General features: G+C 46.1%; 1 protein-coding gene across 2 annotated transcripts; it reads left to right on the top strand.

Annotated features, from left to right (window-relative positions):
• Positions 1–27,858: 27,858 nt before the first annotated feature.
• On the top strand, positions 27,859–57,546 carry LOC142466874 (uncharacterized). 2 transcript variants are annotated; one of them, XM_075572428.1, is made up of 3 exons: positions 27,859–27,920; positions 40,719–40,909; positions 55,742–57,546. In XM_075572428.1, the coding sequence occupies exon 3, from the start codon at positions 55,849–55,851 to the stop codon at positions 57,349–57,351; it is 1,503 nt and encodes a 500-aa protein (XP_075428543.1). In that variant the 5' UTR covers positions 27,859–27,920; positions 40,719–40,909; positions 55,742–55,848; the 3' UTR covers positions 57,352–57,546. The 2 variants fall into 2 exon arrangements, with proteins under 2 accessions (XP_075428543.1, XP_075428544.1); XM_075572429.1 differs by having other exon boundaries at positions 27,862–27,934.
• The last annotated feature ends 14,543 nt before the right edge of the window (positions 57,547–72,089 follow it).

A 72,089-nucleotide genomic window follows, 5' to 3' on the forward strand; every position in this document is an offset into this window, starting at 1 on the left:
CACCACCCCGCACTCGTGCAGTGGTGCTCAGAGACTTTGTTTTCAAGCCATTCGTTCCATGTACATTTTATTTTGTTTCCCATCCCAGTAAGTGTATATTGAGTGAAATTGTGAAGAAATGTGTGTTTGTCTCAAAAAGAAATAAATTACAATTTGTTTTGGCCGCCTTGTTGTGCTCAATCCAGAATCCCTGTATTAATGTGTTGATAAGATTTGGTCTCCCGTGACACTGCATAGGCCCCATAGTCTTTTTTTATCCCTAGAGAATTTTTGAAGTGAAACTTCTTTAGTGGCACCTCATTCGAACTGGGGCAAAAATGGATTGTGGAGACAGAAATGAAACGGATGTGACGTCAGTGCTGGCAGTTGAGGCCGGGCTGTGTTCTGGCTCAGCCCGACCCCAACACTGACATCCCAACCGCTCACAAAATCAGATGCGGCGGTGGCGGCGATAGCCGCCGGCGCCACTCCTGATGGCCACCGCAACCCCCACACGGCCGCTGACTCCTAACGGCTGCTGTTCCCTGCTGGCTGCCTACTGCCATGCCGCGCATGCGCTGTTGTGTTGGCTAACCCCTCCCCTCAGCCCTGGTCGCTCCAGCACATGCGTGCCGCCATTCCCCCCAGATGCATTGTTACAGCAGCTCCCCTCCATCTTTGAGGAATATCACCATAGCAACAAATACCAACCATTGGTGGACTTTGAATTAGAACAACAAGTATCTGCCATTAACCGTGATGACAAAGCCTCTTCTTCCACATTTTCTTTTTTAGATTGGAGGAAAACAAGGGAGCAACAGAACGCGAGGGAGGCCATCAAAGACCTACTAGGGAGAGAGGGAACATCAAGAGACAGAAAAAGAAAAAGCACGGTAGAGGAACAAGAGGAGGTAGCAAGACAGGGGAAGATTCACAAACGGTAACAACACACTCTACACATATATTTAACATCAGTAAATATCCCATCACAGACAAGGAGAGGGAAGTCCTGTCCAAGGGACTGTCCTTCTCTCCGGTGGTAGGTCCAAGCAGCTTCCAGCTATATGTGGACACACAGCGATTTATTAGGAAACTGTGTCTCAAGAAATATTTCGCCAGGGATGCTGTTTCCAAGCAGGACCCTAATGTCAATTTACCTATAAGCACTATTTCTAATTCTAAGTTCAAAAAACCTTCCACTTTTTTTCCTAAATTTATGAGTGGCCCCTTTACTAGCACTTTCTCACAAATGGTTACAGATGATTTAGAAACACAAAGCCAAAACTTCAAAATAAGAAAACACAATCTAAGTCTCGAGGAGAAAAACATTCTTAAGAGACTTAAGCCCGTTGTTTTCAATGGGGATTTAGTGAAAAACCGTGATTTCATTTACAGCGGCGTTTTATGTATTAAAATGTAAAACGGTTTTAAGTGTATTTGTGTATCTCCGGTTTCCCAGGTCGTAGCAGGTCGCAAATTGAATCATAGGGTGTCCCAGTTCCAGCATTGAGAACTGGGAAGTTTGGACCTGCTGGACCAAAAGGAACCGGATATTTTAATATGTTCATGTTTTATCCAACATACTGTATTCCGAGATATGGGTAAAACCATGAGGAAATTCTTTTGCATACCAGTATAGCAGATGGCCCTAGAGGCGACCCAATGTCTAGGACTTAAGTATTGTTCAAAGAGTTTTGTCACCCTCCCTGTTTATTTGAGGGCGGAGAAGGCTCAAACCAGAACAGTTTCTAAGTGTCCCATTTAACACCTTCAAACAAAGGTTTTCCTGCCAGAGATCCAAATGGGTAGACTGGATGGCATTCCATTTGCATAAGTGGGGCTACAGAAATGAGACCCCAGAGTTCTACTGCGCCTGTGCCAGCTAGCAGGGGCGCATGTATTAAAATGTGTTCCCACATTAAAGATTGGCTGGAGGTAATTGAAAACCAATCACAGGTACTTAATGTTAAGGATAGAGGGACAAAAGGTTTATAAACTGCTGTCCACCCTATATCCTTTGTCTTCGTTTGCTGATATGGTTACCTGATATCATCTGAATGATTACCTGATTGCTGAGAGAAATGCGACATCATACTTCTCCTTCCCCAACCCCAACGTAAGTGTACTTCGTGTTTGTTACTGTATTATTCGTGTGTTCACCTATCCAAAGGAATAAATATACTTTATTATATCTAAGACTCGTTTCAGTTCAGACCCAGTGATAAATATATATCATCTGTTATATATATTTATGTGACCTTATACAGCCTGCCATAATCTCACCGTGACAGGCTTATAAATTAACTGGTGGCAGCGGTGGGATTGAACTGGACCTAGATTACAGTATTCTGCGGGGTACTGTGATCTAGCAGGAACTTGATGGTAATTGCGAGTTCCTGGGTCTAAAGATATTGAACACACGTTAGTGCAACAAGTAACGCAAGTTCTCACACCACCTCACCTGCAGCGACCCAGAACCATGAGTGAAGCGGAGAATGCCTATTACCTGAAAACTAGAAATCAGCTAAAAGACAAGTGCCGTGCCTATGGACTGGAATATGCGGACCAGGATGTCGAGGACATGGTTGCCGCAATCACAGCACATGAAACCTAGCTTGCAGAGTCCCAGGATACGACTCAGCCCGCCCTTGTACAGCCGCCCGGAGATCTGGGACTGAACCCAGTGCCGGAGCGGCAGGATCCCGGGGAGGGGACAAGTGCACCTCCCGGGACAAGTGCGACAAGAGGGGTTCCCCATAAGAGATGTCTTCCTCTTTATTCTCTCTAACTTAAAGAGTTCAACCTCCCTGTCAAACCTATTCGGTAGGGTAGTGGGTACGAAAGATGGACCTTTGGACAAGATGTTAATCTCTGCGTCTGTGAGTGGATAATCTGACATGTTGATTATAAGATTCTGTGTGTGCTTTAATGTCGTGGACGCAGCACTGGCGGTGTCCTTGTGCCGCCCTCATCCCCTCCTTGTTTTCTTTCTTTTCCCTTCACTGTGGGGGTTTTGCCTTGTCCTAAAAAAGTTCCACTACTTGGTGTCTGGACCTGAGCAATCTCAGCAGAAGAGCAGCTAGCTACTGAATCACTTGTCTGAACACCAGTGACCTTAGGTACAGTTCTTTGTCTATTTTGATATTTTGTACAGCGTTCTTGCTTAGGCCAATGGTAAACAGAACACAAAACCCCAGCAAGATCTTTTTGGGAACCCCTGAGCCCGCACAAAATATATGTATGTATTTAAGTGTCAAAATGGAATGCTATTGAGCGTGGCATATGTATACAACAGACGACAGATAAGCCCAATGCTACATCCAACATGACAGAAATACACAGTAAAATACTTATATATTCTGTTGAAAAAGGGTCCTCCTGGGAAGGAGGAGCCACCAACCTCCAACAGCTGACAATAGGTTAACAGAACACAAAACCAAAGCCAAAGGGTTAAACTAAAGGACCCTTTTTCAAGAGAATATATAAGTATTTTACTGTGCATTTCTGTCATGTTGGATGTAGCATTGTCGTCTGTTGTATACATCTGCCACGCTCAATAGCACTCCATTTTGACACTTAAATACATACATATATTTTGTGGGGGCTCAGGGGTTCCCAAAAAGAGCTTGGTGGGGTTTTGTGTTCTGTTAACCTATTCTCAGCTGTTTCAGCTGTTGGGGGTTGGTGGCTCCTCCTTCCCAGGTTTTAAGCCCCCCCTCCCCACTTCCCAAGTTAGTAGGTCCTTTCATTTACTGGATATAGATCCAATGTGGTCTTTCTCCCTCCTAATAGAGGTAAATGAGAATTTGAATTCTAATAGAGGTATATTAGTATTTTATCTGGTAGTGTTAGGACTTGCAAACGGGTGTCTGCCTTATCGTGGCTCGCAAGCTTACAACACTTTGGCCAAAGGGTTAAACGAAATTACCCTTTTTCAAGAGAATATAAATGTATTTTACTGTTATTTCTGTCATGTTGGATGTACTGTAGCATTGGGCTTATCTGTCATCTGTTAGGCCAATGGTAGACAGTATCCTGCTTATAGTCACTGACCACTTTTTAAAATTTTTGTTTTTTTAAATGGATTAGATCATCCTTATATTTTTGTAAACTATCTTTAAGACCTTTCAAAGATTCCACAGTAACATCACTCTAATGAGTCTGTTCTACAGAGACTTCAATTTAAAAAAAATCTCATGTCTAACTTTTGTTAACTGGCTTCCAACCTCCTCTACAACCAATAAAATTAAATCCAGAGATGCCTTGTTTAAAATCCCTATTACAGATACGGAATCCTCTAGGAATTAATTTCTGTTTGTAGTATTCTAAAAGTGTTGTGCCATGTGAGAAGAATTCAATTTCTTTCTGTTTTAACCTTTCAAGGTCCTTAATATAGTCTGTTGGCCTGTCTGGCCAAAAGGCCTCCTCAGGAGTAGATTTAAATAAAATCCTCTCAACTTCTTCCGGATTTAATATTTTAATGAGAGCTCTATTAGTGACCCCTAGAGATAAATTAGTAAATTCCATATGGGAATACCACACACTAAGAAACCTGAACCAGTGTAAGCACAAAAATACCCCAAAAAAAGAGGGGGGGGGGGAAAGGAAAAGGTGAAGAAAAATTATCCTGGTTACAGAAACAGGTCAAAAAGGGAATAACTACTGCTGTATCGGCCGTATTTGTAAAATATTCTTTTTTGAAAATACTGTACTGTACGTACAGTATGTGCATCAATACATAATGCACACAGACAAGTGATTAGTTACAGTAAGCTGCAGATCAGTCTGTTCTCCTGTAATTAATCGCTTTGCCCAGTTATTTAATTCTTGCGCAATTATTGAAAATGTAGTCCAGCAATATGATTGACAACAGTAGATACAATTGGTGGACAGCTAAGGAGGAGGCGGGGCTTAAGAGCCTATCAGAAGTTGTTTGAACTGCTGCTTTAATGAATTAATTCCCAATGATCCGACTTGACACATGCGCAATACCGGAAATAATAGCATCATGTTTTTTTCCCCAGAAAAGAAACTTTGACATCAAGCGGAAAAAGGCAAAAGGAGGGATTTCGATGAACCTACAGTATAATATCACTTTTTTGAAACGTTGCTTTTGAATCTGATTTAAAAATCCAAGTACTGTAGGCAACAATTTAGTGCATTTTTTATTGATTATTATAGAATAATTGTGAGCTTTATAGAAAACCTTAAACAGTATACTGCTGTTTTTATATTCAATACTTTTTTACATTGTACTGTAATCATCACTACTGTTTGACGTTGCATTTTGCAGTATAATCACAATACACTTGCATGTTTAATTAACTCTTTTAAGAAACCCCGAAAATAAAAATGTATATCTTTTATTCTATATGTATTATTCAATATGTTAAACTTTTGCTAGCCTTTCTCTTGTTCTCATACTATTTTTATTTAATGCGCATGCGTGTATGTCTCATTGGAACCTTGTTGAAACGCATATGCGTGTCATCACATTTAAGCACATCCATGTATGTCTCATTGGAACCTTGTTGAAACGCATATGCCTGTCATCACATTTAAGCGCATGCATGTATGTCTCATTGGAACCTTGTTGAAACGCATATGTGTGTCATCACATTTAAGCGCATGCGTGTATGTCTCATTGGAACCTTGTTGAAACGCATATGCGTGTCATCACATTTAAGCGCATGCATGTATGTCGCATTGGAACCTTGTTGAAACGCATATGCCTGTCATCACATTTAAGCGCATGCATGTATGTCTCATTGGAACCTTGTTGAAACGCATATGTGTGTCATCACATTTAAGCGCATGCGTGTATGTCTCATTGGAACCTTGTTGAAACGCATATGCGTGTCATCACATTTAAGCGCATGCATGTATGTCTCATTGGAACCTTGTTGAAACGCATATGCCTGTCATCACATTTAGGCGCATGCACGTATGTCTCATTGGAATTTAAATTTCAAGTTAATAAAAGGTAAAAAACCGAGACATCCCTTTTTGAAGGACAGATTTAAAGAAACCATAATGTGAACCATGTTTTCTTTGGGGATGGGGGCGTTTCAATGATTCTCGTGAATGTAAAGAAGAATTTTTTTATTTCATCTGGATAATCATGGAAGAATGAAAAATACAAATAATCATGAATAATACAAATTTACAATCTTTATCTTCTTCGTAATGGCTGCATTGCAATCTGTAGTTATTAGTTCTTTTGTCATTGTGAGAGGGGGGTTGTGTAAATTAAAGACTGCTACAGTATACAGCACACACAGTACCAAACTTTTGTATATGACCCCTCCTTTCCTTTTTTAGTGCAGCAGCCAGCTCTGAAAAGAAAAAAAAAAATAGTGCATTAAAGGGCATTTACTGTAAGGCAGACAAATACACATACTGTAATCATGAATAATACAAATGTACAATCTTGTCTTTATCTTCTTCATATTGGCTGTATTGTCATTGAGAGAGGGCGTGTGTGTAAATTCTGACTGTTGCTACAATATATCCACATTTCACTAATTTTACACACGATATCCCCCCCCTTCCTTTTTTAGTGCAACAGCCAACTCTAAAAAGAAAAAAATTAGTACATTAAAGGGCATTTACAGTAAGGCATTGCATATATCACTATATTGGAGCACAGTGTCTTACCTGCCAGTATTGGGGGGGGATATCCTGCACTTTATCTTTGCCCACCTACAGACATGCACATGCAAAACAGAAATAGAAATAAATGATTATACATGCATAACAAGCATTAAAAACATGAAACAATGAAACAAGTTAAAACAATCAACTTTTTTTTTTGATGACTATAATCATTTTTCGATAACTTTTGAACTACATCACAGTACAATCCAACAGCAAAGTCGTTCCCAAACAGGCTGGCCTTCCAGGGACGAGGCCTTATATGCATTAAAAGGTCATTGATGGTATCTCTCACGGTTCTCATAACATGATCGCTAACAACAAAATAACGCTGCACTTCCTCAAAAATTGTTTTACTTAAATTTTCCCGCAGTGCCTTCTTGATTTTATTCCCTTTATAATTTACGTTTTGGGTCCACCCGCTGTACATCTCAAAACTGATGTGGTGTTTAAAGATGGACAGGGCATATTTCTGGGCTAGACCACCACTTCCGATCTTGTATTTCTCCCGGACTTGCATGGACAGGTCACTCAAGATTATGTCTGGCAGCGTTACAATGGGAGCGGTGTGCTTCTGTGAGTGGGTGTGCTTCTGGCAGTGGGCGAGAGTAGGTGGTCTGGGAGGATGCTTTCCTTCTGTCGTGGCCTTATCGGGGTTGTCATCTCTTGCCGTGGCCTTATCAGGGTTGTCATCAAATCCTCTTCGAGGGCACACAGGTACACGTATTCTGCACATGGAGAGGGTGAGCATGGGGGGGGCAAATCCTGCTCCTGAGTCGGACATACAGTTACAGGGTCAGGGACTCCAAGCAAAGAATAGATCCCAACGATATTCCTCTCCATCTTCTCCATACGCCTATCCATATTCAACATGGTCTCCAAAAGAAGATCAATATTTTGCACCGTAGAGTTGTCAGGGATTTCAACACAACTTAAACCATTCAGCATGCTGGTGAACGAGCTGGATCTGGTAAATCCCAAAGTAGGCTCCAGCACACTATAATAGATAGAAACACGTAGATAGTTTCAGAATAAGTCACAAATTTAATAGCGTGAAAAATATAATTGTACAAAATTGGAACTGCTCACTGACTCATTTAGCAAAGTATACAGCTATAATTATCACACTAGGGTGGGGGGGGAAAGAGATTATAATAATAATAGCATGTTCTTGTATAGCGCTGCTAATTGTACGCAGCGCTTTACAGAGACATTTTGCAGGCACAGGTCCCTGCCCCGTAGAGCTTACAATCTATGTTTTTGGTGCCTGAGGCACAGGGAGATAAAGTGACTTGCCCAAGGTCACAAGGAGCCGACACCAGGAATTGAACCAGGCTCCCCTGCAGCAATCTCAGTGTCAGTCAGTGTTTTTACTCACTGAGCCACTCCCTCTCCCTAGAGATACAAAGGAAAGGGAAGTGTGGGGTAAAAATTAGGGTATGGGGAACAGAAAAACATATAAAAACACTGGGGTAGGGTAAGAGGGGCAATGTTTCAGGGTAGGAACCTTTTCTTCTGGCCCGTTCCCTTGGGTTCACAGGAACCTCAAGGTACTTCCCTTGACCCTTATCCCCCCTCTAGGACACAAGAATGAAAGCTTAAGCACAAAATCACAGATTAATGCAATCATAAAGCTTCTAAGACACAAGAATGAAAGCTTAAGCAGAAATCACAGAATAATGCAATCATCTAGCTCTGCCGTGAACAGCTATCCGCAGTAAAGGTAAGTATATCAGGGTAAAGCAAACCGTCCTTATTCTCCGTGTTCACAGGCAACTAACAAGGGCTTCAGCTACTCTTCTTCTCTCTAACTGCAGCTGCGGTGGGGATCTGGTGCGAGGAGTGCTGTTGACATCTGTGTGGATTGGTGCAAGAGCAGGTGACCTGGTGGTTCCCAGGAGAACAGCTTCGTGGATGGGTGCAGGAGCAGGAGACCTGGGGGTTCCCAGAAGAGCAGTGTCATGGATGGGTGCAGGAGAAGGTGACCTGGGTTCCCAGGAGAGCAGTGTCGTGGATGGGTGCAGGAGCAGGTGATCTGGGGGTTCCGAGGAGGGCAGCTTCGTTGATGGGTGCAGGAGCAGGTGACCTGGGGGTTCCCAGGAGAGACCATGTAACTGCGTAATGCTAAAGACCCCAACAGTAGGATAAATGAAATAATGAATAACCAGATACTTGTAGGGGGGACCCCTAAACATAAACTTGATAGAAGACAGGTACTGGGCTGCAGTCCCGGATGGTACTGTAAGCTCACTAATAAGTGACGCTGTTGTTAACAATAACACCAGGAAGATTGAGCATAATAACACCTATAACGTACCAATTGTCTAAATAAAGTCCTGAACAGGAAAACATGTAGCAAGTGATTGACTCACTCTGAGTGCTGCACAGTCCATGCGATCCAAAGGTGAGGGTTCCCCAGGGTTACCTTGAGAAAGCGCTCTGTGAAGCGTGAAACGTTGGTAGGGCTCTCCATTGCCCTGTTTTTCCATGACCAATAAATAATCTTTTTTTATGGGATACGCACCCTCCTTTCCACTTTTTGGATACCTACAGTAGTGCTCTTCCAGTTTTTCTCTTTCTCTACTAGGGTTCCCAGGAGAGCAGCTTCGTGGATGGGTGCAGGAGCAGATGACCTGGGGGTTCCCGGTAGAGCACCGTCGTGAATGGATGCTGGAACAGGTGAGCTGGGGGTTCCCAGAAGAGCAGCGTCGTGAATGGGGGGCTTCCAAATATTTTGCTTTGTGTGCACGCCAGCGAATTTCTTCTTGACATAATAAGGCCCAGGGTTCTTAACCTTTGGAGTCTTCAGAACGTTTTCTTTATTCTCCTTTGCCTTTCGCTTTGGCTTGGAAACAGCTATCGCCTTTCGCTTTGTCGTGGTCAGCACGGCAGAAGCAAGCAGGTTCCTGCGTCTGTAGAATCGGGGTTGATCCATGGAAGCAGATGGAATAATGCACAATGCAGTATCTGGACAAGGGCAAGTTAAGATAGAGATCAGTGTGTGGGAGGCTATGTAATTTGTGTCACCTTTTATACACTGTGTCCCTATTTTTAAAAATAATTCGCGGGCATGGACACAAGGTGCAGGTGTTAAAAGTGGGCGTACTGTGTACTAAATCTGTCGAGTGAAGTTGAGACCCATTAAAGTATAAATACACCATCCATTTTGTTGATTCAATGCACATTGAATACACATCAAGTACACATTGAATATACATTATTGTGCTTGTATTTTTTTCTAAACGCAGCGATGCAGAAGAAAACGATTTCAAAGGATATCAGCATGAGAATACAGGATATGTAGAGAGGGCACCGAATTTCACAGACAACACTGGTTAACTACTTCGTGCCTCGTTTTAGCAGCAAACACTGTCAGCTATCATGCCCATGGTAAGGCCAGAAGTGTCAAGCGGACCCCCACAGTCACTACCAAGTAAGTACTTTTGTTTTCTTTACTGTACAGTATGTATTGTAATTACACTTTTACTGATAAAATGTATAAGTGCAGGTGTGCACAACTCCAGTCCTCGAAGGCCGCAAACAGGCCAGGTTTTCAGGATATCCCTAAATCAGCACAGCTGGAGTTGTGCAGGCCTGCATTAGTGTTTTTAACAGTACCTTTTTCCTAGCAATTATTGTCCTCTACCGTATATAATAACGTCTATAATGCATTTTTTTCATATTTGATCAAGATATACATTCTTAAAATCAATAAATTTTAATTTCGACTGTGTACAGTAAATATCTCAAATACACACCCATGAGACCCATTGTGCAGTATTTCAAAGTGAGTTGCACCTCCCCCCTTAATTATCACTCACTTCATTATTACTCACTCGCCCCCGCTCTCCTCTCCCTCCATCAAGTCAATAACCCCAATTACCCCACGCAATGTTATATTTACAATATACTGTATCGCGCCATATATCCCCCATACACTACAGTATACACAGTACAGTATATATATATATATATATATTTATATATTTTATATATATATATATTACAAAAAAACCACAAAAGGTGCAAATCAGAGACACAGGTGCATGAATATACAGCACCTGAAGGATAAATACGTGAACAAGTCCTATTTTCGGATTCCACAATGAGATGTACCTATAGATGAAAAAGATACCAATATGGTGAAGTACGTTTAATAAAATTATTGCGCTTCACTGCTCAGCTGTAATCAGCAGTTGCACGGGTCCTCTGATGGTGACGTCACTCCCCTAAACGGGGATACCGCTGGCTCCGTTCACTCGGTGAGATTAGCCACAGGGCTCAATTTTGAAATTGATATAACAGTCCCAACAGCCTTTAAATAAAGCTTTGCAGCAAATAGAAATACAGTTAAAAGTCCTGAATATAACAGGAAATACGGAGATCTAATGAGAGACCCTCACCCTACTAGTTTCGTCTGAGTTTAGACGTCTTCTGCGGCATGACTCAGACATCACCTGAACATCATAAATAGTAGATTGCAAGGTCCTGATAGGCTATGCAAATTAGAACTAGTCTCTCAACTAAGATAATCAGGTGCTAAGCCAATTAGAATAGAAAATAAAACAGTTAAGAACCTGATATTTATATAAAATATACAAAAATTATATAAAAAGGATCTAATACAATTGAACATATATACAGTATAAATTCAAAAGACAAGAAATGGAACTGAAAGACTCAATTTTATACATCAAATATAATAAAAAATCGTCAGAATTAAATGTAAGTGGAAATACCATATTCTTAACTGTTTTATTTTATAGGCCTTTGGACGGAACAGAGAAGTTCTGTAAGCAGTAAGAACTCCATTGAAAAGGCTGCTCTTCTGTCCAGTCAATCCGAGGGTTATGCAGTTGAAGGCATGGGAGTCCCAGGATGACGTTGACAGTGGGAGAATGAATGACATCAAAATGGATCCTTTCGGTATGAACTTTCCTGTCTGCAATTGAAAAGGGATAGTTTGAAGAGTGATGAAGGCGGGTTGTAAGGGTCGACCGTCAATAGCCTCTAGCCCTACCGGGTGACTTTTACATTCCAACGGAATTTTATTTTTCTCTGTGAACCCCTGGTCCATGAAATTCCCACTCTACTCAGAGTCCAGAAAGGCCTGAGTGGTGGCCTTGAAGGTGTCACCAGTTAGGGTAATAGATATCAAAAGCCTGGTTGGCATCTTGGGAGGAGAAGTAGATAATGTTCCTAGTGTGATCCTCCCAGCTCTCGCTGGGGACTTGGCATTTCCCAACTTCTGGGGGCAAGCAATTACCTGGTGTCCAACATTACCGCAATAAAGGCAGAGTCCAGCATTACGTCTGCGTTGTTTCTCACCGGGCGATAGCTTGTTGCCTCCGAGCTGCATGGGTTCTTCCAGAATAGAGGGGTTAAGAACTTCTGTGTAGTGGCTGCGGGGAGATTGCATACCTTGCTTGCATCAATTTCTCTCGGCCCCTCTTTCCTGTAATCTCAGATTCACTCGGATGCATAGGCCGATGAGCTCCTCCAGTTAGTGGGGCATTACTGTGCAGCAAGTTTGTCCTTAAGGTTCTCGGACAGACCTTGCCAGAATGCTGCTGCCAATGTCTCATTGTTCCAGCCGGTCTCAGCGAAATTCGACTGGGTATCGGGATATGGGGCGACTGCCTTGGGAAATTTGTGCTAGAAATCAGCACTCCTCAGTCGCTCAAGGAGGACTTTTTCTAAGTATAGTCTTTTTGCTACGTGCGCGGTCATGAGATTTCCCTCGCGTCGGGTGCTCGTCTTATTGTAGGCATACTGTATGGCAGCAGTTGCAGAGCGTTTAAAAACAAATCCCTTTGAGTTTTCCGCTCTTGAAGCTGTCTCTCTGCCCTTTTCCCACTCAATGGGGTTGCTAGTTCAGCCTCTTTGGGGTTAAGTTGCAATTCCACACCCAGTTCCAGAGAATGTCCCATCTTTTCAGCTTCATCAGCTAAGGATTCTTCTGGTTTTGATTCAGCACGTGTACCTTCTTTTGTTGCCTGTTGGGTGGTTGAAGGTTTTGCTAGTGCTTGTTTAGGTGGTTCAAATTTTGCAACCTTGTCTATCAGATGAGCGGTATTCCCAGCTCTCACTGTACCCTTGTCTTCATGGGTTTTTGTGGCTGTGGGATACTGACGCTTAGTCAGGGTCAATACTTGTCCTTGTAGGACTGTAATCTCATCCGCGAGAGATCCCTGTTTTTGAGTACGTCTTGCAAGTTCTTGTAAATTCTCAGGGAATTTATCTGCATGCTTTGCTTTCTCTGAACTTGCTTCCACATTTTTATTGCATTGTGAAGCACTATGAATTTCTTTGCTCGGGCCACAGTTACTTGTTTTAGTTTCTGGACCTTCTTGTGCTCCCTTTTGTGCCGGGTCACTTGGGTTCTAAGCTTGGCCTCTAGCGATGCTTTGGTGACGCTCAGGGTAGCCTTCAGTTTCTCATGCTGCTTTGCGGGGACGTACTGGGTCATCAGACGTTCCTGCAGCACTTGAATTTCTTTAACAGCCTGCAGATTGTCTTCCTGCAGAGTTCGCTGCTTCTCCTCGGCCTTCTCGAGGTGTGTACGCAGACCTTGCAGTTGGTTCTGCAGTCGGTGCTCTGCTTCAAACTTCTCACCTTCCAAAAGTCTATTTCTTTCTGTAAGCTCGTGCAGCTTTTCGTTCTTTTTTTTTACGTCGTCTGTCAAATGAAAATTTTCTTCTTTGAGTTTTTTCATTTTAATCTTAAATGTTCTCCTTTTTCAGTCTCTGTACTATTTAGGGCCTCCTTCCATTTATGCACATCTGCTTTGAGAATGACAGTCTCCTGGCGTGATACTTCCTTCTCTAGGTTGAGGGTCTGAAGCTCCTTCTGAGAGACTTTGAGATCTGTATTAAGATTGACAATCGTTTCTTTAGAAATGTCCAGCTCCTCAGTGAGACTGTGGAGTTCTTTTCTGGAAACTTCCAGATCTGAGCGGCAGCTATTGGTCTCCTGATGTGAGGCATCCTGTGCTCTGTGGAGTGTCTGAACCTCTTTCTGAGATACGTCCACCTCTGTCCAGACACTGTTGACCTCCTGTTGTGAGGCATTCAGCGCTATGCGAAGAGTGTGAACCTCTTGCTGGAAGACTGTCATCTGCTTCAGTGCCTCCTCATACTTCCGCTTTAGCGTTGCAATCATTTTATCAGATTGGCTCTGCTTTTCATCCATGGCGGAAATAGTAGCATTTGCAGTATCTAGCTCAGTCTTGAGATCGTCCAATTCTGTCCTGGCTAAAGAGTAAATTGTGAGCACATCTTTTTGTAGCCTCACGTTATTTTTCTGTAGCTCTGTGTAACCATCTTTCTTTTGTTTCAATTGTTCACAGAGCATATCACAGTCATGCCTGGCATTTTTCAGGGCAACTTCAGGGCTGGTTAAGGGATCGTCACTCACTGGTTCCGGCTCCACTTCCCTGGGATGGTTGGTTGAGGGTTCCTCACTGTTGGCACCGGACAGACACTTCTTTGGGGTACACGACTTCTGCCTTGGGCCCTCTGGATATTCGGTTAATCGCGGGACGAATTCTCCATTTCTCTAGGCTGCAGGGCAACTCGGTCACCCTTTTCCTCCACAGGATCTGCGGACGTGTCTGTTCCTTCCACGGTAAGTGAAGAACCGCTTTTCTTTTTCTTTTTCCGCCTTTTTGTTTTGGGTGACTCTGTCCCATCAGGAATACTGGGGTCTCCTTCTTTATTTGATACTTTAGCAGCTTCATTATATACGCCAGGCTTTTCTTGCAGTTACTTTAGCTGACAGAAATATTGGGTGATCTGCTGCTCCCGCTCTCTCTCTTGTCGACCATATTCGTCATCATAGAGAGTGGTCTTTTCTGTTCGTGCCGAGTTCAGGCACCTCCACAATTCTTGGGGTGTTTTGTGGATGTGACTCGGTTCGGGTTCCCCGTAAGAGATGTCTTCCTCCTTATTGGACTGGAAGGGCCACTCTTCCGTGGGGTAGGGTTCATTACAGGAACGCTGTATTTTGTCCTCCATTTTGGGGCTACCAGGTGTAGTTTTCTTCCTGACTCAGGAGGAGCTATTGCAGCTGTTGCCACTGTATTTGCTAGAACCCCCAATTGTGGTAGTCCTACAGGTGGGCATATTTTGCTTGTTGAGGTCATAGCTCTCACAGGCATCTCTGTAGACTTTTTCTTTCTTGGATAAGTTTTACAATATCAGCAGTGCTGTGCATGCATTTTCTCTCATCAGGTATACAGGATGTGCAGTTGCTAGGTAAAAACGTCTATTTCCTTTACACCATTTACTTGCTAGATGTAATCTCTCATTAGGTATGCTGAATGTGTAGTTGCTAGGTAAAAACTTCTGTTTGCTTTACACCAATTACTTGCTAGGTGCAATCTCTCTGCTTCAGCCAAATAATGTGATTTTCTGCTTGAGTTCAGTCTCAACATTGGGTATTATGACATTCACTCTTCACACTTTGGGATACCTTTTACACAGTTCAGCAATTCCTTTTTTTCTAGTAGGCAAATTTACCCTCAGCACTTGTTTACTGAAAATTCCCCTGCTTCAGCATAGTCTTGCATCAATTTTCACATTTTCTGCATATACTCCATTCACAACTGGTAGTCCTATGCGGTGTGGCAGCCTTTACTTGCAGAATAAGTACCGCTCATGGGTCACCATCTGTATTCACTGCTTCAGCTAAACATTTGAAAATAACAAACGCCTATCCCTTTCAAGGGCTAACTCACTTCTTGAACTCTGACTATGGCTGGAAGGCAAACCCCCTATTTCTATGACCATATTACACTTTATTGTGATAGGCAAATAAGGTTTACCTGCTTCAGAAGTCTCTCTCTCCTCTTGGGATTGGAGAAAAGAGTCCATCTGTGGTTTTGTAAGTTTCAGTGCAGTGGTGTGTATCACTTTAACTCTGGTCTCTGCTGCATGAGATTTTTTTTTTTTTTTTTAAGTTGCTGAGACTGTTTGTAGGCAAAAAGCATAAAAAAAATTCACAGAAAAAATCACTGGTCCTTTCTAACTTCAAAGACCACCTCTCGTCCCACTTCGGACACCATATGTAGGCGGACGCTCCCAGAGGTATGCAAGGGAGACTTGTTATAGTGAAATTAAATAAGGCTTTTATTGTGCCTGTTTCCTTAATATCAGGAAACCACCCAAACAAGGGGTAAACAAAGCTTCTATTCACTTGGGAGTATTTCTAGTGAAATACTATGCAATCCACCATTCCTTTTAGATAAGCATGTCTCCCAGCCCCAAACATATAGCATGAAATGAACAGATATAAAAAGTCTTGTAAAATAAAGTCTTATCTGTTTGTAGTGGTTTGGAGGGAAAATCTTCTCTGTCCCTGGTTGCTCCCTTTTCCTCAGGGTGTGTCAGCGTTCAGGTTTAGAAGTTTCCCCTTTGTCTTGGAAGCAGCTCTGCTGTTTCTTCTGGCAGGGCTCAAGACAAGTTGTGAGAGTCAAGGACAATCTCTGCTCTGTCTCTAAGTTCAGCTCAGGTGTGAGCTAAGGAGTCTCACTTCCTGTCTCAAAAGACAGGCCTTTCTAAGCCATCTAATCAGGCAGGTGGTGTTTGTTAATTGACTACCAGCAGTTAACCACCACACTGCTGGATTAGAGGCACATTACCTGAACAGGGATAACTCCCCTGTTACACACCCCCACCTGGCTTCCTTATCTTAGCCTATGGCAGGCTCCGCACCGGCACTCCCCGGTTCCGCCTCCTCCTTGGATTGGACTGCTTAACCTATTTAGGCTCAGCAGTGCCACTGGCACATCGGCTGAGCATAAGCTTCCTGTTCCTGTGCTTACCTCTCCTGTCTCCTAGTATACTGTCTTGTCTTGATTGATCTCCCATGTTCCAACCTAGGCTTGCCTTTGGACCACCGCTTCTCTGGAACTCTGGCCTTGGCTATCCTCGACCCTCCGCAACTCTCCTACCCTGAACTCGGCTCTCGGACCTCGACCATTCTACCTTCTCCTGCACCGACCCCAGCGACTAGTACCTCCTACATTCCGAACTTCTCCTACCCTCACCATTGGCTAGTATTACGACGACTCTACCCTCTCCACTCCTGACCCGGCGAGATCAGCTATCCGCACTCCAGACCGGATCCCCTTGCCTGTCGGTGGTTTTATCCCTACTCCCATCTCAGTACCGAGAGTCTCGTCTAGTTTGTGGTGGGCACAGCATTACAGTATGCTCAGCCCCACAAATATAGACCGCTCTGAGGTAGGAAACATCTTGGCGTCGCATGCCACCATGTTTTTCAAACTGGAGAAATTTCTGGATCAGTCCAGCTGACGCATGGATTCCCTACAGCAGGATCTTCGATCCCTTACGTTGCAGGTGCAAAACATCTCCGCTCCCACTCCCTTGACCCCTCCCACTGAGCCATTAGTAGGAGCTTCGTCTTCGGAACCCCGACTCCCGGCAGCCAACCGATATTCTGGAGATCCCTTAGAATGTCGCAGTTTGTTAAACCAATGCTTCATCCAATTCGAGATGACACCCTCTCACTTCCCTTCTTCAAGATCCAAGATAGCATACATTGTCTCCCTACTTACAGGTGATGCCTTGGCGTGGGCATCCCCCATCTGGGAGCAGAGGACCGACCTCACACAGGATATCGGATGATTCGCTAAAGAAGTTCGTTGTGTCTTCGACACCCCTGGGCGTAGAGTGACGGCTGCCTCTTCCCTCTTTCACATCATCCAAGGGAAGCAACCAGTGGCCAGGTACACTCTGGAATTTTGCACCATTGCCTCAGAGAAGGGCTGGAATAACGAGGCTCTGTCCTGTGCCTTTTGGCAAGGCCTTTCGTAATCGCTGAAGGATGAACTGGCTGCTCAAGAATGACCGTCCGAGTTGGAGGAGCTCATTCCGCTTTACATTCGCTTGGATCAGCACCTCCAGGAGCAAAGAGCAGAACGCTCACGTCACCGACAGCCTCCTACCAGACCTCACGCCTTCCATCTCTCTTCTCCAGAACCCCTTACCTCTGATGCTCCAGAACCCATGCAACTAGGAGGCAATAAGCTATCTTCTTCCGAGAAACAGCACCATCGCTCCGCTGGACTCCGCCTCTACTGCGGCAACCCCGGTCACCAGGCCCTTCGCTGTCCCCTCATGTCAGGAAATGTCAGCTTCCAATGAGACCCAGGGGAGTCTCATTGGGAACACTCTCTCTCCCCCATTAAAAAATAAAAAGTCCTCCCTAGTAGGATCTTGATTCCCGTCTCCCTTAGTACCGAGACCTCTTGCATCCCAGCCTTGGCCTTCATCGACTCCGGGTCTGGAGGCAACTTTATAGACCAAGAATTCGCCAAGAAGAACAACATTCCCCTCATCAAGACGGAGAACCACGGGGGGTTAGAGGCCATCGACGGACGGCCACTCCAACCGACTTTCATTGTCCTTCAGACCATTGAACTGTCTCTCTTGGTTGACGGCACCCACATGGAGAGGATTTCACTCAACGTCATCCACACGCCCTCTGCAGAAGTTATCCTGGGGCTTCCGTGGCTTCAACGCCATAATCCTCTCATCAACCGGACTGACGAGAGATCCATCACCTGGAACACCCAGTGTGCCACGTCCTGTGCTCCCCCAGTGCAACAAATTTGCAGCTTGAAGACACCCGTAGAGGAGCAGTCCTCCTTTCCTGAGGTCTACTTGAATTTCCGTGACGTCTTTGACAAAGCCAAATCCGAGGTATTACCCCCACATCAATCCTTTGATTGTCCCATCGACCTTCTGCCTGGTTCCGTCCTTCCCAGAGGGAGATCCTATCTGCTTTCACTGCGGAGACCAGAGCCATGACAGACTACATACAGGAGAATCTCAAAAGGGCGTTTATACGCAAGTCTTCTTCCCCTGCCGGAGCGGGATTCTTTTTTGTAAAAAAGAAGGATGGGACCCTCCGCCCTTGAATCGACTATAGAGGCTTGAACAAAATGACCCTCAATAATCGGTACCCACTGCCACTAATCTCAGAACTTTTCGACCGCCTACAGGGAGCGACGATATTCACCCAACTAGGTTTTTGGGGCACCTATAACTTGGTGAGGATCCATCAGGGCGACGAGTGTAAAACGGCATTTAACAAACGAGATGATCACTACGAGTACCTGGTCATGCCGTTCGGCCTCTGCAATGCTCCAGCGGATTTTCAAAATTTCGTGAACGAGATTTTCAGAGACCTTCTCAACCACTTCCTGATCGTATATCTCGATGATATTGTAATCTTTTCCGAATCGCTCTCGTAGCATATCAACAATGTCAAGCAGGTACTAGTACGCCTCCGCGATAACCACTTGTATGCCAAATTGGAGAAATGCCAATTTCACCGAACCTCCACATCATTCCTGGGTTACATTGTCTCGGACTCCGGTTTTTCCATGGACCCCGTCAAACTTAAAGCAGTCTTGGATTGGCCCCTTCCTACCTCCCTCAAGGCCATTCAAAGATTCCTGGGCTTTGCCAACTATCACAGGAGATTTATCAGGAACTCCTTGTCCATTGTCACGCCCATTATTGCTCTAACGAAAAAGGGGGCAGATGCTATCTCTTGGCCTTCCACAGCCACCCGTCCTTCAAACTTCTTAAGGAGGCCTTCGTCTTGGCACCCATCCTGACGCATCCAGTGGACGCCTCGGACATTGGAGCTGGAGCCATCTTATCTCAGAGGAAGTCTCTCCAGGCCAGACTTCACCCCTGCGCATTCTTTTCCAAGACATTTTCCACGGCCCAACAGAACTATGACGTCGGTAACCGTGAGTTACTAGCCATCAAGCTCACTCAGGAGGAGACACTTGTTTGAGGGTATGAAGACTCCAATTACCATCCTTACAGACCATGAAAACCTTCTATATATTGAGACTGCCCAGCATCTATGAGCTCACCAAGCCAGATGGTCACTTTTTTCCCCCCGCTTTAATTATATAATTTCGTTCATACCAGAATCTAAAAATCTGACAGCTGACGCCCTTTCCCGCCAGTTCATCGTTGAGGATAAGCCGGAGGATAAATTGGAGACCATTCTTCCAGCCAAATACATTCTTGCTGCTAACACCTTTGACGTGCTGAATAAGATTCTCGCAGATCTAGGTTCTAGAGGTTCCCGACGGTCGTCTCTTTGCTGCACCTTGCTTTCGCAAAAAGATTCTGTAATGGGGTCACTCTGCCAAATCTGCTGGACACCCAGGTGCCTAGAGAACATCCGACCTTATTACTCGAACCTTCTGGTGGCCCAGGATTAATTCTGACGTGAAAGAATTTGTCAAAGTATGTCTGACTTGCTCCCGCAACAAAACGCCCAGCAACAAACCCCAAGGATTTATACACCCCCTTCTTGACCCCGATCGCCCCGGGAACCACTTGGCCATGGACTTTAATGTCGAATTACCAGTGTCCAAGGGTATGAATACCATTCTTGTGATCATCGACCGTTTTTCTAAATAGAATAATTTTGTTCCTCTCAAAGGCTTACCCAACTCTTCTTCCCTAGCTGACATTGTCGTCAAAGAGGTCTTTCGCCTTCATGAAGTTCCATTAACCATCGTGTCCGATCGGGGTCCCCAATTTATTGCCAAATTCTGACGTGCTTTTTCCCAAAGGCTAGGCATCTCTCTTCATTTTTCCTCTGGGTACAACCCACAGACCAGTGGTCAGACGGAGAGAACCAACAAATGCTGGAGCAGTACTTACGCTGTTTTATCTCGGATACACAGGATGATTGGGTGGACCTTCTCCCCTTGGCTGAATTCGCCCACAACTCCCTACGGAACAAATCCACTCAAAATTCACCTTTTTTTGTCAACTTCGGTTTCCATCCATCCCGATTCCCTATCAACACCTCACCCTCCGGTGTCCCAGCTGCAGATGAACGGATCCTATCCTTACAAAAATCAGGGAGAAGAATCCAGGAGAACCTTCAGACGGCTATCTCTAGACAGAAATTCCAAGCCGATCACCATCATCGCGGGACTCCTGAATTTAAACTGGCTTTCATCAAAGAACATTTGATTCAAAGTACCCACTCTCAAGTTAGCACCTAGATACCTGGGGCCTTATCCCATTCTGGAAAAAATAAACCCGGTGGCTTTCCGCCTACAACTTCCACCCGCTATTAAGATTCCTTCCATCTTCCACGTATCACTCCTAAAACCTGCATTCCAGAGTACTCGTTTCCCAGATCCTTCTACTTCTCCTCCATCCCCTCGATTCATACAGGTTCAACAAGAGTACGAGATTCAGACCATTCTTGACTCAAGAATTTCTAGGAGGACTCTACAATACCTGGTTCACTGGAAAGGATACAGACCTGAGAAACGATCCTGGATCCCTCACCATCATATCCATGCTCCTGATCTCCTCAAAAGGTTCTATCAGAAGTTTCCCCTCAAGTCTTACCGGAGTCGCCCGGAGGTTGCTCCTGAAGAGGGGGGTACTGTCAGGAGCCAAGTGCCGTGTGCCGCCACATGCAGGTGCACGGCTCTCCTACCTGCTCCGGTGCCTGCCGCTAAGTTCCCGGACTCGCGCGCCCTCACGCGCGCTCCCGCCCCCTTTGCACTTGCGCGTGGCTCTTCCCCACGCCGGACAGCTCCCCCACGCGGGCGCATTCAGGCAAATGCCACAGCGGGAGTCACTGCCCTCGGATTGCAGCATGCATCTTCTGTGCGTGGCGCACACGTGATGCACCCGAGCTCCTTGGCAACAGAGCCTGGTTGCCCCAAACACCCCCACCTGGCTTCCTTACCTTAGCCTATGACAGGCTCCGCACCGGCACTCCCCAGTTCTGCCTCCTCCTTGGATTGGACTGCTTCACCTATTTAGGTTCAGCAGTGCCACTGGCACATCGGCTGAGCATAAGCTTCCTGTTCCTGTGCTTACCTCTCCTGTCTCCTAGTATCCTGTCTTGTCTTGATTGGTCTCCCGTGTACCGACCTTGGCTTGCCTTTGGACCACCGCTTCTCTGGAACTCCGACCTTGACTATCCTCGACCCTCCACAACTCTCCTAACCTGAACTCGGATCTCGGACCTCGGCCATTCTACCTTCTCCTGCACCGACCCCAGCAACTAGTACCTCCTACATTCCGGACTTCTCCTACCCTCACCATTGGCAAGTATTATGATGACTCTACCCTCTCCACTCCTGACTTGGCGAGATCAACTATCCGCACTTCAGATCGGACCCCCGTGCCTGTCGGTGGTCTTATCCCTACTCACACCTCAGTACCAAGGGTCTTGTCTATTTTGTGGTGGGCACAGTGTGACACTTGGCATACCAGGCCCAACCATTTACCTGGCAACAGCAAGTCTGGGATTTGGCTACCAAGTGTGAATAGCCCATACTTCGCACCGGTATCTGGTACTTAGCAATATCCCGGCCACCCTAACACCTAGGGTCTCTGAGGCTTTTCAACTCTGGACTTCTCTAGACACTGGGGCACCAACTTAGCAGGGTGCCCTTTTGAAGTACGGAGATAAAAAAATCTCTCAGCTCATCCACCCTTAACACATTGACATGTTAAGGTATTCATTGCCGGGCTGGCAGGAAAGGGTTCCTGCTTTCACATTTTAAAACAACACTGGAATACATGTTATTTTTATATATACCTTCTGTATGTGTGGGGGATATACAAACGATATGTATGTGCATGTTACATTTGCTGCATTCTAAAAATTAGACTTCTAGCTCCATCCTAACGCAAGTTAGGCACTTAATTGAATGGGCTCTGTGATGTGGGTTGCGGTTTGACCTATAATCGTTCTGGGTTACTGTAGCGGAAGAGGGGGTTTGGCCCGGTATTAAAGGGGTTACACTCCATTTGGCCACCTTCTGCCCTCACCTGGGAGGCGAGGGGTTTACTGGACTGAGGTCCAGTACTGTGTTTATGCCCTTGCTTCAGCACCAAATGTGTATCCACCTGTGAATATGTATTTTCCCCATTCTAGTGTCTGCACCAACACTTACACTGGGATCCAGTCGGGAGGGAAGGGGTTAATGTTAATTTGGTGTTTATAGCCCTTTGTTCCTTTTTCCCGCCTTTGCAGGCTCGATTTTGCAGTTCCTCCATAGGTTGCCATTGCAGCCCCATGTAATCCTATGGAGATTCCGGCAAGTTGGGCCCGATTTCGCAGAAGACCTGCAGGTGGCGCCCGAGAGGAGGAGCGGCGGTTCCCCATTGAAAGTGAATGGTGTAATGCATTTCAATGGGGATTCCTCAAAGCCGACCTCCAGGAACGAGCTGACAGCCAGCAAAACCGCAAAAGCGGAAACTTTCTCTTGAAAGAGCTTTGATCAATCACCCACTGGTCAAGTTCATGTTCAATTGGCGTGGGAAACTTGGGTTCTAGGGCACCCCGGAATAAAAAAAATTTTGCCCCTAGACCCCAGGAACTCCCTCACTTGACCCCAACCGGGTCCGACAATCAATGACTCTGGTAAAGGGTCGCGCTCGCTACGAGGGTCGCGCCATTGACTCTAATGGCGGAGGTAAAAGCCACAAGGTAAAAACGGCTAAGTCAAAATGTACAGAAACATGAAATCCATAACCCTGGTTCTGTTCAGTCTAGAGGGCTGAGATTTGGCCACCATGTAGTCATAGTTCTGGCATGACTGCATGGCAAATACCGACCCTCTCGGGACAACAGGATGGAGTCAGGGTAATGGTTAATTTGGTTTTCTAGTATACTAAATGACTTGCCTAGGCGCCACAGCTCTCTACTAAATTATAAAGTGTGATACAATCAAATCAATCAAACAAAAGCCACACTTATGCAATTAGCGCTTGGCACAGTGCTAGAAGCTCCCCATTATGTCTCGAATACAGTTTGCACATTTTCCCATTCATTCATAACACTGCAGCTAGTTTCTGAGGTGCAAAACAGGGACAATAAAGATATGGTATAGCGAAAACATGGCATTTGGGTGTCCACCCAATTAACCCCTTCAGTCCCAACAAGGTTTGCTGTTAACCAGCCGGGTATAAAACCTTTATTATTGGTCTGGTTAACCCCTTCACTGCCACCTGGCATACTTGTGATTGTAAACGTGATTAAGTAAGGCTCACTGTAGCTGAGAAAATAGCCAAAAATAAACCGCTAATGCGGAAGCATGGAGATATAACTTTCATGAAAGTACCTCTAATTTGCTTTATATGGTAATGTTTAAGGTTTAAGGTGAAATATCAATAGCAGATAAATTTCTAAAGCACACCTGGTAAATATTACAAATGAGTATACACCTCTAGGAAGCTAGGCAAATATACAGACACAGATGGTATAATTATACTTCACATGGTTGTACCTGTATACCCTGTACAGTCATATCGTGCAGATAATGGAACCATGTAAAGTATACAAATATTGTATATATAGCGACAGTGCTGGTATATTAACCCTTTTAGATGCAATAATTGCAAAGCCTGTCCATCTCCTTTTCAGACCAAACAGTTTAAGAATTGGAACGACAGTCGCAGTTTCACAATAAAACAGTTTATTCATTGCAAAACAGTTGGGGTGGAGATACATTACAGTTTAGTCACTACAATATACACATGAACTATCAGAGTGGACGCTGTTTATACTAATGCACATGGACTATCAGGACTGCCGCAATATGCTGAGTATATGTGTTGCAATACTATCATGCTGATGTATATTATATTGACATCACCACTTATAGGAGTTTTTTGGCTAACAAAAGGGTTAATATACCAGCACTGTCACTATATATACAATATTTGTATACTTTACATGGTTCCATTATCTGCACGATATGACTGTACGGGGTATACAGGTACAACCATGTGAAATATAATTATACCATCTGCGTATGTATATTTGCCTAGCTCCGTAGAGGTGTATACTCATTTGTAATATTTACCAGGTGTGCTTTAAAAATGTATCTGCTATTGATATTTCACCTTAGACCTTACACATTACCATTTAAGGCAAATTAGAGGTACTTTCATAAATGTTATACCTCCATGCTTCCGCATTAGTGGTTTATTTTTGGCTATTGTCTCTACTAGAGTGAGCCTTACTTAATCACGTTTACAATCACAAGTATGCCATACATTCTGTACGAGAGTAATAGATAGCTCTACCGCTGTTGATCTACAGTAGGGGAAAAGACTTCACTTAACATAGAGATCAGTTATATTACTTAGAGTATCCTTCCAGATGTAACATCACTAGCCTGATTATCAACTCTGTTACTTAAGGTAAGAGGCTTTAATTTGATGCGTTTGTTGAATTGTGCCTCGGGGTCTAGTCACATTTTGTTTTTGCCCCTTTATACCTGGTGTTCTATCACATTATCATTAGATTAGATTACATTGGATATGAGGCTATAGCTGGATGCAGTCTCTGAACCATGCCTCAGGGCTCAAGTGCACATTTTGTGCTAGCCCTATATTAATAGGACCCTTTAGGCATCTGAGTTATTAATTAAGGCGATTACGCTGAACTGTACTGTGTTCGCAATTACTTCAGTTATAAATACATCTATGAATATGTGCCTAATAGACAGAACAGTTTTTATTTGCTACATTTGAGACATATAATATACAGCTCAATCACTTCACAGTGAATCAGTACTGGTAATAGGTATTATGTAACCTTTCCAGCTTTTAGTAAACATAATTGCTACTGTTGTAGCAATACTAAGATCTTTGGAGCTGTATTACTATATTGGATACTATAGTAGCAACTGTACATCTATGAGATTCCTGTCTTCTCAGGGTACTTAATACTATTTGCACATTATCTTGTGATTAGGAATCAGTGTGTCGCAAGGGATTGGTCATGGATATTAACACCATACCCCTCTGTACAACATTTTTATAATACTTATTTATTTGATTAAAGAGTAATTTTAACTCATTCATCATTTCTCACTATTTGATTTGAGTGCATTCATTGGGGAATCTTTGTTTGTTCTGAGTGCTGCTGTTCCTCATCAGTCCCTGCTGTGCAGAACCCGCCCAAAAACAAATCAGGGCTCTGATTCTAGTAGCAGTTTCTGCTGTTCAGCTCCCCAGCGATCAGCTGTTCCTCCTTTATATGCTCAGCGTTTGCCTCTGCAAATCGGCTGAGCATAATAGTACTTTTCTTGTGATTATGTGCTGGTTTAAAGCACACTATTTGCTTTGTCCTGCCTTGGGAGCAGGGATGCTCTGTGTGAGGGAGCAGGGGGGGGGATGCTCTGTGTGAGGGAGCAGGGGGGGGGATGCTCTGTGTGAGGGAGCAGGGGGGGGGATGCTCTGTGTGAGGGAGCAGGGGGGGGGATGCTCTGTGTGAGGGAGCAGGGGGGGGGATGCTCTGTGTGAGGGAGCAGGGGGGGGGATGCTCTGTGTGAGGGAGCAGGGGGGGGGATGCTCTGTGTGAGGGAGCAGGGGGGGGGGATGCTCTGTGTGAGGGAGCAGGGGGGGGGAGCAGGGGGGGGATGCTCTGTGTGAGGGAGCAGGGGGGGGGATGCTCTGTGTGAGGGAGCAGGGGGGGGGATGCTCTGTGTGAGGGAGCAGGGGGGGGGATGCTCTGTGTGAGGGAGCAGGGGGGGGGATGCTCTGTGTGAGGGAGCAGGGGGGGGATGCTCTGTGTGAGGGAGCAGGGGGGGGATGCTCTGTGTGAGGGAGCAGGGGGGGGGATGCTCTGTGTGAGGGAGCAGGGGGGGGGATGCTCTGTGTGAGGGAGCAGGGGGGGGATGCTCTGTGTGAGGGAGCAGGGGGGGGATGCTCTGTGTGAGGGAGCAGGGGGGGGATGCTCTGTGTGAGGGAGCAGGGGGGGGATGCTCTGTGTGAGGGAGCAGGGGGGGGGATGCTCTGTGTGAGGGAGCAGGGGGGGATGCTCTGTGTGAGGGAGCAGGGGGGGGATGCTCTGTGTGAGGGAGCAGGGGGGGGGATGCTCTGTGTGAGGGAGCAGGGGGGGGATGCTCTGTGTGAGGGAGCAGGGGGGGGATGCTCTGTGTGAGGGAGCAGGGGGGGGATGCTCTGTGTGAGGGAGCAGGGGGGGGGATGCTCTGTGTGAGGGAGCAGGGGGGGGGATGCTCTGTGTGAGGGAGCAGGGGGGGGGATGCTCTGTGTGAGGGAGCAGGGGGGGATGCTCTGTGTGAGGGAGCAGGGGGGGGATGCTCTGTGTGAGGGAGCAGGGGGGGGATGCTCTGTGTGAGGGAGCAGGGGGGGGATGCTCTGTGTGAGGGAGCAGGGGGGGGGGATGCTCTGTGTGAGGGAGCAGGGGGGGGGGATGCTCTGTGTGAGGGAGCAGGGGGGGGATGCTCTGTGTGAGGGAGCAGGGGGGGATGCTCTGTGTGAGGGAGCAGGGGGGGGGATGCTCTGTGTGAGGGAGCAGGGGGGGGCTCTGTGTGAGGGAGCAGGGGGGGGCTCTGTGTGAGGGAGCAGGGGGGGCTCTGTGTGAGGGAGCAGGGGGGGGGCTCTGTGTGAGGGAGCAGGGGGGGGCTCTGTGTGAGGGAGCAGGGGGGGGCTCTGTGTGAGGAAGCAGGGGGGGGCTCTGTGTGAGGGAGCGGGTGGGGGGGCTCTGTGTGAGGGAGCGGGGGGGGGGGCTCTGTGTGAGGGAGCGGGGGGGGGGCTCTGTGTGAGGGAGCGGGGGGGTGCTCTGTGTGAGGGAGTGGGGGGGGTGCTCTGTGTGAGGGAGCGGGGGGGGGGCTCTGTGTGAGGGAGCGGGGGGGGGGCTCTGTGTGAGGGAGCGGGGGGGGGGCTCTGTGTGAGGGAGCAGGGGGTCTCTGTGTGGGGAGCAGCGGGGAGGCTCTGTGTGAGGGAGCGGGGGTGGCACTTATTATTAACTTGGAAAATAAATTAAATGATCAAATCAGGACAATCTGCATTTCAAAGACAAAACCATCAGTCCTGCCGAGAACGTGTGTGTTTGTTTATTGTACGTATTACAGCCTCAGGGGTTATGTTATATCCAGGTTACCTCCTTCATATCAACATTGGCCAAATGGGAGAAACTGAAGCAGCTTTAATGAGATATATTAAGGACCAAGAGGACTATACACATCTAAATGCAGCAGAAACTATCTTTCCCTAGCACAGAGCCTGGGAAATGTTACTGTCTTGTTTCTAATCTACTCAGTATGTGACACATGATCCGTTTTGAAGTCTAAAAACTACAACTCCCATGATCCCCTTAGTGTGAGCATGCGCAGTAGGACACAGAGCTGTGACCTGGATGTAGTCAGTGTCTCCACTTCCGGGAAAGTGAACCTGAGACTGCAGCAGGGAGAGATCACAGCTCAATGCCGAGGGGTAGGTGTTCATGTGTAGGTACACACACACACATATTATACATAAAAGGAACAAAGAGTAGCGCTAACAGTGTAAAAGTGATGTGATAGACAACCAATAAGTGTGTGTGTGTGTCTCCCTCCTAATAGAGGTAAATGAGAATTTTAATCCTAATAGAGATATCAGTATTGTATCTGGTAGTGTTAGGACCTGTGAACAGGGTCTGCCTTGTTGTGGCTCGCAGGCATACAATGCTTTGGCCAAAGGGTTAAACGAAATGACACTTGTTCAAGAGAATATCTAAGTATTTTACTGTGTACTTTTGTCATGTTGGATGTAGCATTGGGCTTCTCTGTCGCTTGATGTATACATTTGCCACGTTCATTAGCTCTCCTTTTTGGCACTTATATACATATATATTTTTTGTGGGGGCTCAGGGGTTCCCAAAAAGAGCTTGCTGTGTGTGTGTGTATATATATCACACCCACACCCCTTATATCAGCACTCTAGTATATCCAAAAAATACAAAATGTATTAAAGCAATGTCACAAATATAAACATATAATAAAATTCCTGAGGTCTAAAGATACCCAAATACCTGTCCTGACTGTCAGCTGCAAAATTAGCTGTTTTAACCTAATAGGTGAAAAAGGTGAAAATGATCACCTTTCACCTAACCCCTATTCCACAGGCCGGTGTTATAGCAGCCTAGGTAAAACAAGACATTCCTTGACAATACCGTACATCATAAAGGCACAGTAATAGGATAGCTGTAACCTATAAACAATGTACTCAAATAAGGGGGAAAGGGAGTAAGGATAAGCACAGATAGTGCCCTGATATGATATAATCTGAGAAACAGGGTCTCAAATTAATAGGTATTACTAATAGTTCATCAATAATGACACAGTCCGTCCAGCATTAGTGTGCATTCAATCCAGATACTAATAGAAACAAGTCCAGAGGTTTAGAGCAGTTTGCCACTCAATAAACATAGGCATCTGTTGTTACACACTAAAAGGCGCTGAGACATCAATGAAAAACACACCTCCTCTGAACTCATGGATACCAGGGCTGGCAGACGAGTAGCAGAGCAGCACAGCAGTAAACAGCACTACACAGACAAGACACTGAGGCATCAGTGAAGAAAAAACTCCTCCCTAGACGCACGGTTACCGGAGCTTGGAAACAAGCAACAGGGCAGCATAGCAATAGGCAGCACTGCACGCAGCTCAGCAACATAGTAGAGCCACAAATCCAGTTGGTCTTTTGCGTGACTTGTAACGCCAAGGCAGGACAACACAGTCAGGCAGGGGGTACCCCAGGAAGCAGGTTATGTTTTGTTACATATTTAAGCCGGATTGGCCAAACATTGCTCCAATCAGGAGTTGGTGGGCGGAGAATCTAAGCAGCTAGACAGAGTTCCATAGGTTAGTCTGAATAGCAGGGAGGAGACAAAAAACGTAATTAAAAACATTATATACAAATTTGCCCTTCCCCGAGACAGACACATTGTTAACAGATATGCAGAGCCTTCATATTTATAGGCAGTTAATTCAAATGCAAAGCCAGCAGTACAACTTCACACTGATGATACCCATTAAGGCTGAAACATGTCTGTGAATGGTTTCTTTGGCTTTGCATCTGCTTCCCATGCTGTGCTTTTAAAGCTGTGTTAACAGCGAGCATTAGCTTATATGGGCTCCATGTAACAATGGATTTTCAGACAAAAGGTGATACATTGTGTGCTCATTTGCATGTAATTTCCCAGAATCCATTGCTGCAGTGGAAGCACTGTATGCTGGGGATAATGGTGAAAGGCAGGGTTGCAGACCTGCATAAGACATGTGAATGTGCTCACAAGTGATCTTTTTATCTGCTATATGCAATATGGTATAGGTTTCTTGTTGCCTTTTTCACCCACCATAACTTAAAACGTGATATATATATATATATATATATATATATAATATATATATATATATATATATATATATATATATGTGTATGTATGTATGTATGTATTGTCCTGGAACAAGAATATCTATTTCTGCCCCCTCTGTTCACCCTCCCCCCTTCCTTGCAGCTTCTGCTTGTCAGTTCCTTATTTTCAGCTGCATGTATTTTGCTCAGAACACACACTGTGCCTGTGTGTTTTATACAATGTTGCCACCCATGCCTCTGTGCATATAGTCAGTGGGTTGCTATAGTAACCTCTGAGATTTTTCTCAGAATGGGCTATTCTGCCCTCCCCCCTGTCTTGCTGACAGTTAGTCTGTCCCTAGACTATTCCTGTTAACCAGATTCATCCCACACTTCGTTTTCATTCCTGACTCTGGCTGAGTGAGTACCCTTCTATCATACACTCCTCTTGGCAAGGCCATCTCCTTTTTACCTGCCCTTAACTACAAAGCACCTATAAAGAAGCACTCTCCCATCACTACATAACATCCACAAGTGGCTGTATATATTGACACATTTCCAATAAAGTGAAGAAAACATAGCAGGACTTGGTGTGCTTTGGAAAGAGGGCTGAGTTAAAGCTAACTGGAGCCATTCACACATCACACGTGACCCTGTTTCCAGGATAGTAAAAAGGAGGACCGTGTGCTTTTGGGTCACACACAGAAGCTGCTACTCACAGCCTTTATGCTAAGATACAGAGCAGTCTCTGCACACTGACAAGCAAGCAGCTTTACACTGCCAATACAGAGCCCAGCTTCTACAGCAGTACAAGCAAGCAGTGTACAAACAGTACAGAACAGTACAAACAGCCAATACAGAGCAGTCTCTGCACACCAGGACAAGCAATCAGCCTCACACACAAGGCATCAGCGCTGCAGTCAGATAGTGCACTATACACAGAACTTTGATTGCCCTTTCTGTTTTGAGTCCACCCTCTGCACAGTGAGCAGCTACCATGTAGACCACCCCTGCGCACGTCCCCACGGCTAGCGCCACCAAGTGCACGCCACAGGACATCTGCCAGGACACAGGTCAGAGCCATCGGACACCTGTGAGTACAGCTACCAGTACGCTGAATGCTGCAGGACGCCGATCGCATCATCTGAGACAGTCGCCCATCGCTGAAGCAGGTAACAGACCACATGCAACATGTACTGGCTAAAGGCCTACACACACCTGCAGCATGGCAGAACTCAGATCCTCACCAGACACCACGCAGGAGAGTGACCACTCAGAAACAGAAACCGCTGCACAACTGCAAACGGCGCAGGGAGGTGCAAGGCCTAAATGGACAGTCACACTGACACAAGAAGCGCGCGAAAAGCATGAATCTGACGTAGACGCACACCGCGAAAGGTTAGAGAAGACCTGGGAGGACACTGGTCGTGAAATATGTAACGTTGCAAGTACTAGCGATCAGTAGAAACAGATTAGGCAAGCTATAGCCCAATTGAGGTAAAGTCACAAACGCTACCAAATGCTGTCACAAACATATCTCGCCTACCTGAAAAGAATCAACACGGAAGAAAGCCTCCGCAAATGTGACCAGCAGGAGGCAACTGACCAGGAGTGCGACGACTTCGTGCAGACCACTATCACTGAGGCCAAAAACCAGAGAAAAGACCTTTTGCTGGAAACTGCATCACAGCGCTCCAGCACATCCAGACATTCATCAAGGTCAGCAAAATCTGTGCAATCTAATGTGTCCAGCGCAAGCGTAAAGGCCACCCAGGCGCGAGCCAACGCAGAGGCCACACGGGCAAGGGCCGCATATGCTCAGAAAGAGGCAGCCATGAAACTCGAATGGGCCCGTATAGAGGAGGACGTTAACCTAGAGGCCCTAAATCAAGAGAGGGAAGCTGCTGCTGCTGCCGCCATAGCCCAAGCCAAAGTACTAGAATCGGCCATGAGATAGGATGGCAGGGAGCAAACGTACAGTCGGATAGCCTCAGAGTATCCAGTCCAACACACTAAAGACTATGTGAGGTGCCTCTTCAGTGTAAATACCAGCGCACCATCTCAATACGACGAGGGTGACACCACAGACACCGAAGACTTGCTAGGTCCACTTGGAGAAGACGCATTTCCTTCAAGGGTACACGCTATCTGGGATAGCCACAGCCGCAACAGTGATCCACACGCCAGCGCGCACACTGATGCACTCAACAAGCTCGCAATCCAAACATACAAAATAAGTGTCCCCGGCGCTAGTGCCTAAAGTGTCCAAAATACCATATTCCAAAAGACAGTCCTGTGATATGAGACAGTCCAGGTGGATGGCTAGAACAACCAAGAGAGTTCCAGTATCATCCCTGATGAAGTATATCCTATATACGAAACTGAATGAGGGTGCATTCCTAACATCACCCACTGAGGTTAAATTTGTATTTTGCCATTATTCGCTGTTATACGGGACTTTCTCCGGTTGCATTTCCGGCTACTTCTACTGGTGACCTGCTAAAGACGTGACTTGTGTCACTCCGTTGGCGCCGCTTGATGACGTCACTTGCGTGCGGTTCCTGACCCGACGCCGAGGAACTGGCGGGAAAGCCCTTCTCTCCGTGGCGGTGGTGACCGCGCTTGTACCCTGTGGCTAAGGGTCTCGATCCATTCGAGCGGAGGACTCGAAAAGACCATCATACGGAAGTGCAGGAGGAGAATTGATCCTGGTGACCGATATCATCATATCCACGGTTGCAGAGCACAGAGTGGTAACATGTCCCTAACATGTCATGCTAATTATACAGTTATTTGATGTACGTGCAATACTCACCTGTTTTACTAATACAATATTTTATTTACTACACCATGAGGTTTTTTGCGCTGTTTCTCTTTTTGTTTTTGTACTAGTTTCGGTTTGTGGAGCCATACCACAAGCCCAGCAGCACAACCTTTTCCATTGTAACAGGTTTCAATTGTTATTTGCATTTATTTTTATGCACTAATTGAGCACAATATTCACAATTTATGAGCGCAGATCACTTTTTTTTGTTCACTTTACCCCCAGGGACAACCTGAGAGGGCTATTCGGATGTATGCAATCATCGACGAGCAAAGTAACAGATCATTGGCGAAGACGGAATTCTTCAACTTATTCAACGCACAAGACAATGCCCCCCCCTACACCCTCAGAACTTGTGCCGGGTCAACTGAGACAACAGGGAGAAGAGAAAATGGCTACATCATACGCTCAGTGGACAACAGAGTGAAGATAGCTCTCCCTACACTCATCGAGTGCAGTCACCTAGCTGCAAACAGGGACGAGATTCCAACACCCGATGTGGCACGCCATCACCCACACCTCAGAGGGCTAGCTAACTACATCCCGCTGGTAGAACAAGGCGCCAAGATCTTGCTGCTTCTCGGTAGGGACATCCTGAGGGTACACAAAGTCCGCAAACAGCGCAACGGACCCCACAACGCCCCATTCACCCAAAGACTTGACCTAGGATGGGTGATAGTGGACAATGTGTGCATTGACAAAGGGCACGAACCAGACTATGTTGACGCCCGCAGAACAGTACTAACAGAATGTGGACACACATCTCTCTCCGACCCATGTCTTGGCCATATCAAAACGACAGGAAGGCCAAGCAAAGAGAAGAGACAAGGTCACACCCCTGAGAACAACAACAACATCTTCGCATCAGGGGAATGTGACAATGGCCTAGGATGCTCAGCAGTCCAGATCACTAAGGATGATGAGTCGACTCCACCGAAAAAAGAAAGTAACCTCCTGAAGGTGACCGACAAAAGGATCGTCCGAAGGAAAAGAAACAATCGGACAGTCCTCCTGCGAGCAATGGCACGGCGAAGACGTACAGTCATTCCTCTCCGCAGAATACCAAGTGGCAAAGCAGCCAACCGCCACAGCTAAAATAGCCACAAAAGATTGTGCCCTGCAGGTGAAACTACAGGGGCAAAAAGACTTTTCTTTCACACATCTAAAAAGAGACAGTCGCAGAGACATTTCACAAAGGGATTTACATGGGCAAAAGAGACACACAAAGCCACACACGCACACAGACAGACACACACAGGCAGTCACACTCACAGACACACAGACACACTCACTCACAGACACACACACTCACTGGGTGGGTATTCATTGGAAGGGAGGGGGCCCACCTGTGCAGCAGTTCATCTAGCCGGGCCGGAGGTCAGGCAGCCGGGCGAGAGGTGTCTCATGCTCCTCAGCTACTTTACCCTGCGTGACGTCACGAGCGTCATGTTGGCATGGCAATGTGGCGTCTGATGCAGCGCAGCCATTGCAGTAGGAGAAGGAGCCAAATAATGGGATCATATAGCGCAAGCAGGGAAAATTGCGTGCGCTGCTTGGGCGGCCATTAGGAGGTCGCCACGGGGTCAAATTCAGTCGTCCGGAGCGTGCGGGCGACCGGATATGTCGAACACTGTGTGTGTGTGTGTATGGCAGTGGCGGGGATCTCTCTCACTGTACCGCCCTTTATAGAGGGGTGGAGATCGAAGAGAAGGGAGGAGAGGGAAGACTGCAGCAGAGAGAGGAAAGGAGAGATCAGGGAACACATCGCCTGCATCTGTAATGCTGGGAGGTGGTGGGGGAGGTGTGTGCACACACACGTACATATATGCAGTCCGTTCCTGACTATTGAGGCAATCACATCCAATAGGAACCTGTGTCACTGGGTGAAGAGTTGCCTGAGGACACTCCAGACGGTAACACCACAAACAGGAAAGAGGAGTGACGTCATCCCAGAGCATTGCCAGCAGAGCAGCGGAGGTTCGGAGCATGAGTTGTACTCATACAATGCCTGTAACACTTGGATTTTTGTGAGTTTTGAATAGTCTTGCCCAAATTTTATTAAATTTTATATACGTTATCACACGAGGATTTTTCTTCTCTTTTTTTGGTTAGGTTATGTCAAGGGAGGTTGTTGTGCCCAGGAAGAAAGCTGCCAGTATCCGGTGAAACAGTTTTGTTTCACATCACAGTTCACATTATTGTTTTTTTAAATATATTCATATGGACATTTTTCTTTTACACCATTTTTTATTTTATATTATTATTTAATATTTGTATCCATTGGCATTGTATATGTTAGATCAGGGGGGCTCAAACTTTTTCCCCTCACTCCCGCGCCCCGCCCCCCAACCCCAACTTACCGGCGTAATGACGTCACGTTGCCATAGCAATGTGACGTCACATGGCCTCGCAGCGTCATTATGACGCCGCATTGCCATGGCGACGCAGGGAGGAAGCCGCCGGAGCCACGGTAAGTTAGGTTTACAGAGGCCCTGCAGCTCCCCCGGCACTTAATTTAAGTGCCTTCGGGAAGCGCGCGGGGCCTCTATAAACCCCGCGCCCCCCCGTCGGCAGTCTCGGCCCCCCCTGGGGGTCGCGCCCCCCAGTTTGCGCACCGCTGTGTTAGATCATCATATGAATACTATAATTTGCATATGTTTAATACTAGGTAGTATTGTGAGTAGTACCAACAATTAGATTTATTCTGGTGTTTGTATAAAATACACATAATTAATTACAATCTGGTATTTGCTCAGCACAACTAGGCGCGATCTCTTTATTTTCTACATACATACATACACACACACACACACACATTTTGTCTGCTGCCATTTTCCTGCATCTTGCTCCAGACACCGCGTTGCCATGACACACACATACCCACCCACTTAAGTGTGTGACTACACCCCCCTCCCTGTCCAGGCGCACACACAGACGCACACACAATACTGCGACAGGGAGATGCTGCTGCTGGAGAAGCCACATGTGACAGGACCAGGGCTCGGAAGCGAGCACACGTCAGTGTAACACATATGAATAAAAATATGTTCCTCTGACTGCGTTACAAAGTGATTTAGTGACCCCTCGAGACGAATCTTCGCCGATCGATCGGCAACTAAGCTAATCACTTGTCAGTGTTTGGATTACATTGATGTGCATGCGGAAGGGGACATTTTGAAGTGAAACTTCTTTAGCGGCATATACCACAGAAACATATGCCTGGCAGTAAATTGCCTTGAAGGTGACGGCATTGCAGGAAGGGACGCCACTGCTGGCAGAAGAAGCCATCAGCGACATCAGTGTTGCCAGCTCCCAGCAGTTACTGGAGAGGACGCATGAACAACCACATCACGCGGCAGTGTGTATCAGTGTATCTCCTGCTCTTCGGATGGCTCTCCTGTCGCCAGACACACTGACTGACGTGCGCGCGCACACACTGACTGAGACACACACACAGTGCGCACACAGACACACTGACGTGCGCACACACAGTGATAAAAACACACAGTGACTCAAACACAGTGACGCGCACACACACAATACAGACTGCCGTGCGCACACTTACTGAAGCGGACATGCACAGTGACAGATGCGCATACACAGTGATACACACATGTAGATACAAGGAAAACCAAAAAGGTTCACCAATCCGGCGCTCAAAGAGTCAATAAGGTTGCTGAATCCTGCTCATGTGATAAATGTATGTAAATAGGGCCACGGCTAATCTTCAATGTAGACTTGTGAAAGTAAGCAGTCTCTCTTAACAATTGGCTCTCACCAGAGCTCTAGTATTATTGAGAATAGAGTGACTCACGGTTTGTGAAGAAAATGCTGCTGGGCCCATAAATGTTGTACTCCTCCGTCGAGCAGGTACACCGCGATCCACCAGGTGAGTCCTCCATCCCGGTGAATGATCTATGACCAGCGGTGCCTGAACTGATCAGCTGATGTAGCAACCCGGCGTGCTACAGGAAGCAACCTGAATACAATGATACTCCTCCCACAGGAGAAAGAGACTGTTTTGTCAAAGCGCTTCAGCGTGAAATGCATCAGAGGATCCGCCAGAACTACACCACTATGCTCCAATAAAAAAAATTCTAGTCACCATTTCAGCCTTTGCAATTTTTCTATTTGGCGGTGCATCGTTTCTTTCTCCTGTGGGAGGAGTATCATTGTATCCAGTGATACACACACTGACGCGCACATGCACAGGGTTACACACATCCACTGATGTGCGCACACGCATGCTGACTGATGATGCACAGCCATACACACACACAGTGACGCACACTCACACACACTGTCACGGGAGACCAGGCAGTTTATACCTTTTTATACCAGTACCATTCATTGAGCAAAACAGGTAATGAAATAGATTTTTGTTTATTCACTAAAATAGGCATACACACAGTGGAACACAAACTACAGGCAAAAAGACACACTTACTTGGTAACTGGTGTAAAATAAAACCTAGATTTTCCTAGTTGCTGGGAATCCTAAATAAGTATTTTCCCCTGACCGGGACTTCGCCCGCAATGTCCTGGAACTGAAATCCGCCTGCAGTTCCAGACGCCACCGCTCCCCTCTCTCTACCCCCGCACCTGGCACACATGATCTTCTCCTCTTCGGCCAGGAGATGTGCTGTCTCCCCGCAGCTCCGCCGGAGGGAGGAAAGCTGGAGCACACCCTCCACCCCAGCGCCACATTTGGAGGACACAAACACACACAGTGATACAAACACACAGTGCGCTTACTGACTCGCACACAGACACACAGTGATATATACACTGACTCACGCAGTGATGCACACAGGGTGACGTACACACACTAACTATTGCGCACACACAGTGACACAGTGATACACACATACACAGGCGTGCACAGTAATGCACACCCACAAACACGAGGAATTCACAGTTAATATAAATAAAGTGCAAATATAACACACTTACTTTAGAAAGTCAAACTTCTTTGCGTTTTGGCACTGAAATTGTGTTTTTTGATTTTTAATTAAAAACATCACATCACAAATACAATTTCCGTGACAAAACACAAAGAAGTTTCCCTTAAAATACGCGGGGTCGGCACACACTTTTTTTTTATAACTGCTGCTTTAAATCCAACCTAGAGGCGGGAAAATGTGAAATCTCTTGGAGTACACGACTTCCATGAAAAGGATGAAATCACAATTTAACCCTTTGGGTGCCCTTGTGATGTAGCTGCTATGTTACCGCGTCTGACCCCATGATGTAATAGCTACATCATTGTAATCCTGCTCGTTTTCCTAGGGGAGATGTAATTCTGTGCTCCTGTGCAGGGCAGGATGGATCAATCACAACGTGGGATAAAAGGGAGGGGGTCTCCCCGTCCGTCCTGTCATCAGTAGGGAGCGATCACGTGACCCCTCCGGCACTCAAAGGGTTAAAATAACTGTTTTACTTATTTGTGTATTGTGAAAGAAATCCTGTTCTGTATTTCTCCTGGAACATTTGTGTGTTTGACTAATGAGGGCATTATAATTACTTTGTTTTGTATGGAAATGTTATGTTTGTTTGCTAAATGGGGTTTTTAACATGACAATTGGCAACATTTTACCTATTTAATATGCCATTGTTGTTGGTTCACGTTCTTCCTAGGAGGGACTGTCCCTTTAAATACCATTTTCCTACTCTGCTTCAGTTTAAATAAAACCAGAGACAGAACATAAAACACAGACAAAGCTCAGTTTTTAGCACATCCAGTTAGACTCATACACGGTACAGTGCCTAAATATATATGTATAAATATCTAATAAGTAAAATGGTCTTTTAGTTTGACATTTTTGGCCAAAATTGTTGTTAGCCCCTGAGCCAACGCCAAGGCAGACCACATATCAGGGGTCCCTAACGCTAATATAAATTCTTAATAACCTGTGTAATAACAGGAAGAATGCTTTATAGTAAATCTGTCAATATTAGTTGCAAAGTTCTGAGTCTGACTGAAGCTTTTATTAACCTGTACATTACCAGGAAAAGCACTCTGTATTAGAGATGTCACAGCCAAACTGCAAGCAGGCAAGTTCCCCTGAGTGGAAGATGCTATGGAGTGAGCCCATAACCATTTAAATGTGGGAGGGGGTGAGCTTCAATTAGGAAGGAGGTTGCCACCCTCCAATCAGCCATGACTAGCTGGACAAGAATTGTAAAACATACTGGACACCTAACAAGCTCCTATTGAACCCCCAAAATGACCACAACATATATATAAGCATATGAGTGTCACAGAGGAGTGCTACTGAGCATGGCAATATATATTTTAAAACCAGAGACAGAACATAAAACACAGACAAAGCTCAGTTTTTAGCACATCCAGTTAGACTCATACACGGTACAGTGCCTAAATATATATGTATAAATATCTAATAAGTAAAATGGTCTTTTAGTTTGACATTTTTGGCCAAAATTGTTGTAAGCCCCTGAGCCAACGCCAAGGCAGACCACATATCAGGGGTCCCTAACGCTAATATAAATTCTTAATAACCTGTGTAATAACAGGAAGAATGATTTATAGTAAATCTGTCAATATTAGTTGCAAAGTTCTGAGTCTGACTGAAGCTTTTATTAACCTGTACATTACCAGGAAAAGCACTCTGTATTAGAGATGTCACAGCCAAACTGCAAGCAGGCAAGTTCCCCTGAGTGGAAGATGCTATGGAGTGAGCCCATAACCATTTAAATGTGGGAGGGGGTCTGTCTCTTAAATGTGGTCTGCCTTGGCGTTGGCTCAGGGGCTTACAACAATTTTGGCCAAAAATGTCAAACTAAAAGACCATTTTACTTATTAGATATTTATACATATATATTTAGGCACTGTACCGTGTATGAGTCTAACTGGATGTGCTAAAAACTGAGCTTTGTCTGTGTTTTATGTTCTGTCTCTGGTTTTAAAATATATATTGCCATGCTCAGTAGCACTCCTCTGTGACACTCATATGCTTATATATATGTTGTGGTCATTTTGGGGGTTCAATAGGAGCTTGTTAGGTGTCCAGTATGTTTTACAATTCTTGTCCAGCTAGTCATGGCTGATTGGAGGGTGGCAACCTCCTTCCTAATTGAAGCTCACCCCCTCCCACATTTAAATGGTTATGGGCTCACTCCATAGCATCTTCCACTCAGGGGAACTTGTCTGCTTGCAGTTTGGCTGTGACATCTCTAATACAGAGTGCTTTTCCTGGTAATGTACAGGTTAATAAAAGCTTCAGTCAGACTCAGAACTTTGCAACTAATATTGACAGATTTACTATAAATCATTCTTCCTGTTATTACACAGGTTATTAAGAATTTATATTAGCGTTAGGGACCCCTGATATGTGGTCTGCCTTGGCGTTGGCTCAGGGGCTTACAACAATTTTGGCCAAAAATGTCAAACTAAAAGACCATTTTACTTATTAGATATTTATACATATATATTTAGGCACTGTACCGTGTATGAGTCTAACTGGATGTGCTAAAAACTGAGCTTTGTCTGTGTTTTATGTTCTGTCTCTGGTTTTAAAATATATATTGCCATGCTCAGTAGCACTCCTCTGTGACACTCATATGCTTATATATATGTTGTGGTCATTTTGGGGGTTCAATAGGAGCTTGTTAGGTGTCCAGTATGTTTTTCAGTTTAAATAAATCCTGAGATTACAAACCCATAAGAGTTTGTACAATCAGCCTTTTCTCCTTGCTAGCTATCCTAAGCACTCCTTTTCCTCTCACCCCACAAGTCTTTCCCCGTCTTAGGAACGCAGGGACACACTTTTCAAAGCTTTATTTAACCAGAGACAGCTGTTGACATTATGGATAACTTTGGTTGCTGCCACCCCCACTACTTTACGTACAGTAGTTTACTGGGCAGCTATTGCCAAATCTATTTTCTTCAGACTATTACTCTGTGACCATTACCACCACTTACTGTCTTTCCAATTCCTTTCAAGAAGAAAGAAAAGACAAGTCACGTTATTATTAACAACGTGTATCTTTTTTCAGCTCTTCCTTTATAAAATAGACATTACTTTGAGACCTCACTAACTGTCCCAATTTTAGGTTTGTAAATTGAGGGAGAAACGAGGAAGAACAGAACCTTGTGGCGTTGCAGGACCACAGGGAAATCTACTACAGAACCTGCACAGACCTCCCACCACACGCAGAGCTCCTGGTCTGGTATGGAGATGAATATGGGAAAGAGCTTGGTATCACCTGGGGTACGCTGCAGAAAAGTAACGCGCCAGCACTAGGTAATCAGGAATATGTGTGTTGTGTGGTTTTTACATCTCTAGTGTCTTAGTGAAGTTAAATTGCAAATATTGATAGATCTGCATACACCATTACGGATCAACTAGAACTTAATATCACTAAACATGACTTGAGTCAAAGGGTCGAATACATGAAGCTGCGGTAACACAAAATGCTGTATTACCACCTATATAAAAGTGTCTTATTATCGTCAATGAATCAGCGTTGCAGCGCCAAAAATAAAGCACTATTTATCGGACCCGTGAAAAGCTTCAAATCTGATACACAACAGTCATAATGCCGCATTTTCACGTAAAAACTGCCATACAGCAAGTTACGATATTTATCGGAACGGGATGAACGGCAGAAATACCGCAAATATTTTATCACCTACTCCAGGCTGGCGTTAGCCCTGTCTTTCCTGTGTATATAATGGCCATAAAACTGCATATTATATACATAGGCAAGATAAGCTAAACCAACATGGAATAGTTGATAAAATAGTTATTAAAATACATTACAGTACATATTAACCCCTTAGTAGTTCACTGGTCAACTAGTCATTGGTTTTCATGACTAGCTGACCACAAAGGGGATAATATACACATTACACTACTTAACCCCCTTTGCAACCTTAGTCTCTAGTATTGCATGGTTAGTTCTTGGTTTGTCCCGCAGGCATAAACAAAACACTATGACTCAGATATATCAAATTCTGTTAAAGTGGAGGTAATATCGCAGCCGGGGAAATAATAAATTATTGGGTGTTATTACCACAATTTTAAGGTGGTATATATCACGATTGTGGTAATAATTTACTGGGTGCGACATTTGGGCCAATCTCGCGATATGGGAATTAACGCGACCATTAATGTGTAAATACCGCATTGGGTTAATATTTCTATCATTGGCTTCTGTAATGTCTATTATTACAGAAACCTATGATCAAAATAAAGAAAAAATGGGGAATAAACCCCAAATCCGGATGCTGCAACTAAAGCAGATACTCCTTTTAATCCATAGTACACAGAGAGAGAATCAAATGAAGCATGGATAAAAGCAATTAGTCCACTGTAAATGATCCAAGCGTGACCAGACTCACTCGGGGTGGTGGACTATAACGCAGAAACACTGGTAGAAGTATAAAAGGTCACGCAAAAATCGTGACCCAGAATAAGTCACAGAATCCAGTAACTGATGTCCTCTCTTACACCCTGCGTCTCACGCTACATAAATCAGCTGGCAAGTACTCACAATATGATGATTGAATGGCCGGGTGATGCTGATATAGAAACAGCGTTGCTCCAAGCTCAGGTTGTCTCGGCGTGCTCCTGCCAATAGCTTTAGTATAGAAGAGGAAAAACACAGTCTAGGCAGTCACTGCTCTCCATAAGCAATCCAAGCGCAATTAGTAAAAGAAAAAAGCTTTATTTAATAAAAAATAGAAATCAGTAGAGGGTAGAAAAAACCTCTTACGCGTTTCGTCCTGACAAAAGGACTTTATCAAAGAGTACAAAAAACTTTTCACACAGCTGATCTCTATATAGGCAACTAGCTGAGAGACCCAGCATTGCCTGTGAGTTAAATTTCCCGCTAGGAAAGGGGGGGGGGGAGAGGGGGGACAATGGACAGGAGGAGGGGAGGGGGGGACAGTGGACAGGAGGGTGGGGGGGCAGTGGACAGGAGGGGGGGGAGACAATGGACAGGAGGGGGGAGAGACAGTGGACAGGAGGGGGGGAGACAGTGGACAGGAGGGGACGGGACAGGAGGGGACAGTGGACAGGAGGGGACAGTGGACAGGAGGGGACGGGGAAAGTGGACAGGAGGGGACAGTAGACAGGAGGGGACGGGACAGTGGACAGGAGGGGGACGGGACAGTGGACAGGAGGGGGACGGGACAGTGGACAGGAGGGGGACGGGACAGTGGACAGGAGGGGGACGGGACAGTGGACAGGAGGGGGACGGGACAGTGGACAGGAGGGGGTGGTGACAGTGGACAGGAGTGGGGTGACAGTGGACAGGAGGGGGGGTGACAGTGGACAGGAGGGGGGGTGACAGTGGACAGGAGGGGGGTGACAGTGGACAGGAGGGGGGGGACAGTGGACAGGAGGGGGAGTGTACAGGAGGGGGAGTGGACAGTCGACAGGAGGGGGAGGGGACAGTGGACAGGAGGGGGGGTGAAAGTGGACAGGAGGAGGGGGGACAGTGGACAGGAGAGGTGGACAGTCGACAGGAGGGGGGCAGTAGACAGGAGGGGGGCTGGGTTGCTTAAAATTTCCGGGTCCCTCCTCTCCACTCCCCCTGTATGTTTCTCGGCTCCTCCCTCTCTCTACGCTCCTGACCTCCCCCCCCCCGTAGCTCCGGTCCCCACCCTACAGTGCCTGACACACACACAGTGTCCCACACAGTGTCACACACACACACACACACAGTGTCACACACACACACAGTGTCACACACACACAGTGTCCCCCCCCACACACACACACACAGTGTCCCACACACACACACAGTGTCCCACACACACAGCGTCACACACACACACACACACACACACACACACACACACACACACACACACACACACACACACACACACACACAGTGTCACACACAAACACACACACAGTGTCACACACACACACACACACACACACACACAGTGTCACACACACACACACACACACACACACACACACACACACACACACACACACACACACACACACACACACACACACAGTGTCACACACACAGTGTCACACATAGTGTCACACACACACACACACACACACACACACACACACACACACACACACACACACACACACACACACACACACACACACACACAGTGTCACAAACACAGTGTCCCACACACACACAGTGTTACACACACACACACACACACACACACAGTGACACACACACACACACACAGTGACACACACACACACACACAGTGACACACACACACACACACAGTGACACACACACACACGTCACCTCTCGTTCCGGCCGCTGCCATCTTAGTTACTCCGCGAGGGAGGAAGGGGGTCCTTCCAGCCGCCGCCATCTTAGGTGCCACTTGTCAGCTGCCTGTCCCCCCGCCGGGGAGGGGGGGGAGGTGAGTGGAGCATCAGGGGGGGAGGTGATTGGAGCATCGGGGGGGAGGTGATTGGAGCATCGGGGGGAGGTGAGTGGAGCATCGGGGGGGAGGTGAGTGGAGCATGGGGGGGAGGTGAGTGGAGCATCGGGGGGGAGGTGAGTGGAGCATCGAGGGGCGGGAGGTGAGTGGAGCATTGGGGGAGAGGTGAGTGGAGCATCGGGGGGGAGGTGAGTGGAGCATCGGGGGGGAGGTGAGTGGAGCATCGGGGGGAGGTGAGTGGAGCATCGGGGGGGAGGTGAGTGGAGCATCGCGGGGGAGGTTAGTGGAGCATCGGGGGTGAAGTGAGTGGAGCATCGGGGAGGGAGGGGGGGAAGGTGAGTGGAGCATCGGGGAGGGAGGGGGGGGAAGGTGAGTGGAGCATCGGGGAGGGAGGGGGGGAAGGTGAGTGGAGCATCGGGGAGGGAGGGGGGGAAGGTGAGTGGAGAATTGGGGAGGGAGGGGGGAAGGTGAGTGGAGCATCGGGCAGGGAGGGGGTTAGGTGAGTGGAGCATCGGGGAGGGAGGGGGGGAGGTGAGTGGAGCATCGGGGAGGGAGGGGGGGGAAGGTGAGTGGAGCATCGGGGAGGAAGGGGGGGGAAGGTGAGTGGAGCATCGGGGAGGGAGGGGGGGGAAGGTGAGTGGAGAATTGGGGAGGGAGGGGGGAAGGTGAGTGGAGCATCGGGCAGGGAGGGGGTTAGGTGAGTGGAGCATCGGGGAGGGAGGGGGGGAGGTAAGTGGAGCATCGGGGAGGGTGGTGGAGGTGAGTGGAGCATCGGGAGGGAGGGGGGGAGGTGAGTGGAGCATGGGGGGGTGAGTGGAGTATCGGGGAGGGGGGGGTGAGTGGAGCATTGGGGAGGTGTGTGTGTGTGTGTGTGTGTGTGTGTGTGTGTGTGTGTGTGTGTGTGTGTGTGTGTGTTGGCCCGTCACTCCGCCTCAGGCCAATGAGAGGTGTGCGGGGGCGGGCGGCCCAAGGGAGCAATTTCATTGGCCTGTCCCAAGGTCCAATGAGATTGCCGCTAGGGACACAGGGAGGGACACAGGGAGACACATACAGACACGGACACTTTCAGAAATATATAGTAAGATGACACGACCTGATAGGATAAAGACAAAACGTATGCATGCAGCACATCTGATGGATAATGAGTTAATCAAAAGACTAGTGCTGCAGTGACTTGTCGTGCACACCCATACAGAGACTGCTATGTGTAACAGACGTACAATGTTGCTTAAAGAAACATAATATACAAATATAAGATATTGTAATCAAACAATTTAAAAACACAAAAAGTATATATACAAACAGATACTAAAATAAACTTACATGACGTCAAAGACTAAAGACAAAATGAATGGAAAAATAATTAATTATAACTTTAAATTAATGAGACATAAGAAATAATAACTAAATCAAATATGAATACTGTATAATATGATACACAGTCCCAAATATCTTAAAGCTGCAGTTCAGTCAATATCCTGCATGTGTGGTTTTTTTAATAAATCAGTTCTGTAGTAAGAAAAAATACTTTTAGCATTTTCTGTTTTTAAAAAAACAACTTTGAAAGACCAATTTTCTTGTATTATATTTTAACAGCCATTTGCTAAGGCACTGCCCCTTCATGTCCTGTCACAAGCTCTGGCACACCCCTCTGTCAGCCCTGCCCTCCCTCTGGCACTCAGTGCAGGATTGCTCATGAATATGCTCATGAGCTTCCACTGCCAGTCAAGCAGATTATAAACAAATGCCAGCTTTTAATATGTCACCAAATTTCGACCTATCAATACATGGAAAACGAATTGAGCTGCAGCTATACTGTTCTTTAGGTAATTAGAGATTGCACACATGAAACTATTGAAGTAAAAAAATAAATGTAAAAAAAAAAAAAAAAAGACTGAACTGCAGCTTTAAAGGTATTATTGATTCTGAAAGCATCTCACTGTCTCCAGTCATAAATGTATTCCATGCAGTTGGGTATATGATTATATTATATCATTATATGTATTTAATGCTTTACTAAGGCATATTGTGTGCATATATACTATCTCTTTGTTTTTGATTATGACCTCATTATTAACACATCAATTTGATTCTTTATTACATACATTGTTTGTATAACATGATATGTATATGTATATGTTGTTGATGATGATAATCTGGTCATTTTTTATTGCGTCTAATTTTAATTAATACCTGTGCTGTAGATGTGTGAGGATATACACCTGTTGCCTGTTCATTGGGCAACACACTCAGGTGTGGTGAATTACACAGACTATAACTGGGTGTCTTTTATGCAAGTGGATCACTCTTTGACAAAGGCCTTGCAGGCTGAAACGCGTCAGAGAATCCGCTTGCACCTTGTGCCAATAAACCTTTTTCACTGCCACATATCAGCCTTCAGTGATTCCTTGCGGCTGTGCGGCGTTTCACCTCCCTTCGGGAGGATCCATGTAGAGAAAGGTTAGTTGGGTACTTGCCGGATCCTGGGTTTCAAAGGGTAGCGTAGTTGAATCCGTAAGCCAATGGCCTGGGAAGTAGAGAGAGCCTCGTAGTGAGTGTCCGTTTGCCGAGTCCGAGGAGAAGAGATGTAGGCATAGTTGTGTGTCCGTTTGCCGAGTCTGAGGAGTAGAGAGAGAAGCGTAGTCGAGTCCGAAGCCAGGGGTCAAGATCCAGAGAGGGTACGTAGCCAGGCCAGGAACAAGAAGACTGGAAAATACAAGAGAGAGCCAAGCACAAAATCAGACAACACAAAGCTACAGATGATTATGCTGAGCACTGACTGAACCTGGGGACAGGAACTAAATGCAAAGCAAAGGCCAATGGGAGAAGGGGAGGAGCGGAGGTGCGTCCCCAGAGCTTCAGGGATAAGGAGAAGGACCAAGGGAGAGGATTAGGGGCGGTTGCGCTGCTTGAGCGCGGCGTCCCGCGATGGCTGGGGGCAGAGACAAGCGCAGGAAACTGTCTACAAGAAGCGCGGGACAGCGCGCGCCCTGTAATACTGTCGGGCTGGCGCGCGCGGCCCAAGCGGGACCCGGCTGATGCGGGGAAGGAGGAGGGAGCTGCTCACACCAGAGCAAGAGGGAAGACTGAGGCAGGGACGGCTGTGGGGACCGGGGTGAGTTAGGAGGGGGCACATAGTGCAGGATGTGCCCCCTTATCCCTTACAGTACCCCCCTCGAGGATCGGACTCCGGACGATCCTCCTAAGGCTTAAGGGGGAATCTCTGGTGGAATCGTCTAAGCAAGGCAGGGGCATGGAGTTGTTGGTGTGAAACCCAAGAACGCTCCTCTGGTCCGCATCCTTTCCAGTGGACCAGGAATTGAACTTTGCCTCCAGAGACTCGTGAGTCGATGATAGAGCGAATTTCGAACTCTTGTGGTCCTTGTACCGTGATTGGGGGAGGTCTGTAGGGATCATGAGGGAAACAAGAATTTTGGATAAAGGGTTTTAAGAGGAAGACATGGGATCTTCATGGAAAGCAGAAGAAGGAGACGCTACGCCACAAGGTTAACTTGTTCAAGAATGGAAAAGGGACCAAGGAACCTCGGAGCTAGTTTCGGGGTAGGCGTCTTCAGCCTGATATTCCTCTAGGACAACCAGACTTTATCTCCCGGTTTATACTTGCGCTCTTGTTGACGAAGACGGTCCGCCTGTTTCTTCTGTCTCTGGACTGATTCCTGTAGTATCCTCTGAATCCTTATCCAGAGTCTTGGAGGGTAGTTTGTGACAGGAGCTTTGTGACAGGCTATTAATAATACACAAAATATATATATATATATACCTGGGTTGAACTGGTACGAGACTTAGATATGATAAAATATAATTTATTCCTTGATAAAGGTGAACACACAAGATATACAAATAACAGGCAAAATATGGACACTTACTTAAAATGGAATGACGAAACAGTCACATCTGGACTGGCAGTTCATACAGCAATCTTCATAATCCCAAGACACGAAAGACATGACAGACCATACATGAAGACTTTGCATGAAGACATGAGGACATTTGAGTAAGGGGTTACTCTGACTTAAATACCATGTAAAACTCATATCTTAACCCTAGATGCCGAAAAGGCTAGAAAAAGTCTTTGAAGCAGATTTTGGGCTTCCATTGTTTAGTGTGAAGTATCACACTTAAACTAGTCAGTTCCTGGGCCCAGCATAAACAATTAGGCAATTTAGCCTTTGATCACCAGGCTATGTAAATTCTAGCAGGATATCCTTCCTGCTCATTACCATAACAGAGGGAGTCTGCAGTTTTCAGAACAGATTCAAAATCCCATATACACTGTAAATAACTTCATAACTTCAGTTCAGTATTACGTACTGGCACGCGAGCCATATTAATACATTCCAAAACGCATGACGCTCCCAATGAGACTAAATATTACCGTGTAATACTAAAATCAAGAGAGATATTAATATATGTCTCTTAGTACTGGCTAAACGTCATGTGTCTGTATTCATTATTTGCGCCTCAGTCCCCCGGTTACGCATATGTAACTTTTAGCATGTTCAGCCGAGGACATCTCATAATATTCTTATATTTAATAAGGTCACTCATTCTGATCTCTCCTTGGGTAACCGCACCCCTGGCCCCCATCAATAAATCTCTTTGAAGCAGGGACCCCTGGGTAGTGAACATTTGTCACCTGGTGCTATATTTCACACCCAATGCCCCCAGCCTGGGTCTAGCTGTCTCTACCAGCAATATACCCTTGGCCTGCAAATTAGGTATTAACATACTGTACACTAAAAACCCCTTCTGCTTTTCACACCCAACTTCAATCAAGCCTTTTGAAGCCCAGATTTTCTGAAAAGACACACCACAGTTGTATTTTCTTAAACTGTAGCTTATTACCCCCTTAAGCCCCAGTGTGTGTGTTGTGCAGACACTGGCCCAGAAACAATACATTTTTTACAGGGGAATAAGCATTTGGATATTGAAGCGAGGTAAAAACACATTACTGGACCTCAGTCCAGTTAACCCCTTGCTTCCCAGGTGAGGGTAGAGGGTGGCCAATTGGGGTGTAACCCCTTTAATCCCGTGCCAAATCCTCTCGATCGTCACATAGTTATCCTGCAATCTGCAGCGGGGACACCAGAGGTGGGGGAGGGAATGGGAAGACAGTTAGGGTGAAACCCAAAGTTTATGAAGAAGGGCGATTCTTGGGTGGATTAGTTCCTCAGGGAGTTAATATCGAACTTAGTCCATGGGAGTAACTCAGCCCAATTGTCCTGTGAATCTGAGCAGAAGCATCTTGGGTATTGTTCCAGGGATTGATTCATCCTCTCGGTTTGGCCATTAGTTTGTGGGTGGTACCCGGAAGAGAAATGCCCAACCTTTGAAAAAAAGAACGCCAGAATTTTGAGATGAATTGTGTGCCACGATCCGAAACTATGGAAAGAGGAATACCATGAATGCGAAAAATTTCCTTGACAAAGACGTCTGCGAGCGTGGCAGAATTGGGAAAAGCCTTGAGGGGAAGAAAGTGGCCCTGTTTTGAGAAATGATCCACAATGACTAGGATTGTAGTCATTCCATTAGAGGGGGGGGGGGTCCACAATGAAATCCATAGAGATGTGTGTCCAGGGACGCTCCAGGATAGGCAGAGGACATAGCAGACCAGAAGGCTTTTAACGGACAGATTTATTTTGGGCACAAACGGGACAGGAGGAAGTAAATTCACGAATGTCCTTCAACATCTTAGGCCACCAAAATGTCCGCCTAATCAAATCCGCTGCCCTTTTTATACCGGGGTGGCCCGCTGATCTAGAAGAATGACCCCACTCCAGAATCTTGTGACGGAATCGTGGGTCAGCATATAGGCAGCCATCAGGTATTTCCAGGCCTTCCAGGCCCCTCCCAGCAAAGAGATTAATTATTTAAATAAAATACTCTCTTTAATCAAACCTATGTGTAGTGTCTTTTCTATCCCTTGTATCTATTACTAACAACTCAGTGATTCTTCCCCAGGATGCTGCACTAGTGTCACGCTGCCAAGCCCGGGTGTGAGGGAGATTTATAGGGTCACATATACACTTCTGCCAAAACACAAGTACAAGATCTGTCATATCTTTTATTACACAAAACGGTATCTAGAAAGGTAAAAATAACATACATGGGATTCTGCTACAAATATCTCTCTAATTACAAACCAATTTGCAAATCATTCAGATTAGAGTCAAGCGAAAGAAAGGGTTAAGTATCTCATGTACAGTATATGCAGTGTAGGCTGTTCTGCAGCATTACATGCAGGGGGCAACGTTTAGGGGATATAAGTAATGCTGATCTCAGAGCTGACCGGCTGACCTGCTCTACCGGCTGACCGGCTGACCTGCTCTACCGGGTGACCTGCTCTACTGGCTGACCGGCTGACCGGCTGACCGGCTTCCCTTCTTTCAGCTAAATGACCTGAATTGTGGCCCCTGTATCTCCCAATTAAAGCTGCAGTTCAGGCAATATCCTGCATGTGTGGTTTTTTTTAATAAATCAGTTCTGTATTAAGAAAAAATACTTTTAGCATTTTCTGTTTTTAAAAAAACAACTTTGAAAGACCAATTTTCTTGTATTCTATTTTAACAGCCATTTGCTAAGGCACTGCCCCTTCATGTCCTGTCACAAGCCCTGGCACACCCCTTTGTCAGCCCTGCCCTTCCTCTAGCACATCAGTGCAGGAGTGCTCATGAATATTCATGAGCTTCCACTGACAGACTGAAGCAGAATATAAACAGATCCCTTCACTAATTATGTCACCAAATTTCAACCTATCAATACATGGAGAACGAATTGACTGGCAGCTATACAGTTCTTTAGGTAATTAGAGATTGCCCACATAAAACTATTGAAGTAAAAAAATAAATTAAAAAAAAAAAAAAAAGACTGAACTGCAGCTTTAAGTATATATGAATTTATGAAATGATCAAACAGAGAACTAATGTACCGATAGACATATAAAGAAATACCATATACACTGAACACTCCCCATGGGCAGCCTCAAGTGACACATAATGTTTGAGCTCCCAATCTATGTTAATACCTGAGGGGCGAAGAGTATTCAAGGTATATATCCAGTATATTTCTTGTTTATTTAATGTATTTTCCCTATCACCAACCCTTGGGTGACAGAGAATGTGTTCAATGGCAGAATATGAAAAATTCTCTATTCCGCCCATTGGGCACATAAAAAAGTGTCTAGCCACTGGATGTAAAACATATTTATTTTTTATCAATCATACTGTACATGTTCCACTATTTTGCACTTTAAAGGTCTCATAGTGCGACCTATATATTTTTTCTCGCATCCACAGCATAAAAGATATATCACAAAACTTGTGTTACAATTAAAAAACCTTTTGATATAAGTTTTTCTTCTAATCTCATTACTAAATATACATTTAATAGGATGAGCATATTTGCACATAGAACAATTACCACAGGCAAAAAAGTTAGGTGTGCCTTTAACCTGGGGATAACTTGAACGGGAATCAAACAGGCTAGGTGACAAATAAGAGGCAAGTGTCTTAGCTTTTCTATATATAAACCTCGGCCCCCCATGAACGTAACCAGAAATGTCCTTATCTAATGACAAAGTTTGCCAATGATTAAGAACTATGTCACGAATAGACATAGATTGTCGATTGTATGTGGTTATAAACAATGGACATTTATTGTCATCTTCTGAATATGGCCGGGTCTTACTCTTATGAAGCCCTAGTTTTCTCTTTTTAATAAGGGACTTCCTAGCAATTGAATCCACATAATCAAAGGCTTCTTGAATATCCGTATTGCTATAGCCTCTAGCCATAAATCTCTCTGCCATTTCTCTTGACTGAAGAAGAAACATGTCATTGTCATTGTCAGAGCATAATCTCTTTAACCTAATAAATTGAGCTTTAGGGATGCTTTTAACAAGTGGACATGGATGGCAACTTTGAGCACAAAGGAGAGTATTCCTAGAATTGGCTTTTCTGAAGATGTCAGTTTGAATGGTCATATCATTGTCAATGTACAGGAGCAAATCTAAATAGTTAACGTGATGTATATTGTGTTCAAAAGTGAATCTAATATTTAAATCATTCATATTAAGTTGATCCATAAATGAAATCAATGATTGTTCATCTCCATCCCACACCATTATAAGGTTATCAATATATCTCTTAAAAAATATAATATTAGTGCGAAATATATTATTGCTGTGATAAATAAATTGTGCTTCCCATAAACCCCTAAATAAATTTGCATATTACGGTGCAAAACTTGTGCCCATTGCTGTGCCTAACTTTTGTAAATAAAATTGTGCATCAAACAGAAAATAATTGTGCGTGAGTAAAAAAGTGGTAGATTCCAAAAGAAAAGTGCAATGTGAAACAGAAAGTTCCGCTAGATCCAAAAAATGAAGTATAGCTGAAAGTCCATGTTTGTGCTCTATAATAGAGTAAAGTGAGACCAAAGTGAGACCACCTATACTCTTTTTTCCGTATTAAGTCCTGTAAACTGACAATGAGATGTCACAATTTTATTTACAAAAGTTAGGCACAGCAATGGGCACGAGTTTTGCACCATCATATGCAAATATAATGGGTTTATGGGAAGCAAAATTTATTTATCACAACAATAATATATTTCGCACTAATATTATATTTTGTAAGAGATATATTGATGTGTGGGATGGAGATGAACAATCATTGATTTCATTTGTGGATCAACTTAATATGAAAGATTTAAATATTAGATTCACTTTTGAACACAATATACATCACGTTAACTATTTAGATTTGCTCCCGTACATTGACAATGATATGACCATTCAAACTGACATCTTCAGAAAAAACAATTCTAGGAATACTCTCCTTTGTGCTCAAAGTTGCCATCCACGTCCACATGTTTAAAGCATCCTTAAGGCCTTGCCCCCGCTGCCTACTACAGCGTCCGCTGTGGCGGACGCTGCACGCACGAGAGCCCTCCCCTCAATGGTGCCGGGCGAGAGCTGCTCCTGCTCTCAATAGAATTGAGAGCAGGACTCGCGTCGAGCGATTAGGCATGCCCCACGGCGGTTCAGCCAATGAGGGCGAACCTGCCGGGTGACGTCATGGCCGCGCCCCCGTCACTCCCCTGCCACGCCCCCCCCGGTCTCTCCTCCTGCAGTGAGCTGCAGACAGGGGAATCGGCTGAACGCGCCGCCAATATCGCGGGCGCATGTTACAGCGGCGTGACTGGGGCCTTAGCCTAAAGCTCAATTTATTAGGTTAAAGAGATTATGCTCTGACAATGACATGTTTCTTCTTCAGTCAAGAGCAATGGAAGAGAGATTTATGGCTAGAGGCTATAGCAATACCGCACTATTAGACCTTTAAAGTGCAGCATAGCGGAACATGTACGATTGATAAAAAAGAAAGGTGGTTTACATCCAGTGGCTAAACACTTTCCTATGTGCCCAATGGGCGGAATAGAGAATTTTCCATATTCCGGCATTGAACATATTCGCTGTCACCCAAGGGGTGGTGATAGGGAAAATACATTAAATAAACAAGAAATGTACTGGATATATACCTTGAATACTCTTCACCCCTCAGGTATTAACATAGATTGGGAGCTCAAACATTATTTGTCAACTTGAAGCTGCCCATGGGGAGTGTTCAGGGTATATGGTATTCCTTTATATGTCTATCGATACATTAGTTCTCTGTTTGATCATTTGATCCATTCATATATACTTAAGATGTTTGGGATTGTGTATCATATTATATTCATATTTGATTTAGTTATTATTATTTCTTATGGCATTAATTTAAAGTTATAATTATTTTTCCATTAATTTTGTCATTAGTCTTTGACGTCATGTAGGGTTATTTTAGTATCTGTTGTTTGTATATATACTTTTTGTGTTTTTAAATTGTTTGATTACAATATCTTATTTTTGTATATTATGTTTCTTTAAGCAACATTGTATGTCTGTTACACATAGCAGTCTCTGTATGGGTGTGCACGACAAGTCACTGCAGCACTAGTCTTTTGATTAACTCATTATCCATCAGATGTGCTGCCTGCATACGTTTTGTCTTTATCCTATCAGATCGTGTCATTGCCTATATAGAGATCAGCTGTGTGTAAAGTTTTTTGTACTCTTTGATAAAGTCCTTTTGTCAGGATGAAACGCGTAAGAGGTTTTTTTCTACCTTCTACTAATGTCTATTTTTGATTAAAAAATGCTTTTTTCTTTTACTAATTGCACTTGGATTGTTTATGGAGACCAGTGACCGGCCCGACTCTGTTTTTCCTCTTCTATGATCAAAATAACACTAACCCGTTTCATGCCTGTACTTACTGTATACCACAGGTACCAAAGGGGTTATACTTTATTTAAAAAAAACATTACCTAACCCTGTTGACCCCGTTAGTGGCCAGTAAATTATTGCCATTCTAGTAGCTAAGGAAATTAAGGGGTTAACCTCTCTCACCACCACCTGCACCCATCACAGAAATCCTAACCACCCTCCCTGGGGCAACAACTGCCATCACCCACATCCCCTACCTCCTCCCACCTTTTAGACTAATGCCCAATATCCCTATTAGACAAAGGTGGTTTTAAACATTAACAAAAAATATATTCACGTTCAAAACAAAACAAAAAAGAACATTCAAAATACTTTTCACACATAGTCAATGGTTTATCACCATGGATAAGTAGGCCCTCGCAATGGGGGGCCCAGATATCCACATTGGTGATTAAATGGTAACCCAATAATAAATAAATACATCAACAATATTAAAATATATTAATAACCCCCCTTCATCACCTCAGTGGATAACCGCTATGGTAATGAAGGGAATTGGTGGATGTACCATGTGATGAATGCCATGTTTTGGGTGCTGGGAAGTCACCATAAAGGGAGGAAATCACATTCCATTTTCCATTTTTTTTAATCATATTCCATGATTTTGCATCGTTTTTGTGTTTGCATTGTCCCCACCAGCATTGTATTTATGTATGTATGTATGTATGTATGTATGTATTTTTGTATGTATGTATTTAATAACATGCAATGTTTGTATGGTGGAGAATCAGTAATACAAGTACAGACTCCTTGTTCCCTAAAAAATAACCTTTAAACAATTGTATTAAAAAATTAACAGAGTTCTGTAATTCACTGAATAATACTGGTATAGCTTAATTAAGTCTGAATAACATATGTGATGTCAAATACAATAACAGGGCATTTGGTTCCTGATTTAACAATGGAGATTTAGCAGAAAGTTGGATCATCCTATAACTATTAGAGACCTGGTACATGGTGCTGATATTTGAGCTTCTAATGAGACACGTATTCTATTCATTGTACAAACATTTTTAAATTACTGTATACCTTCACAACTGAAACTATCGACATACTATCTATCAAAGGATTTGAAAATATTTCTGCCACTTTAATTGGTGTTTTGCAGCTACTGAGATTTCCTTTTAAATCGTTAAATATTAGGATCCACTTTAAATATTAGGATCCACTACATCTACTCTCCCGGACCAAATGCTGCACATGTTTTGCTAAACCCTTCATTTTTACAATGTACATCTACAGTTTACTTTCATCCTCAACTTTTTGTGATACGCCAACTTACCTCTCCTGCATGACCTTTTGTAAGACAGTTTGTGTAACAGTGACTTTTTTGTCTCGTCTAGTACAAAGTCAAGCACCAATAATCTACCCATGCCAACACTGCAAGGTTGCTTTTAGCAGTCAGGATTACCTCCTCAAACATCTGAAGTTCAAACACCCAAATGAATATATGGAAAAGATGAAGACAGAACAATCTTGCAACATTCCAATAAATATGACAGAAAATGCATCTTTCAACCAGTCAAGTCACTTAATACACAATGTAACTGCTTCTCATCCCAAAATATATATATTAACAGCTGCAACAGGAAAAGATCTTGGAGAAAGTGGGAAGAGTCTGACTTGTTTATCAGACCAGAACCTACAGAAGAGGACACAGACCGGGGAGAGACCGCATGTATGTGAGGAATGTGGGAAGGGATTTAGTGACTTATCCAGGCTGGGCATACACAAGAGGACACACCCAGGGGAGAGACCCCGTGTATGTGGGGAATGTGGGAAGAGATTTAGTCGGTTATCCAGCCTCAACACACACACTATGACACACACAGGGGAGAGACCGCATGTATGTGGGGAATGTGGGAAGGGATTTAGTGACTTATCCAGCTTGCGGATACACAAGAGGACACACACAGGGGAGAGACCGCATGTATGTGGGGAATGTGGGAAGGGATTTAGTCGGATATCACATCTGAACAAACACAAGAGGACACACACAGGGGAGAGACCGCATCTATGTGGGGAATGTGGTAAGGGATTTAGTGATGTATCCAACCTGAACACACACATGAGGACACACACAGGGGAGAGACCACATGTATGTGGGAAATGTGGGAAGGGATTTAGTGACTTATCCAGCCTGAACAGACACATGAGGACACACACAGGGGAGAGACCACATGTATGTGGGGAATGTGGGAATGGATTTAGTCGATTATCACATCTGAACACACACACAATGACACACACAGGGGAGAGACCGCATGTATGTGTGGAATGTGGGAAGGGATTTAGTCGATTATCACATCTGAACACACACACGATGACACACACAGGAGAGAAACCGCATATATGTGGGGAATGTGGGAAGGGATTTAGTGACTTATCCAGCCTGATCAGACACAAGAGGACACACACAGGGGAGAGACCACATGTATGTGGGGAATGTGGGAAGGGATTTAGTGACTTATCCAGCCTGAACACACACAAGAGGACACACACAGGGGAGAGGCCGCATAAATGTGGGAAATGTGGGAAGGGATTTAGTGACTTATCCATCCTGATCAGACACAAGACGACACACACAGAGGAGAGACCGTATGTATGTGGGGAATGTGGGAAGGGATTTAGTCGATTATCCAGCCTGAACAGACACATGAGGACACATACAGGGGAGAGACCGCATGTATGTGGGGAATGTGGGAAGGGATTTAGTGAATTATCCAGCCTGAACAGACACATGAGGACACACACAGGGGAGAGACCGCATGAATGTGGGGAATATGGGAAGGGATCGTGTGTCATGCAGCCTGAACAGACACACACAGGGGAGAGACCGCATGTATGTGCGGAATATTGGAAAGGATTTAGTGGTGTATCCAACCTGAGCACACACGAGGACAAACACAAGGGAGAGACCGCATGTATGTGGGGAATGTGGGAAAGGATTTAGTCAGTTATCACATCTGAACACACACGAGGACACACACAGGGTCTGTTTTCTCTAAAGCCAGGCATGTTTAAGGATAAAGAAAGTCATAACTTTTTTATGCAGGTTATTTGTATCCTTCTTATTGTACTTTTATGTAAAGAAAAATGCTGTTTGTTCTAATAAATGTGCGTTCCCCATTATGCTGAAGCGGTCTGTAGCCTCACTCAGCTTTGAATCGGAATAGTTTCGCCGCAACCAATTGGCGTTTTTTAGGGTAAGGTCTTGAGGTATGGGGTTTTAGGGTAAGGGGGGGGGGGGGGCTTAGGATATAGGGGTTTTAGGGTTGGGAGTTTCGCCACTTACCTTAGCAGCAGAGTGGCCAGCGGTGGCGTGAATTGTGGCAAAACAGATGCAACCAAAATGTCCTAGAATGTCCTGTGAATACTGAGGTGGAGGACAGATACAGACTAACGTCCCCAGTGAGGGACATTAATGCAGCCGGCTTTACATACTGTATGTCCTGTTCATTTTAGAGAGCAGCAAGCAGGGCCTCCCGCAGGGGGGGGTGAAAGCTGTCCCGGGCCCAATGGCTGTGGGAGGGCTGGCAGGCAACGGTGCAAGTACCCTAGACCTCTTGCCAGGCCCATACCAGTCACGACCAGGCCCGGCTCCATCAGCTACAGCCTCTTCCTTTCTCTTTGTCCCACGCCGAGCTTCCAATGTTGGGGGCATGCAACGGCCCTCTGACGTTAGAGTGCCAGAAGTAAGTTGGGCTTTAGCTTCCGGTGCGTGATGACTTAGGAAGCTCAGCGTGGGACAGAGTCAGGAAGAGACCTGCAGCTGAGGGAGAGCCGGGGACCAGCTGCAACCGGCAGTCGGGCCTGGCCAGAGGTCGGGGCCAACTTGCGGTGTCTGCTGCCGGGCAACCCGCAGCCACCGGCCCGGCCTGACCATCCCCAAGGTAAGTGTTTTTTTTAATATGTATTGGGGTAAGTGGGGGTCTTTTTATATGTATTGGGGGAGTGGGGGTCTTTTTATATGTAATGGGGGGGGGTCTGTGGCAGTGAGAGGTTTAACCAGGCCAATAATAAAGGTATTATGCCTGGCTGGTTAACCCTAAACAGTGTTGGGACAAAAGGGTTTAAAATGTATTGCAACCATCAGCCTATGTTTTCCCCTATACTATCTTTTTGTCCCTGTTTTGCAGCTAAGAAGTTAGCTCCAGTTACACTGAATGAATGAAAAAGTGCTAACTATATTTGTGACACAAGGTGGAGCTTCTAGCGCTGAACTAAGCACAAAGTGAAGAAGCGTGCCTGTGAATAAGTGACTGCTTTGAAGATGGGTATCACTTCCTAAGCCTTAGACCTCTAAACCGCAAAGTCAATTGGATAAGGGGTTTGCGGTCTAGCTGAAGTGCCGTCTTGTCAAAATGTATCCAGCGGTCTTATTATCCACTTAAGCTGAAATGTTGGCGTGTGTCTGCGGTTACCGATCAAAAGCCAGCACGGATAAATTGTATGCTAGCTTGTAACCCAGACCAATTACAGGTCAAACCGCAAACCACATCACCACACAGAGCCCATTCAATTAAGTGGATAACTTGCACTAGGAAAGAGCTAGCACTCTAATTTTTTCAGTGCAGTTATTTACACATGTACCATGAACATACATATGAATTTTATATGTGTTATACATGCAGAACATACATTTATAAGCATACTGTATTTCAATGGTGTTTTAAATGCAAAGGCAGGAAACCGTTTCTGCCAGTCCGGCAATGAATCCATTAACATGCCCATATGTTATTGATGAATGAGCTGAGGGATTTTTCATCTCTGGACTTCAAAGGGCACCCTGCTAAGGTGGTGCCTCAGTGTCTAAGAGAAGTCCAGATTTGAAAAGCCTCAGAAACCCTAGGTGTTAGGGTGGCCGGGATATTGTTAAGTACCAGATACCGGTGTGAAGTATGGGCACATCACACTTGGTAGCCAAACCCCAGACTTGCTGTCACCAGGTAAAAGTTTGGGCCTGGTATGGTAAGTAGCTCAGGTGTGAGGTTTGCACATGCTCTGCAAACCGGGAAGCAGCTTCTGCCCTCTTTAAAAGGTACTGGCAAGTCTGGGATAGGTGGGGAAAATTATTCCCACGAGAGGATTGGGTGTATATGTATAGGACCCCTAACCCTATAAAAATGCCTGCGTCCCCAATGAGGTGCGAGACAGCGGCATTGTGGAAACAAAACACGACCCCACCGATAGATAAGATTCGGAACAGAATTTGGTTCGTCTGCCAGATGGAGAAATTGACAAGTTTGGTCAATGACACTGGCACAAATTTTCTAAAAGTCTGGTTTCCGTGGTTGGCGCAAACCGACATCACGGGGGTGAGCAATGCCACCATTTGGCTGTGATAGCGCAAGGTGAGTTCTCCTTCAATGAATGGTACAAGGACAGACATGACAGATAGGGACAGTTGCAGCCTCAGCTCAAGTGGTTAGCTAGGACGCACGAGGAGTTCGAGAGGTCTGGAACAGCGGCGGCTCACGGCAGAACCAGTAGAGGTTCCCCCCCCCCCCTTCCCCATCCCCCCCTCCCCTGGTGTGTCCCCCCCCCTCCCCTGAGTCTTTGTGTAAGTGTGTTTATGTGTGAATTGAAATGGCAGTAAATACAGCAAAGAAATTGACATGTTATACAGAGAGTTACATTGTGTCAGCGAACTCTATCAGGAGCAGACCCCTGCCGAAATCCACAGCTTCAGAAAGCAGGAGAAGCGAGTTCGGCAAGCGGCTTCACCTAGTGTGACGTAATTCCGGTTGCGGACGTGAGGCATCGCGAGAGGTGGCCTGCAGTGACACCCAGCCTGACTTCGATCGGAAGAGGTGCCTGCAGCCTTCCCTAGAGTGCCACGCGTCCACCATTAGCTGCCGCCGGACAACGCTTACTATATACCACTGCCTGTTATCTTTGGATTTCTTGTAAGTAGGATTCCGGTTTTACACACCGGATCCTAGACCTGCTCCGTTAGTTCTCTGCCTTTTTATAATATGTTTAAATAAATTCTCTGTTTATTAGTCAGCCTATCTGTTATTGTTGTAAGTGTTTGTGTGTCTTTGTATGTGTGTTATATGTTTTGTTCATACTGTACCTTGTTACGCTATGATTTCTCCTTTTATCTTCCCTGCATTATATACCTTGGTTGCTGCTGTGGAGCCTGCTGTCTAACGACTGGATCCTCTTCATTGGACATTGCAGCATATCCTTGGACTCACTTATAATTTTCCATTTGGACATTGAGGTGCCGGTCTGTATTGTTTTCTTCTGTGCTTTGCACTAACTGTGTTTGGGTTAGTTTTTTCCTGGCAGCCTTGCCTTATTCAGTTAATATCATATATGATATTTCACTTTGTGGTTCACAATATTGCACCATAATATTATTTGTTTATTTTTAGCGCTATATACACCATTTTTTCTTTTTAGTCACATGTTATACTATGTTTAATAACTGCTGTATATGTCTGAAAACTGAATAAAACATAAAGTTGAAAAAAAAAATGCCTGCGTCCCAGTCAGATTAATCTCAGCTTTACCAAGATACGTCCAAGCTACAGCGTCAGAGGTGCCGGAGTGCGAGGGGTTAACTACATCATAACGAAGATTTGCACCCCTCTTCCAGAATTTGTTTGAGCTAAGTATTCCCGAACGAATCCTGTAAGGACTACACGAAAGAATTCCTTTTGGTGGAGATATAGGGATGACAAATTGCGCCCCTAGCCAAGGATTGTCACAGGACTCAAACAGCGCATCCACTTGCATGCATGCAGGAGTGTCCAGAGACTTTGATTCGTTCTTTGGACATATGATTTCGTTTCCCCATCCCAGTGAGTGTTTTATTGACTAATTGTGAATATTGTGTGTTTGTCATAAAAGGAAATAAATTACAATTTCCTTTGCCCATCTTGTGTGCTCAATCCAGAATCCCGGTATTAATGTGTTGGTAAGACCTGGTCTACCGTGACAGGGTCTTTTTATATTTATTTATAAAATGTTTTACCATGAAGTAATACATTGTGTTACCTTTCGTTTTCAAGTATGTCCTGGGAGTATATGGAGTGGTTGTTTAAAAATATGTATTGGGGGTCTTTTATATGTATTGGAGGAGTGGGGGTATTTTTATATGGAGTGTTTCTAAAAACAATATGTATTGGGGGGTATTGGCAGTCTTTTCATATGTATGAGGGGAGTGGGGTCTTTTTATATGCAGTGTTTTTAAAAAAAATTGGGGGGAGGGGGGTCGTTTTTATTTTATGGAGTGGGGGTTTATTTATATGTATTGGGGGAGTGGGGTCTTTTTATATGTGAACAAGAAGAAAATAAAGGAGCTAAATTGATTAATCTATAATGATATAGGTGGGACCTGACTACAATTGACTAGAATAATTTCTGCTGCATAGGTGAATGAAAGGGAATTCTCAATTCCCTAAAACAAGTAATGGAAATAGAAGAACACACACCCTAGCGCATAGAATAATATTAAATGATGAGAACCACAGTTCCCCAGAAGCTGATTATACCAAGTTTCCCAAGAGGACACACAGGTTTACATGTAGTAAAATTAAAATGTTTTATTAAAATATACTTATATAGAAAAGTAATAATATCACCAAATATAACATTAGGTATACCTAAGCTGGGTTTAAGCTTGACCACAATTATAGATAACAATAAAATAACCTAAACTAAATGTCAATTCTCAGACAAAAACACCACTACTGGTACCACAAAAATGGGAAAAAAGATATCATTCCCAGTGTAGGTTGTGCTGTTTGAGGAGAGATATGTTTAGGTATGATACCACAATTTTTAAAACATAGAATAATGCATTACTTATACAATGTATAGTACTAAGCATGTGCAATAGGTGTTACACTTATAGCCCCAAACGGTAAGTGGATTTTCCTTTTGCCATATTTGAAATAGTATCCACCCTTCTCTGTTTGGAGGGATAAGATGTTAATATTTCCGTTGAATGCGCTAACTTTGTGAGCGGATATAGTTCAATATCGCAGGACAGATTGATAAGTCCAATGTATGATGTAGTTGTTTTATTGTTGTTGATTATGTGAAAGTTTCTCAGTTGATACATTATGTGAGTGCATACCACCAGAATGTTTAATGCAGTCTTACCCCTTTGGTGTGGTTTTCTGGATCTCTCACATACACGATCCCCTCACCTATTTGGGGCTATTCTGTGGCTTGAATGCACTCACTAATTTGTGAACTGCAGATGCTTGATCTAATCCTCCTATTAGGTTAGCTGCTACAATGTAGATATTCTTTTTACAGCTACCTGGTCCAGGCATCTGAACAGCAAGGTTTCTGCTTTGCGGTTGGTATCCGCCTCCGCTTGGTCTGTGATCTTGCTGCACTCACCCCTGGTGTGTGCGGTCCCACACTAGTATCCCAGGTGTCTTGGCCAAGTTTTGGGTCACGTCTCCCCCCCGTGATGTTGTCGTTAGACTCACCAGCTGACAACCTCTGGGATTAGCTCCTCTCACACGGCCACCAACTCAACCACAGTCCAAGCAGGCTCACCTATAGCGCATACGGTCCTTTGCTAGTACTGCGGGTGTCTCAGCGCTGCGGTCGCTGAGCCCTCTGGTTAGGCAGCTTTGGTGGAAGGCTCCCTTCACTTGGTCGCTTGTTGAATATCTGCTTTGGCGCCAAAAGATTTTCAGACTACTATGGTCCAGTAGGTATATGGATCCTCACACAGCTAGGTAATTGGCTTTTTCTCACCCTACGCATTTCACCCATTGATAGGCTTCATCGGGGGTTTGACTAATTGGCACTCTCCTCAGCAGGGCCACCAACAGAAATCATGCGGCCCAGGACAAATGAAAGGAGCAGCCCCCTCCCCCCTCCCCCGCCACCCATAGCGCACTTACCGTGTACCAAAAATTGTTAGCACGCAACTTTTACATGACTGTTTTCTTGTTAATAAAAAACATTACAATGCAATCTGTTTATTTTAATATGTTCAACAAAAGACAAAGATACTGTACCCAATGGCTACATCCTATGTGACAAAAGGCTTGGGGGGGATTCAGTATGGGCCTGGGGTGTTCCCTACCTGTCTTTCTGGGTTAGGGGGGGATTCTGATATCTCCTTTGTGAAGCTTGAGAGTCAGAACTGGAAGAAAGCAGTATAGGTTATTTCGGTGTATTTTCAGTTAAGATGAGACAGAGAGAGTGTGGGTGAAAGAGAGACAGAGTGAGTGACAGAGAGAGTGGGTGAGGGTGGGTGACTGGGTGAATGACTGACTCTTGGATTAGACTGACACTTGGATGAGTGACTGACACGTGGGTGGGTGGGTGACTCTTGGGTTGGTGACTGACAGGTGGGTGACACTTGGGTGAGTGACTGACACTTGGGTGAGTGACTCAAACTTGGGTGATTGACTGATGGGTGGGTGTATGGCTGACTGTGCGTTGGTGTCTGTATTCACTCACACACTCTGACACACACTCTCAGACACACACACACACACACTCAGATGTACACACTCTCTCAAACACACACTCACACACTCACTCACACACTCTCTCAGATACTCTCACTCAGGCACTCTCACTCAGGCACTCACACTCTCAGATTCTCTAGACACTCTCTTAGAGACACTCTCAGACTCTCACACTCTCTCACACTCTGACACACACTCGCTCAGACATTCTCACACTCTCTCATAGACACTCTCTTAGACACTCTCAGAGACACTCTCTCAGAGACACTCACACGCTCTTAGACACTCACACTCTCTGACACTTGACACTCTCTCAGACACTCTAGACACTATCTCAAATACACTCTTTCAGAGACACTCTCTGAGACTCACACTCTCTCAGACACTCACACTCTGACACTCTCAGACACTCTTACACTCTCTCGCAGACACACTCACACACACAGACACACATGGGGTGAGAAATCGGAGCGGGGGGAGAAATCGGAGCAGGGGGGGAAATCGGAGTAGGGGGGGAAATCGGAGTGGGGGGGGAATCACACACTCACCACACACACACTCTCAAACACTGATATACACACGGGGGCCATCAGAGTAAGGGGGGAGAAATCGGAGCAGGGGGGTAATCACACATACACACTCTCTAAGGCACACACAGACACACACTCACACACACTCTCACTCAGACACACTCACACACTCTCACTCAGACACACACAGGGTAAATCGGAGCAGGGGGGGTGAATCAGAACAGGGGTGAATCAGAACAGGGGGGGGGAATCAGAATAGGGTGGGGAATTGGAACAGGGGGGAATCGGAACGGTGAGGCATGGAGCAATAGTTACCTTACTTGCTCCATGCAGGAAGAGGCGGGCCTCCCTTTGTCAGCTCGTATAGAGCTTGCTGCGGGCAAAACAAGATCCTGACAGTGTGCCAGCCAATCAGGAGGGGGGAGTTTCAGAACGCGCCAGTCAATCAGGAGAGGGGGGAGGTTTTTTTTTTTCTTCTTTGCAGAGAGGCTGCCTGACGGATCGTGAGCGTTGGCGGCCCTGCTCCTCAGTCCTTTTATGGGGACCATAATTGGATCTTTTTTATGCATTAGATTTGTGATCACATATATTATTAACCACATGCACGCTTACATGATGATGAACTTATTGACATGTTGTTGCTCATTGACAATTTGCAAACAAAGTGGAAAGAACGGCGGTGCATCTGCTTCTTTCCACTTTGGAAAGAACGGCGTTCTTTCCACTTTGTTTGCAGATACTCCTGGGTAGGAGCACGCCAACAGGACCAGGAAATCCCACAAGGTCAGCAGTGAGTAACTTACAACTTGGTACTTCATTTATGTGATCAGTCCACCATTTACCACCCAGATTACCACATAAGATGTACCTATTATAAGCTAGTGGTGTATGTATGGGTTGTGTTCAAGGATTATTACAATTGGACATTTGGATTCCTGTGTTTTACAAACTGTCTATTGCAATGGAGATAAAGATGATTTATATCACAAAGGCATAGTCTTCTCCTGGCGTATCACGAGGGGTGTACCCCCTTTTCTTTTTTGTATGTTCATTGACAATTTGCAATACATAGTTGCAATGTTTACTAAAAGAAATCATATACTTGAATGGAGATTTACTTATTGATAGGTATTTCTATACACATTTATTATACCAATTTTAAACGTAATAATAATAATATAAAGTCCTGCATATTTGCCATGGGATGCTACAGAAACATTAGTTATTGAACATCACTAAAAAAAAGTGTATATTATAAGCGCATACCTTAATTCAGCGGTGCGCAAACTGGGAGGCGCGCCCCCTTGGGGGGCGCAAGATTATGTAGGAGGGCGCAGGCTGCGTGCGGGGAAACCTGGGGGCGGGCAGAGCTGTGCACGGGCGGCCAGAAGCTCCGTGCTGAGGCTGCTTCCAGTTCCCTGCTGTGTCTGCCTGCAGAGGGGGCGGGGCCTTGCTGCGGGGCCTTCCCTGCACACAGACAAGCCCTCCTCCTCCTGTCTGTTACCTGCCCTTTTTCAGCAGCACATGGGGGGACCTGAGCAGGCTTAGTTGCTCCCCCCCCCCACCCAGTGTGTGTGTGTGTGTGTGTGTATATATATATATATATATATGTGTGTGTGTGTGTGTGTATATATATGTGTGTGTGTGTGTGTATATGTATATATATATATATATATATATATATACTAGCTGATATACCCGGCGTTGCCCGGGCGTGGAAGGGCAGGGGGCATGGAGCGAAAGGGCGGGGGGGGGGCAAGGGGCATGGAAAGGCGGGGAGGGGTAAAGGGCAGGGAAGGGCAAAGGGCAGGGAGGGGCAGGGAGGGGCAAAGGGCAGGGAGGGGCGTGGGGGCTAAGGACAGGGAGGTGCAAGAGGGCAGGGAGGTGCAAGAGGGCAGGGAGGGGCAAAAGGTAAGGGAGGGGCAAAAGGGCAGGGAGGGGCAAGAGGGCAGGGAGGGGCAAGAGCGCAGGGAGGGGCAAAAAGTAAGGGAGGGGCAAAAGGGCAGGGAGGGGCGGGGGTGCCAAAGGGCAGGGAGGGGCGGCAAAGGGCAGGGAGGGGCGGCAAGGGGCAGGGAGGGGCAGGGGGGCTAAGGGCAGGGAGGGGCGGGGGGGCTAAGGGAAGGGAGGGGCGGGGGGGCTAAAGGCAGGGAGGGGCGGGGGGGCTAAGGGCAGGGAGGGGCGGGGGGGCTAAGGGCAGGGAGGGGCGGGGGGGCAAATGGCAGGGAGGGGCGGGGGGGCAAGAGGGCAGGGAGGGGCAAGAGGGCAGGGAGGGGCAAGAGGGTAGGGAGGGCAGGGGGGCAGGGAGGGAGGGAGGGAGGGGGGCAAAGGGCAGGGGGGCAAGAGGGCAGGGAGGGGCAAGAGGGCAGGGAGGGGCAAGAGGGCAGGGAGGGCAGGGGGGCAAGAGGGCAGGGAGGGCAGGGGGGCAGGGGGGCAGGGAGGGAGGGAGGGGGGCAAAGAGCAGGGGGCAAGAGGGCAGGGGGGCAAGAGGGCAGGGAGGGAGGGGGCAAAGGGCAGGGAGGGCAGGGAGGGAGGGGGCAAGAGGGCAGGGAGGGGGGCAAGAGGGCAGGGAGGAAGGGGGGCAAGAGGCCAAAGGTCAGGGGGGCAAAGGGCAGGGTGGCAAAGGGCAGAGGGGCAAAGGGCAGGGGGCAAAGGGGAAAAGGGCAGGGGGAGGGAGGGCAGGGGGAGGGAGGGCAGGGGGGAAAAGGGCAGGGGCAAAGGTTCAGGGGGAGGGAGGGCAGGGGGCAAAGGGCAGGGGGAGGGAGGGCAGGGGGCAAAGGGCAGGGGAGGGAGGGCAGGGGCAAAGGGCAGGGGGAGGAAGGGCAGGGGGCAAAGGGCAGGGGGGGTAGGGCAGGGGGCAAAGGGCAGGGGGAGGGAGGGCAGGGGGCAAGGGCAGGGGGAGGGAGGGCAGGGGGCAAAGGGCATTGGGAGGGAGGGCAGGGGGGCAAAGGGCATTGGGAGGGAGGGCAGGGGGGGCAAAGGGCATTGGGAGGGAGGGCAGGGGGGGCAAAGGGCATTGGGAGGGAGGGCAGGGGGGGCAAAGGGCATTGGGAGGGAGGGCAGGGGGGGCAAAGGAGAGCACCGGGTGAGGGGAGAGCCGCGTGCTCTGTGTGTGGGGGGGGGGATGAGGGAGAGCGCCAGGTGAGGGGAGAGCCGTGTGCTCTGTGTGTGGGGGGGGGTGAGGGAGAGCACTGGGTGAGGGGAGAGCCGCGTGCTCGGTGTGTGGGGGGGGGTTAGGGAGAGCGCCAGGTGAGGGGAGAGCCACGTGCTCTGTGTGGGGGGGGGGTGAGGGAGAGCGCCGGGTGAGGGGAGAGCCGCGTGCTCTGTGTGTGGGGGGGGGGGTGAGGGAGAGCGCCGGGTGAGGGGAGAGCCGCGTGCTGTGTGTGTGTGTGTGTGTGTGTGTGTGTGTGTGTGTGTGTGTGTGTGTGTGTGTGTGTGTGTGTGTGTGTGTGTGTGTGTGTGTGTGTGTGTGTGTGTGTGTGTGTGTGTGTGTGTGTGTGTGTGGTGTGCCAATGAGAGGTGTGCGGGGGCGGGCCAAGGGACCAATCTCATTGGCCTGGCCCAAGGTCCAATGAGATTGCCGCTAGGGACACGGGGAGGGACACAGGGAGACACATACAGACACGGACACATAGAACACTTTCACAAATATATAGTAGATGTGTATGTGTGTATATATATATATGTGTGTGTATGTGTGTATATATATGTGTGTGTGTGTGTGTGTGTGTGTGTGTGTGTGTGTGTGTGTGTGTGTGTGTGTGTGTGTGTGTGTGTGTGTGTGTGTGTGTGTGTGTGTGTGTGTGTGTGTGTGTGTGTGTGTGTGTGTGTGTATAGGGACTGCAGTGTGTGTGTTGGTTGTGATTGAGTGTGTGTTGTATCTGTGTGTGTGTTGTGATTGAGTGTGTGGTGTGTATGTGCTGTGCCTGATGGTTGTCTGTCTGTGTGTGGGTGTTGTGATTGAGTGTTGTGTGTGTTGGTTGTGATTATGTGAGTGTTGGTTGTGTGTGTTGTGACTGTGTGTGTGTTATGATTGAGTGTGTGCTGTGTCAGTTGTGATTGAGTGGGTGTTGTGTGTGTGTGTGCTGTGCCTGTTGGTTGTCTGTGTGTGTGTTGTGATTGAGTGTGTGTGTGTGGGTTGTGATTGAGTGCTGGTTGTGTGTGTTGTGATTGTGTGTGTGTTGTGATTGAATGCAGCGGCGCACAAACTGAGGGGGTGGCACCCCGGGCGCAAGATTATTTAGGCTCGTGCTTGCAAAATTATGCAGGACACCCTGTGCTCATGCTTGGAGAGTTGGTGATGTCACTGCTCTCAGCGGCAGCGTGGACGCAGCCTAATTTTGCAAGAGCGAGCTGTTGAAGTAAGTATTTAGGCTGCGCTTATAGTGCAGGCAACGCAACATCGCCCAAAAACAAATGCATTGTCGCCGCCGCGTGCGCTTAAAGTAAGCGTGACTTGGCGACACGATTTTTTTAAGCCGGCAATATTTGATTTTTCAGGGGCTGTCGCCTCATGTGACTCTCTCTTGACCAGACAGCCTGCATGTGTGTACAGGCTGGGGGTTTTAAAACACCTTGTTGAGGCAGCTGGGATCAGACTAATTAACTCAGCTGAAAGTTAACCTCCTCACTGCTGCACTGCAGATCTACACATAAGTCTGCCAGATAGGGCTGGTGACGTTTATTCACCCTGTCACATTCCTCCCCTGTTAGTGTGTGGCTGGGGCCACGCACAGCTGAAGCCCGACCATCAGCATTCGCATTTTCTTTTCCAGGTCTGTGCTCTTGGCACTCCCTTGACCATACCACTTGAGTAGGGGCACACTTTCTTGTGAGATCTGTTAGTGGGGCTTCAACTTCCGAGTAGTTGGGGATGAACCGCCGATAGTACCCTGCTAAACCCAGCAGAGAGTGTACCTGCGTCTTTGTTTGGGGGGTCGGAACTTCTTTCAGGGCAGCTACCATGTCGGCTAGTGGCCTTACTTTCCCACCTCCCACTGCATACCCTAAGTACTTGGTTTCCGCCTTACCTAACGCACATTTCTTAGGGTTGGCTGTGAGCCCTGCCTCTCTTAGAGATTTGAGGACCGCTTTCAGCCTATTTAGATGGGCCCGCCAGTGTCTACTATAAATGACAATGTTGTCTAGGTAGGCTGCGGCATAAGCCCTATGAGGTCTCAGCACTTTTTCCATGAGTCTCTGAAATGTGGCTGGGGCTCCATGGAGTCCAAATGGCATTGTCACAAACTGGTATAAACCCATGGGAGTGGCAAAGGCTGTTTTGCACTTGGACTTTCCTCCAAAGGTATTTGCCAGTATCCTTTTGTTACGTCCAGCGTGGATATATATTCCACGTTACCAAGAGCGTCAATTAACTCGTCCACCCTTGGCATCGGATATGCGGCAAACTTGGATACCGCATTGACCTTTCGGAGGTCCACACAAAATATTACCTTCCCATCGGGTTTAGGGACCATAACTAGTGGACTACACCACTCACTGCCTGATTCCTCAATCACGCCTAAGTGTAACATTTCTTGTACCTCCTTCTCTACCAGGGCCTTTTTGTTCAGGAGATAATTGTCTACCCATTGCGATTTGTTCGTCCCCAATGATGTTCCCCTGTGGGGGCTGAGGACCCAGGTCCGTTTCCTCCTCCATCGGGTGGATAAATAGAGACCGCTGCACCTTCCAGGGTTTCAGCAAATTCACATGGTAAATTTGCTTACCCTTCCTGGACCCTGGTTGAGCGATCTCGTAATTCACATCACACGTGCGGCGGAGTACTTCAAATGGGCCCTGCCATTTGGCTATGAGTTTGCTCTCACAACTAGGTAACAATAACATCACCTGGTCTCCCGGATGAAACACTCTCATGCGCGCATTTTGATTGTAATGTCTCTCCTGACTGTCCTGGGCTGACCTAAGATTCTCCCTAGCAAATTGTCCGACCACATCTAGGCGCTTCCTAAGGTCTAATACATATTGCAGGGTATTCTTAGAAGGGGACCGCTGTTCCTCCCAGGACTACTTTAGGTTGTCTAGGATACCCCGGGGTTGGCAGCCATACAGTAATTCAAAGGGAGAGAATCCCGTGGAGGCCTAGGGAACTTCCCGCACTGCAAACAGCAGAAAAGGGAGAAGTTCATCCCAGGCTCTCTTCTCTTAATCTACAAATTTTCTCAGCATACCTTTTAGCGTTCGATTAAATCTTTCCACCAATCCGTCAGTCTGTGGATGGTAGACCGATGTCCGAACAGACTTGATCTCTAGTAATTTTAAGACATCCTGCATCAGAATTGCCATAAAATTTGAACCTTGGTCTGTCAACATAACCTGGGGAAGTCCAAACCCGTGAGCACAGTTCCAACAATTTGTTGGCTACTTGCTTCACCGTTGCTGTCTTCAGGGGGAACGCCTCAGGATATCTTGTTGCATAGTCAACTATTACGAGAATGAACCTGTGTCCTTTCGCAGAAGGTTCTAGAGGTCCTACCAAGTCTACTCCAATCCTCTCAAAGGGAACTGACACCAAGGGTAGGGGAACCAAGGGGGCTCATTTTTGTCCTTTCGGACTAGTTAGCTGGCATTCAGGACATGCCGCACATAACTTAGCAATATTACTATGCATCCCTGGCCAATAGAATCGGGACGAAATGCAGTCCAAGGTTTTATCCCTACCAAGGTGACCACCCCAAGAGACAGTATGGGCTAGGCTGAATACAGATTTAACATACACCTTGAGAACCAATATTTGTCTGGTGACCTCCTCTGTTTGTGTCTGCCTATTCACCCTATACAGGATATCATTTGACAATTAAAAATGGGGAATACTATCACGCCCTGTGCATTCAATATCTGTACATCAATTTTTACCACTTTATCATATTGTCTGGCAAGGACTGGGTCTTCCCTTTGCCTCTGGCGAAAATCAGGGAGGTATAGCTCTGGTAAATCCTCAGGACCTATATCTCCCTCTTTCTGGCCATTCCCAGCCATCACTTGTGACTCCTGGCTATTAGTATGGCCACCTGGAGTCCCAGATTTCTGCAACCAGTCCTGTTTGTCATAGTGTCTTTGCCTCCGAGACTTTGGAACCCGGTGTCTACTGGGGAACAGGTCTGCCAAGAAGGGGAACAGTTTACCAGGTTTCTCCTGAGCCAGAGAATGAGGCTCCTCCTGAGAGACTGGAGTTATTAGGGTTGAAAAGAAAGGCCAGTCACAGCCAAGCAAAATGGGGGCAGGGAGCCAAGGAACGACTCCTATTTCGATCCTGGCCTCCTGACCTTTTACCTCTAGCAGGATTTTGGCCGTCGGATACCATTTTACATCGCTGTGTATACACTCTATACTCCATGGGGAGTCAAAGGAAAGCACGTCAGGCGCTAACAGTTCCCGGAAGACCAGCGTTTTTCCAGAGCCTGAATCTACAAATGCCTGGACGGTTTTCCCCCAATCTGGACTGGAAGTAACCAGGGCTTGCAACTTCCTCTGGGGAAGGCCGAGGCGACTGTCCTGCTGAAGGAACAATCCATCTGAGGACAGTCCACATGGCGGTGGCCTTGTTCTCCGCAGGCGGAACATGGAGAGGATTATCTCGCAGGAGGGTGCCGTGGATAGCGCTCCGCTAGACCGCATACTGGAGACCAGGCATCTGATTGGTCCTGGGGGCGACGTCCTCGGAAGTTCCTCTCATTTGGTGATGAGCT

The sequence above is a fragment of the Ascaphus truei genome, chromosome 15 (genome assembly GCF_040206685.1).
Source record: "Ascaphus truei isolate aAscTru1 chromosome 15, aAscTru1.hap1, whole genome shotgun sequence".
In the NCBI taxonomy this organism is placed as follows: domain Eukaryota; kingdom Metazoa; phylum Chordata; class Amphibia; order Anura; family Ascaphidae; genus Ascaphus; species Ascaphus truei.

Excerpts from the sequence above, each read along its gene's own strand:
- LOC142466874 (XM_075572428.1), top strand. The coding sequence starts at position 55,849 with ATGGAAAAGATGAAGACAGAACAATCTTGCAACATTCCAATAAATATG.